Source organism: Pteronotus mesoamericanus, unplaced genomic scaffold (assembly GCF_021234165.1).
Source record: "Pteronotus mesoamericanus isolate MK-2021 breed Mesoamerican mustached bat unplaced genomic scaffold, CSHL_Meso_final scaffold_31, whole genome shotgun sequence".
NCBI lineage: Eukaryota > Metazoa > Chordata > Mammalia > Chiroptera > Mormoopidae > Pteronotus > Pteronotus mesoamericanus.
The window spans coordinates 2,818,773-2,890,861 of record NW_026555312.1 but is presented as its reverse complement, the minus strand read 5'-3'; the positions used below and the strand labels follow the sequence as shown (position 1 = coordinate 2,890,861).

At 37.0% G+C, this 72,089-nt stretch overlaps 1 protein-coding gene and 1 non-coding gene across 3 annotated transcripts; one reads left to right on the top strand and one right to left on the bottom strand.

Moving 5' to 3' along the window:
* Positions 1-23,298: 23,298 nt before the first annotated feature.
* On the bottom strand, positions 23,299-59,666 carry ZNF326 (zinc finger protein 326). Of its 2 annotated transcripts, none has more exons than XM_054592106.1 (12): positions 59,514-59,666; positions 56,939-56,986; positions 51,440-51,475; positions 51,233-51,344; positions 48,691-49,096; positions 46,174-46,372; positions 38,731-38,842; positions 34,491-34,638; positions 33,275-33,374; positions 30,669-30,799; positions 29,298-29,393; positions 23,299-23,796 (listed from the first exon to the last, which is right to left on the bottom strand). In XM_054592106.1, the coding sequence occupies exons 1-12, from the start codon at positions 59,527-59,529 to the stop codon at positions 23,434-23,436; spliced, it is 1,767 nt and encodes a 588-aa protein (XP_054448081.1). In that variant the 5' UTR covers positions 59,530-59,666; the 3' UTR covers positions 23,299-23,433. The 2 variants fall into 2 exon arrangements, with proteins under 2 accessions (XP_054448081.1, XP_054448082.1); XM_054592107.1 differs by having other exon boundaries at positions 23,300-23,796; positions 48,691-48,832.
* LOC129085833 (small nucleolar RNA SNORA50) lies at positions 44,993-45,127 on the top strand. Its single transcript, XR_008530767.1, has one exon. It is a non-coding gene; the product is annotated as a small nucleolar RNA SNORA50 (small nucleolar RNA).
* Positions 59,667-72,089: the final 12,423 nt, after the last annotated feature.

The following is a 72,089-nucleotide window of genomic DNA, read 5'->3' as shown; positions in this document are numbered from 1 at the left end:
AATCTTCAAGTCACTTTACGTCATGAAAACGGTCTTAATTCAGAAATCAGAATGTCCAGTTCCATGGAAGAAACACAACTTCTAACCTGGTTTAACATTAAATGGTTTCTGGGGAGGGTTTTGCTGAAAGCTGACAGTCTTAGTGAGAAAGGCCTCATCCTTTCTGTCTTCCCCACGGTGCCCCCCAGCCCTCCGCATTTCTCTGTCCCCAGCTTGTCAGCGGCTTGTCACCCTGCCAGAGGCAGAGAAAGTGGGATGCAAAAGAGAAAATGGAGGGGCAGAAAGGTGTTCCTATTTTCACTAATTCTCTTTGGGGCCAGTTTCTTGCATTTGGGGCCTTCTTTGTTTTGAGTGTTTAAAAATGACCCTTTCTTTCTAACAATTTCTTCAAAACCTTCTCCACTCCCCAAAATTTCTAGGATTATTTGACTACCCTTTCTCTTACAAAGGTAATTATTCTTCTCTGGCTGCCCACTTCTCCTCTAAGGTTCTGCTGGAGGGGAGCCTCCAGGCGCAATCTTGGAAAGGATTTAAAAGGACTCAGGGTTTGCTCGTCTCCCATGGCTCACTTTTGCTCCAAAGGAAGTGCTCCACTTCACCCAACAAACTCTAGGAGCCGCCCCCTTGCTCTGCTGCCAGACCTGCTGGCCAGCCAGTCCTTGCCTTTTATAATTTCTAGGCAAGACTCAGAAAGCAGTCGCGTCTCTCGGGACTGCTAGAGACACATGCGTACGTCTGCATAGTCCCTTTGAAGCTCCTGTCGCGAATGCAGGTGAAGGCAGGGTGTCCTTCCGGATCCTCCTGGTGGAAGTGGAGAACTGCTCTTTCCTGAGAAATCCTCTTCATCAAATTTCCCATCTCCACTCTCTTGATCCTTCAGTATCCACAATGAGGGTGGGGGTTTTTCACAGTCAAGAAATTCATGGAAATTTCTATCTTTGGATGGTACATAACTTTGAAATCTCATACTTATTACATCTTGGTGCCTCAATCAAAAATGCCAATTTAACATTCTGTTACATTATATTTTCATCATTTTTTAAAGTTTGTTTATTTTTAGATAAGGGAAAGGAGAAAGAGAAGGAGAGAAACAACAATGTGTGGTTGCCTCTCAAGCACCCCCTAACACAACCCAGGCATGTGTCCTGACTGGGAATTGAACTGGCAACCCTTTGGTTCACAGGCCAGCACTCAATCCACTAAGCCACATCAGCCAGGGCAATTTTTTAATATCATTTTTATTGAGATATAAAGCAACTGCCACACAGTGGTATATGTGCTATACTACAAATATAAACAAAGTACTATGGTAATAAAGAGGACAGATAAACACATTTTATCCAGGACAGAGAGTAGAAGTCAGACATGGAAGGCTTCCTTGAGGCAGTGGCATGGCATTTGAATTGAAATTTCAAGCACCCATTTGTTCATTTAATAAATATTTACTGAGTAGCTATTATGCTCTAAGCAGTACCCTAGGTGCTTGGGATCAATGAGTGCGCAAAGATCCCTGCTCTCATGGAGCTGACATTCTACTACAAGGACAGGTGAACGGGCAACATAATTAACTACATAACTTGATAGAAAGTGGTAAATGCTATGAGGGAAAAAGAAAAAGTAGCGCAGGAAAAAGAAGTTCATTAAACTGAACTGAAAAGGGAAATAGAGACAGACTCAGAGAGCAGGATGACAGCCAAGGTGGGGGTGGGGGGAGGGATTGAGAAAAAAGGGAGAAGGACTCCTGCCCGTGGCCAACAGTCTGGAGATTGCTGGGGGGAGGAGGGCGTAAGGGGATTAAATGGAAATGGGAAAAACACAATTAAAGAAAAAGTATTACCAAAAATAAACAAAATGGGAAAGAAAGAAAAAGAAGTTCATGAGCCAGAAAATAAGAAGGACCTCCAAAGGGGGGGAAACAGTATGAACAGAAGCCTGGAGACTTAAGGGCAATGGCACAATGGAAGGTGGCCAATAACAGGGAGAAATGACCAGGGTACAGAACAATATCAAAGATGCTATGCTGGTCCCTGCCACAGGTTCATCCCAACTCAGCCACCGGCACAGAGCACCCTGCCATGTGCACACTGCCCCCACCCCCGTCCTGGACGCCATGAGAGTTTACCTTTCATATGTATCCCCACGGCCACTTGTCAAACACTGAGGAAGAGAAGAAGTACAAGTAAAAGAACTGGAAAAAATACTGCTTTTTTTTTTTTTTTAATGTTTAGTTGAAATCCCATAAGACACTGAGCTGAAAAGGCTTTGGTGCTTATTCAATAATAATCAAAAAAAATGATCAAGCACCTGTTCCATAGCAGGCACAGTGCTTGTGCTATGGATACAGTAATGTGCAGGTAGACATGGCCTTTGTCCATGTACCAAGGCAAGCGTAGCACAAACAGAGAAGCAAGTGCCACGCTCTTCACAGGTCCAGCATGACCAGTCCAGCATGACCAGTACACTGAAGGGCAACAGTAGGCCCCACTGCTCAGGGCCCAGTGGTGACATCATCCAGAGGACGACAGCACAGCCACTCACCAGGAACAGAAATGACAAGCCTCTGCGCCACCTGCTTCATGGGCAGTCTAGACCATCGATGGAGGCTGAGAGGTAAAAGGACAGATTGGAAAGGATGGGAGGTGCTGCAGTAGTGACTTAGGTTAAAAAACAAAGAAATATAGGTTGTATTTGTAGGTGCAACTTCATTACCCACCTTTATTCCGGGTCAACCTGGCTCAAGGAAACTCAGCCAATAGCAGCACTAAGGACGGTAAACTATACTTACCAAGACTATAACTATATGTAATACCGAATGTATCCTAAAAGATGGGCCTAAATTTTTTACTTTAAATAAAAAACATAGTTTTCCAAACGGAGTTATCCCTCAGGCTACAAATGTCCCCTTGCAAGTGTAACCCCACACCTTCCATCACCAGTAAAGAAGTTCTTAACTCCTTTCTGTAAAAGAGGTTGATACAACCAGCTTGGAGAAAAGCTCCCCCGAAGTAAAGCTTAGATCCTCGTGTTGCACCCAAAGACAGCAAGTAAAAGAACAAATGTTCTCGACTTTCAACTGGGGTTAGTTTTCATTAACAAAAAAGATGCAGGGGGGAGAAAAAACAACAACAGCAAAAAGCCTTCTGAAGTAGTGACCTGAATCTCCTTTGAAATGTGGGACTCTGCTGCCCTCTACCTTCCACAATAAGAACCACCTAGGAGAGACCTGGAAATCACGGAGTCACTGAAGGACAGTATCTTTCTTTCACAGGCACCGACAGACGCACACATGAACGCACATACCCTCCAAAACTTAGCGGTTCCAAAACACCCCCTATCATATCAACCTCAATATTATCTAAACACTAAACTCTGGTTACGAGACGCAGCGATAAGCACCGTGAGGCCCCGCGGGGCGGCAGCACACACAAGGGCGCTGTGGATCTGACCCCCAGAACCTGCCTGTCTGTGCGCTTCCCGGAATAACCATCAGACTTCAGCCATCTTTTCATGCTGATGGAGAACTGCCAACGCTCACCACCCCCACTTTGCTCATACCTGGATGTCCCACAATGCCTTCAAACTCAGAATGATCAAAAGCAAGAGCATTTTTTCCTCGCAAACCAGTCAATAGAATTTCTATGGGCGAGCTTGATTTCCTTTAATAGCACCACTGTTCTCAAGTCACTCAAGTTAAAAAAAATTTTACATCCTGTTTGGGGGGTTTTTTTTCCTCTCACTGGTCCCCCACATCAAATGAATTGCAGGTACTGCCTTCTCCTATTAACATTTTTCAGACCTATTTATTGCCTTCTCTCTATCATCACCCTGCATTATGCCTTCATTGGGTCCTTGTTATTTCTATCTGGAATGTTACACTAACCTTCTAACCACCTCCTACCAGAGTTTCCTTACTCCAACACATCTTAAAATCGCTGACAGATTTATCTTCCTGAATAAGCACAGCTCTCCTCATGTCACACCACTGTCTCCTCCTGCCTCTGAATAAAATACAAACCCTTTATTCTGGCATTCAAGGCCCTCCTTGGTCTGCCACCAACCAATTCCACAACCAATTTCAAGTGCCCTACACTGCAGCCACAAGGAAGCGCACGCTGTTCCTAGAGCAGCAGTCCCCAACCTTTTTGGCACCAGGGACCGGTTTCATGGAAGCCAATTTTTCCATAAAGTGGGGGTGGAGTTTGGCTTTATACCCTGCCGCGAGATGCAGCTTCATTGTCACTTGCCACTCACTGATAACGTTTTGATATGAGTCTGCAAGCGATTGAATTATTATGGTCTCTGTGCAGCCAAACCTCTCTGCTAATGATAATCTGTATTTGTTGCTACAGCGCTAGCATCACCACGTCAGCTCCACCTCAGATCATCAGGCATTAGATTCTCATAAGGAGCGTGCAACCCAGATCCCTCACTTGCGCAGCTCCAGTAAGGTTCCTGCTCCTATGAGGATCTAATGCTGTCACTGATCTGACAGGGGGCGGGGCTCGGGAGGTGATGCCAGCGATGGGGAGCGGCTATAAATACAGATGAGGCTTCGTTTGCTCACCCACTGCTCACCTCCTGCTGCGTGGCCGGTTCCTAACAGACCATGGACTGGTCCCAGTCCATGACCCAGGGGGTAGGGGCCCTGCCCTAGAGAGGCCCTGCTTTTCCTCTGTGCCTTGCCTTAATGCTTTTCCTCCACCAGCTTCACTATCCATAGCTCCTGTCCAAATCGTTTGCATCTTTCAAGTCCTACATCAAATGCTACTTCTCCCACAATGCCCTCCCTAAGTGCTTCAACTGGAACAAATCTTTCTTTTTCTGAAGTCCAGTCACATTCTGTTTACTTCTTCAATTCAAATGAGCATATATTTACTGGGTTACTACTGTGTACATGAATATTACAGGTCTGGGCACACTGGGACAAACAAAAACAGACACGATGTCTATCCTTGTGTATCTTACTGTCCAATATTTGTTATTTCTAACTTGTATTCTCTTTCTATGCATAGTATTTGCTCTTCTAGACTGAAAATTTCAAAAGCGTGTTATCATTGTTTCAATGTTTCACTCACTTTTTATGCCTCCCTCACACATAGTACCTGGCAAGTGCATTGTGTATGCATGTGTTATTCAATAAGTATTTGAATAAATTAATGAAACTATAAAATGTTGCTAGAGGTTTTCATATAACCATATGAAAATTACAACTAAAATATAGAACAACCATCACTCAAAACCATTAGAAACCAAGATGAACAGAAACCTAACAATTACAGAATTAAAGAAATCACATCCATCCAGACGGGCAAGAGGGGCACCTGCTCAAAATGGGCTGGTCCCTTACCCATGTGTGATGGACAAAAATTCAGGAAGGATATCTCGGTAGTGGAGTCCCAGCCCTATACCAGGCCCCCTAGCCCAGGGTTCCAGTGCTAGGAAGATAAGTCCCCACAACTTCTGACTGCAGAAACCAACAGGGACTGAGTTGAGGGAAGAAACTTCTGGAGCCCCAAACAGTTCTTCTTAAAGAACTCATTTAAGGACTCGCCTACTCAGACTCATTCCCTCTGAGCTCCAGCACCAGGGTAGCAGCTCAAAAGGAAGCAGTGGTACACAGGGAGACCTGAAGCGTCTGGCATTGAGGTAAGCAGAGGCCATTACCCCTTTTCTAAACCCTCCCCCGACAGCTCCAGCAAGCTGGTGCCATATCTGAGACTCTATAAACCTGGCAAACACTGTTTGACCTGCCTTAGAGATCCAGAGACTCCACCCCACCCAACTTAGGGGCCCACCCAGGCTGCTTTTCCATATGAATGGCTGGTCTTGGCTCATGCTGCACAACTTCCTATATCTTATCAAACAAGCAACAGCTGGCCTCTGTGAGCCTCAGGCCTGGCACTAGCAGCAACCAGCCTAGATTCACAGCTTGGCTTTGCCTGGGAACATCCAAGCCCAGCACAAGTAGCAGACATCTCAGATTACTTTATAGCTCAGGCAGGGTGGCCCTGGGAAGAACACAGGTGGGGACTGACCTTGACCTCCACCACCCAGAAAATCCCAGGACCAGTGCACCCAGTGGACAGCTACAGACCACGCTGGAGCACCATCACAGATGATCTTCCTGGTGCACAGCTGATCTTCCATGGAGGACAGAGGTTGATGGTAAATGGTCACAGTCCTTGGTAAACAATCCTTGCAGCTGACTGGCCTCGGTAAGTCCCTCCCATTGATCTGCCAACTGCAACCAAGGCTCAGCTGCAAGAAAAGGATATACTCAGCCCACAAGGAGGGAGCACCTCAAGAACTCAGCTTGGGTGATAGGGGAGACTGTGCCACTGGATCCTACAGGACACCTACTACATTAGGCTACACTACCAAGATATGGAGTCAAAGCAGCTCTGCCTAATACATAGAAACAAACACAGGGAGGCTGCTAAACAAGGAGAGAAAGAGACATGGCCCAAATGAAAGAACAGATCAGAACTCCAGAAAAAGAGCTAAACAAAAAGGAGGTAAGGAATCTATCAGATGCAAAGTTCAAAATACTGGTTATAAGGATGCTCAAGGAACTTAGTAAGGACCTCAACAGCATAAAAAATCCAATCACAAATGAAGAATACACTAATTGAAATAAAGAACAATTTACAAGGAAACAACAGTAGAGTGGATGAAGCCAAAATCAAATCAACAATATGAAACATAAGGAAGCAAAAAACCAACCAATCAGAACAAGAAGGAAAAAAATCCCAAAAAAATGAGAATAGTATAAGCAGCCTCTGGGACAACTTCAAGCATTCCAACATTTACATCATAGGGGTGCCAGAGAAGAAGAGAAAGAGCAAGAAATTGGAAATCTATTAGAAAAATTAATGAAAGAAAATTCCCTATTTTGGTGAAGGAAATAGACATGCATGTCCAGGAAGCACAGACAGTCCAAAACAAGATGGATGCAAAGAGGCCCATTCCAAGACACATCATAATTAAAATGTCAAAGGTTAAAGATAAAGAGAGAATCTTAAAAGCAGCAAAAGAAAAGAAGTTAGTTACCTACAAGGGCATTCCCATAAGACTGTCAGCTGATTTCTCAAAAGATACTTCGCAGGCTAGAAGGGATTACCAGGAAATATTCAAAGTCATGAAGAGAAGAGACCCATAGCCAAGGTTGCTCTACCCAGCAAAGCTGTCATTTAGAATCAAAGAGCAGACAAAGAAGTTTTCTCTTGTTCCCAGACAAGAGAAAACTAAAGGAGTTCATCATCACCAAACCATTACTATATGAGATGTTAAAGGGACTTATTTAAGAAAAAGAAGATCAAAACTATGAACAATAATGGCAATAAATACATATCTATCAACAATTGAATCTAAAAAACAAACTAAACAAACAAGAACAAAGACAGAATCATGAATATAGAGAGCATTTTGATGGTTGCCAGGTGGGAGGAGGGTGTGGGGGAATGGGTGAAGAGGTGAGGGGGTTAAGAACAAATAGGTAGTTACAGAATAGCCATGAGGATGTAAAATACAGTATAGGAAATACTTATATGCATGACCCACGGACATGAACAATGGTGGGGGGGTTGCCTGAGAGAGTAGGATTTGCTATGTGGAAATGGGCAAAAGGGGAAAAAGCAGGACAACTGTAATAGCGTAATCAATAAAATATAATTTTTTAAAAAAGAGAAATGTTACTAGATAGCTGAATTTCAGGACCATTATTCACTTTCCAAACTCAAGTAACTAATTAAGCTTGAGAATCTAACAAATTCTGTACATTCCATGATTTTAAAAGTTCTTCCTCACTTAATCTCTACTCATAACAGATAAGTGCACAAGCTTTGGAATCAGATGGAACTAGGCATGAATTCCAGCTCTGCTATTTACCAGCTGCATGAGCCAGGATGTGAGAGGTCCAGAAAAAAGCTAGAAGGACCCATTAAGAAAACCTTCATTGTCAAGGAAGATTTCAGTGTCATTATCACTCAGATACATCTCCTGCTCTATACTCTTTTGGTTTTATGAGATCTGTTCAGAAAAAGTCCAGCCATTGTTAGTATGATGAGAACAATTTGCACGGCATCGATGTAGTCCAACAGCCAAGGAGAGTGGACTGGAATGAGCATGTGTGAACAATGACAACTTCACTGTGTTAGTCAGTTGGGGTGGTAGACACCACTGAGTGAGCATGTGTACTGTGTGGTTGTGGCATTCAAAATGACTGAGTGCATACAGCGACGAATCTTCATCGAATGTTGCATTAATATTGAACTTTCCTTCATAGAAACTATTTAGATGATTCAGAAGGCCACAGCTATGAGCAACTGATGGTTGGCAGCTTCATAACAATGCATCAGCTCATGCATCATGTCTCATGCAGAGTTTTTTGGGAAACATCAAATCACACTGGTGACTCTGCCCCCTTACAGCCCAGATCTGGTGCCCTGAGACTTCTGGCTTTTCCCAAAACTAATATCACCTTCAAAAGACATTTCAGACTATGGTTGAGATTTAGGAAAATACAACAGGACAGCTGATGGTGATTGGGAGAACTGTGTGAGGTCCCACATGCCTACTTTGAAGGGGGCTGAGGTGTCATTGTCCTACGTACAATGTTTCTTGTATCTTGTATCTTTTTCACTGAAGTTCTCTATTTTAAATACCGCATGTCTGAATACCTTCTGGACAGACCTTGTATGTCTAAATGGAGAACTGTGAGTTAAAACTTGAAGATCCATGTAATAGTTTGGATTACCATTCAGCAAAGAAATGTGCAATCCCCTCCGCCTTCCACCGTGGGTGAGGTGTCTCCCTGCCCTTTGACTGTCATCTTGGCCATGTGTCTTCCTTTAGGCAATGATACAGTTGAGAATATAACATAAACAGAAGATTGAAATATGCTACCGTGATTGGGCTTGCCTTTTTGCACATTTTTTTTTTCCATTGTAAAAATGGCTCAGGTAGCCTTGATCTAAAGAGAATGAGAGAGATTTGGAAGAGACCTGGATCAAATCTGCAGCTGGAAGCCAAACCTGGCTGAGCCTACCAAGATCAACCCATTCCCAGCCAAACTGCGGGCACATGAGAGGGAAAACAAGCAAACAAAAATATGTATATAGCTGTGTGTGACTGCATTTGGGGTAGATTATGCAGCATGATTATAAAAATAACCAGAACAATCTATATCTCCAAAAACTCTGTAAATCATAGGTGCATACATTTCCCTGCTTTTGAATCTTTCTAATAAAGTGATTATCAACCAGGGGAGATTTGGCTCCCAGGCAAACATTTGGCAGTGTCTGAACACACTTTTTGTTGTCTTAAATTAAGGAGGCATGTCACTGACATCTGGTGGGCAGAGCCCAGCGATGCTGCTAAACATCCTACAATGCACAGGATGCCCCACAACGAAGAATTTATCTGGTCCAAAATGTCAATAGTGCTGAAGTTGAGAAAACTTATCCTAACACAATATGATACAAATAAGGATGAGGCATTCTTTCCCATTTTGTCATATACCTCTGCTCACCCATGAAGACATCTGTGCATTTGTGGCAGCGCTGACTGATTAATTAGTTATGTCAACACGTATTTACTGAGTACCTGCCACCATTCTAAGTGCCAAGGATCCAGTGCTGAACAAAAAGAAAAACTTTCTGTTCTCATGGAGCTTACATTCTAATCAAGGAGGCAGGTAATCAGCAAATATATAAAGTGATTTTAGACAGAGCGAGCAGTAAAAAAGTAAGGGGATAGAGAATGACTATGTGCGAGGTCCTCTCTGAGAAAGTTTCAGTTTAACCTTGCTGAATGATGAAAGAGAACCAGTCAGGCAATGGTTTGGGAAAAGAGCATTCTGGGCAGAGAAAACAACAAATGCAGTGTCTGTGAGACAGAAGCAAGTGGGCGGCGTCAGAGGAGCGGAAAGAAAGCCCGTGGACCTGGGGCATAATGAGTGAGAATCCGGGAGGAGGTGAGATCAGAAAGACATTTGCAGGGTCACATACGGTGTTGCTGGCGTGGTACAACGTATAGATTCAAATGAAGCTGAGAGACGTTATGTAGAGAGAGACCTCAGTTCCTGGCAGTGGTTGCATGAGTGTGAGTAATATTCACGAACGTACGCGGGGCACTTCCCTGTGTACTAGGGAAGTTGGAGTGGAGTGCGGGGGCTTTACACGCGGAGCTCCGAAGAGTAACTTAGTGAGCAGGAGCAGGTGAGAGCAGGAGAACTGGAATTATTTTTGTTACCATATCCAGTCAGTACCAACAAACAAGTGATTAATCCCTAATTAAACTAAGAGATGCATTTGTAACTAGAGAAAGAAAGCTCTTCGGCGCTTTTTTTTCCTGACTCAAAATCTCGTGCTTTCTTGGAATGCTGCCTCTCTAGGTTCCCGGCAGGCACTTCATTGGGAAGACACCAGTTAAAGAACAGAGCACTGCTTCCTCATTACTGCCTAATAATCCCCCCACTGTTAACTCATACTTCCTCCTCCGGTATTTTGGAGTGTGGGGAAAACTAGAAGAAATCATTTAGGATCTCTGAAACAGAGAGTTTCCCTGAAGCCCATAGGACATACCAGATATGTGCCTTGTATCTGGAGAGCTGGCTCTGAGCCCTACATGATTTTGATTTGTTTGAAAACCAATGTTGTCAAGCAGACATAAGTAAGTAGGCCATTCCTGAATTGTAATAGCTTTTTAATAATCTGTAGGACTCCTAGGGACAAGGATTATGTCCAGTTTGTTCATAGCTCCATCTTTGGCTCCCAGCACAACTGTCTGGCACATAGTAAGTATTCAATATATATTAAGTGAATAAATAATGCGTCATAAAAGTAAAGTCTCACAGCCTTATAAAAATTAAAGAGGTAATACAAAGCAAAATAAAATAGCTGGAAACATCTATTTTTTTTTAAATAGGTTTATTATTTATAGCCATACACCTCCAAGAGAAAAATAACTGGTGCCTACCTTTTGACCCAGCAACCCCACTCCTGGGGATATATATGAAGAAACCCAAAACACTAACCTGGAAGAATATACGCACCCCTATAGTAGCATTATTTACAATCACCAAGAACTGGAAACAGCCCAAGCGCCCATCAGTAGGTAAGTGGATAAAAAGCTGTGGTACATTTACACAATGGAAAACTATTTGGTTGTTAAAAAGAAAGAGAGAGAGAGAGGGAAGGAAATCTTACCTTTTGCAAAAGCATGGATGGACCTGGAGACTATTGGGCTAGAGAAATAAGCCAGTCAGAAAAAGACAAATACTATATGATCTCACCTATATGTGGAATCTAATGAACAAAATAAACTGAAAAAATAAAAATAAAAACAGACACATAAATACAGAGAACAAACCAACAGCTGTCAGAGGGGAAGGGGAGAGGACTAGATGAGAGAAAATGAAGGGATTAGCCAAAGAACATAGATGGATGACACACAGACAACAGTGTGGTGATGGCCCCGTGGGGGAGGGGCGCTGGGTGGAGGTGGCCAAAGGAGAGGAAAATGGAGACATCTGTAATAGTGTCAACAATAAAAATAAAGTTAAAAGATGAATGGTAACATTCATTCTTTCAGCCAGTTCATTTTTTAAGCATCTTCCATGTGCCATGTACTGTGCTAACTGGAGATAGAAAATAAGAAAAAGAAAAGAAAAAAAAAAAAACACTCTTTCTGGAAAGCAGAGGCCTAAGCATAGAATGAAGAAACATCTACAGCCTGGTTTATTTGTGTGTAAAGGAAGAAAAGGTCGTGGCAACCCAGGGATGCTTCCTAAAAGAGTTGAATCTAAGGTGGCTTTTTTAAAAATCCCAGTATTTTCAAGCAGAACATTTAGAGTTCACACTCCATACCCAACTACTTTTAATATATCTAGACCAGTGACTTTCAGCTAGGGAAGTGTTTGCCACCCAGGGACATCTGTCGGCGACTGTCATGACGAAGGTATGCTACTGGAATATATTAAGTAGATGATAGGGTTATTGCTAAACATCCTATGACGCACAGAACAGACTTCCCACAACAAATTATCCAGACCAAATGTTAACAGTGCCAAGATGGAGAATCTCTGATTGAGAATGAGAGAAGAATTATGAAGTACCATGTAAATAAAAACACAAACACATCATCCAAAGTTTGTCTAATGCAATTAATGTGATAATAGAAATCATTTAATTAGCTGCCTCAACTGTAAGTCAATCAAGTACAAATAATAAATCAATTAAATTTTTGTTATAAACATAGAGTACTTAAATCTCTTGATATATACAATTCAAATATTTATATTCATCAGTCATATCACTAGCATTGCATATCAAACCCAGGGTGAGGAAAATACGGCTTGATTAGAATTCCAAATTGAAGAATGTCATACTTAAAAAGAAATAGTGGGTTCTTTCGCAGCTTTCAACTTCTAAGATGGAAAAGTCTAAGCCAATTCCTTTTGTGCCTAAAATTACATTACACATGTAATTTATGTTCAGTATCTTTTAGCTGGATACGTTTGTTCCCTATAGGAAGTTTATAACTTGTAAAAGGAGTTTTATGCAGAATACAAATTGGGGATATTACATGAACACCTCTGGAGGACACTGAGTTGTGCAAACAACATCACTTTATCTGACGTAACAGCTTTGGATTGGTCTGTCTGTTCACCCTGGGGTTGTCTGGAATTAGAGAACAGGGACATCACTGTCATATCCCAGCTGCTGCAAAAAGCTATGGAAGAAAGGGAGATTTATGAGTACTTTGGTTATACCAAACCGAGAATACAGGAGCTATCCAACAGGGAGCCTGGTGGCTCTGAGTCGTAGGCATTATGCAAAAAGAAAATGCAGGCTTGGGTGTCCAGGGAGTCTTTCCGGAGCAATAGGACATCTTTGTAAACTCTCTAAAGAATAAATTTAACAGTTATTAAGGAACACCACCCTGTTGTTGCCAGCACTGAACTTTATATCACAGGAAGAGATGCAAGGGATTTTCAGGAAAACACCTGTCATTTAACAGTGATAGTGACCTCAGTGCTGACAAGCAATTCAAATCCCAGTGGAAGAGAGTTGTTTAACTCTGAGGGGGGGCTGAGTTTGGAGCTCTAACATCGGCAGGTGACTAAACTTTTGTCAGTTGAGGACCTCCCATGCCTAATGAAAGTTACCGGAAATAACTATAATTGGTTCCACTAGATGAGGTATTTGTGAGTTATTTCCCTTCAATGATCAGATTGCTATTGTGTTCATCTTGACCAAAGTCCTGTGCAAACATTGCAGAGTAACATAATCTACAAAACAAATTATAAAAGACCAAAAATAGGTTAAAATGAATTTGGAAAAAAAAACTCTAAATTCCTGGATTAATTTACTTAAGGGTTTACCAATCGAATATTTTCTTTTCTCTTTTATTGCTAATTAAATATAAATAAATTAGCTCTGATATTTCGGTAACAGTAGGAAAACTAAAATTTTGAGGCAACTAAGCACTCCATGCGGTGCTAGGTGTTCACTTACACTCATTTCATTTAATTTCGTAACAGGGTGCAAGGAAGATAACATGATCTTCATTTTATAGATGAGAAAACAGGCTTTTCTTCATTGAAATCTTTTTCCCAAGATGAACAAAACTAGCAAATGCTACAGCTGGGATAGGTAAGGAACAGCAGGGAAGCAGGATCTGTTGAATTCTAAGTCTAAAAAGCTGCATTACACTATGCTGCCACAAGGAATTACATTTTTATTTGTGTCAGATTCATGACTATTAGAATTCATCACTTGAAAGAGAAAGCATTAATACTGCAAGTCGATCACGAGTTCCCCTAAGCTCCACTCCCCCATAGCCCATCGCTTACTTGGTACCACCATTTTACTGTCCCACAGGCAATACCAACTTAAGATGCTCAGATTGATTTATCGTCTTCAACCCTGGCTTCCCTCCTGTTTCTCCTGCCTCGAGGAACAGTATCAACATCTACCGAGTTGCAAAGGAGTATGAACTGGAAGTAAATACACAAAACCTGTTAATAATGCTACTATCTGGGTAGTTGGATTCTAGCTGTTTTTTATTTCATTCTTTATATTTTCCAGGTTCTTCTTAAATATTTACATTATAAATATGATACATAATTATATCCTTATTGTTTAAAAAATGACAAAAAAGTTTAAAAAGTCACCACTTCCCCAATGCAACTTCCTTCCTCACAAGTAAACATTATTCATGTATCCATTCAGATTTTTTATTTTATATAAATATACAGGGTTGGCAAAAGTAGTTTTACAGTTGTGAGTACACAAAAGTTTATTCTTGCATTATTTCTTATTATATTATTTATTTGTATTGTAACTGTGAACCTGCCTTTGCCCACCTCTGTATTTTTTTATGCATTTCCATACAAAGTTTGGAATTTATGTAGTTACATATATACATGTATTATTTTCCTAAGCAAAACTTTAATACATTCACTGAACTGTAACTTTTTTTTTTCCTTCACAATGTATCTTGGAGATATTTCCATGTCAAAGCACACAGATCTCTCATTCTTCCTAATGGCCAAAGTACTCAATGTTATGACTGTACATAATCTAAAAATCATTCCCCTAATGACTGAATATTTAGGCTGTTTCCAATTTCTCATTATTACAAATAATGCTGTAAATACCATTCTTACAGATCCACCCTGTCTCATTAATTCTTAGGCACACTGTCCCCCACCATCTGCACCCCACATTTTATTTCTGGGTTGGAATGCATCTTACAGCTGATGGCATCTTACCGTTGATGCCAGCCAGGTGGTATTTGTTGTATAAAAATCTTTTTGACACATTCTGGTAATAGTGAAGATTTAGCCTCAAGGCATTTTAGATTAGATGACATAAATTACCTTTGCATTCATGTGTATGAGAGTATTTCAGGCATTTGTGATTTCAGGTCAATGAATAACTGTTTATAGGTGGGATCAAATAGTATATGCATTTTACATTTTACTAGTTACTTCCAAATTGCCTTCCAAATAAGATAAAACAATTTATTCAGCCATTAATCATCTGGTAGAGGGTCTATTTTCCTCACTAAAAGTGACTATAATAAATCTTTGACTATCGATGTAGTAATTGATAGATTGAAGCTCTTTATTATTGACTTATTCTTTTGTCTCATTTACACAGACTGCAGATATCTCCTCCCCTTCCGTTACTCTGCTTTCAGCTTTGTCCAGGCTGCCTTTCACTCTACAGTAGTTTGTTCCAAACTTGTTGATATTTTTCCTTATGTCTGACTTCTGAGGTTTATATCTTGCTTAGAAAAACCCTATCCCAAAATTTAAATTTTCCTGCATTCTAGTGCTTATGCAGTTTGGGGATTTTTAATCTCTCTTTAATCCACCTGAAATTTATTTTTGTGTAAAGTGTGACAGACATCTACCCCCAGTGTGGCTATTGTGTCTCCAAAATCATTCACAAGCTACTTTCTTTTACCCAATTCAAAACTATATTTTTATCATATACTGTATACATATTACAGGTATGTTAGTTTGTTTCATTGATCTATTTCTTTGATGCATTGTTGTTGTTTCTAGTAAGAAACACACCCAAACTTTCCTCATTGTTTTTATTTTTTCTTGGTTATTTTGCATATGAATTTCTGAATCAGCTTAAATAGCATATACTGCTAATAGTGCCCTAATATTCATTCCCCCCTTTCCTTTGCTAGCTGGAAAATGGCCATTTGGAATAAATACAATTCCCAGTCTTCTTGGAAGGTGTGTTCGTGTGGCTGTTTTAAGCAATGGGATTAACACAGAAACCTAGGTGCGATTTCTGGGGCCTGTTCGTAAAGGTGGAAGTGTGTGACTTTGTTATCTTCTTCCTGTCCACTGATTGGAATAGACAGGATACTGGAGATCAGAGGTTTTGAAGATGGGAGCACCTGTCGCTGACACCTGGAAGGGCACCGCCATGCTCTGCATTGCCCACCTGAGTTTTCAGATGAAAGCCACCTCAATCTTGTTTAAGCAACCATTATTTTTAATTTGCTCTCTCAGCCAACACTTAATTGTAAGTAACAAAATCCGGTTGGAACTGTCATTAATTTCTAGATCACTTTTGAAGGTAATTGATGTCTTGACAAAACTGAGTTTTTACAAATAGGAACACAGAATGTTTTATCTATTCATTCAGGTGTTTTATGCCCTTCATAAAAATGTGTTATTGTCTTTTGTTCATGAGGAGCTACACTTTCCTCTTTCATTCCTAGATAGTATATGGTTCAGATTTTTATTGAAAATGGGCATTTTAAAATCACATTTCAAATTGGCTGATATTATAGAAAGCTACAGACTTGTTATTATTGAATTGTTAAACAACTTTCATTATTGCTAATAGTTTTTCCATTGATTCTCTTGGCTGTATTTTCTCCACAATCATACTGCTTGAAATCATGACTTGTCTCTCGCTAATATTTCTATTCCTTTTGGTTAAGTGGTTGCTGTATAGCTAATAGGCTTGAATCTGACTTGAATGTGGACAATTTGCTGAAGGTTTCTGGTAGTTGTCCTTAGCCAAGTTAACTATCTATTCCTAGCCTGACAAAATTTAAGTCTGGAATGTGTTAAATTTTAGAAAACATTTTTCCAGCAACTGTCAAGATTATCACGTGATTTTTTACTCAGAGTTACAGTAATAGATTTCCAAATATATTGAGTTCCATTAATAACTTATGTTATATTCTTATATTTGCTGGTTTTTTTCCAACAATTTACATTTGTTCCTAAATGAGATTGGTCTGTAGTTATCTTTGATGGGACAATATTTTAGAATAAAGGGTATTGCCTCAGCAACCAAATTGAAAGTTTTCAGATTTCTGCATAAGCTGGTACAATTTAAATAAAATAAGAATTCGCCCACAATTTCATAATTTTTAACACAACCATTATAAAGTGTCTTCCTTTACATAAATGATTAAATTTTTATCGATTTATTGCTATCCACTTGTTAATTTCTAGTTTATTGCACCATGATAACAGGATGGAGCCTGTATGATTTCTTTGTGGCCTGTCTCTATCATGGTCATTTTTCATATTTGGAAAGAAATACTCTAATAAAGTTTGTGAACTGTGTGACTCAAAACCTGTGTCAATTTTGAACCCTTCATCTGATAATTTCTGAAAATGTTATGTTCAAATACTTAGCTATGATTACAAATGAATCAATTTCTCCTTGTCCACAGCTTTTCATTACATAATTTGATTCCATGTTGTATAGTTTTGAGTTAATTTCTGACTCCTCCATATTTCAGAATTTCTAAAATGCACTTATTGTGCCCTCACTCTTAAAATTATAGTTTAACTCCACAGAATTCCAAATTCAATATAATTTTCCCTCATAACTTTAAAAATAACCATATCTTGTAGCATATCAATGTGCCAATGACAAGTCTAAGGCCAATGTCACTCTTTTCCCCTTATAATTGTTTTAGACAGTTTGAGATTTTTATCTTTATCCTGGGATTACAAAACTTTCATCAAGATTTATCTTAAATGTATGTCTCCTTTTTCATTATTTTTTCTTAGTACTTTGGCCTTTTAATGAAGTCGCTCTTTCGCCAGAATAGCTTTTACCCTACTGTTTATTTCCTTCATTTTTTGTGTGTCTTCTCATCTTCTCATATATACATACATAAACAACACATTCATTCACTCATTCAAAAGTACTTATTGAGCACTTACCATGTACCTGACATATGTAGGCTTTTAATGATGAATTCTCTGTATATATGGCTCCTAACCTGAGGAAGTTTAATTTTAAATGGACAGTATTTACTTGAATCTTCTGTCTCTTGAATTTTCTCATACTTTCTATTTGGCCTCATATTCTTTTAAGATTTTAGAAGCACCTCTCAGCTCCAAATTCAAGCTCAGTAATTTCATTTTTAGCCATGCTTTATTCAACTATTTGGCTTAAAATATTTTTATTTTAGTAACTATTTTTTATTTCCAAGATACTAACACAATAACCTCTAAAATCTCTTTGAAGATTACAATATTTTTATATATATATCTGAGGATTACATATAAAACAAATTGTTATAATTATTACTAGTTATTATTACATATAACACTAATTATCCTTGCTCTAAAAGTTTTCCCGCTTTTCCTTTTTTCCTACCTTGTTTGCCCAGGAATTATTTTGGCTTTTTAGGGTCACTGACTATCTTTCATGTGGTTTTTCCCTTACTGTTTGTTGCTTCTTGGTTGCCTGTCTGTATTGGTAGATGTGACCTTAGAGGTCAGAAAACTTTCTGTAAAGGGCCAGTCAGTAATTTAGGATTACATTAGATATCTGTCACATAGTCTTCATTTTTGTTTTCTACAACCCTTTAAAAATATAAAATCCATACAAAAACAGGCAGTGGGAAGCCTGCAGATGGTAGTCAGACTACTACTAGATTTTTCAATACTGTTACCTGACATTTATTTTCTCAGTTTGAGTGAAATTCCCCAGCAGATTTTGATCACAAGGAATGAAACACTTTAATTTTGTGAGGAAGTAGGGAAGACCGGTCAATAGGGAAACTGGGAACTGGGCAGCCACAGGGTTTTGTTTTTTGTTTGTTTGTTTTTACCTGTTTTCTAAGTATTAGGAATCAAAGCTCCTTGTGGTATCCATAAAACAACTAGGGCACTGCCACTCTTCGATGGCCCCTATATATGCTTTGGGAATCTACTCCACCAGAAGTCTCACTCTATTTGGCAAACAACAAGCTTTGTTATGGCTGTAGTTTAGAGGAACACTATGGACCAGCAACTCTGAGCACGGACAGACATAACTATTCAGTCCTTTAAAATGTGGACATCATCCTGGCCAGGTGGCTCAGTTGGTTAGAGGGTCATCCTGTACACCAAAAAGGTGACCCGTACACCAAGTTGTGGGGTCAATTCCTGGTCAGGGTGCCATGCAAGAGGGTGATCGATGTTATTCTGTCACATTGATATTTCTCTCTCCACCCCCATCCCCGCCCTTCCTGTCTAAAAAATAAAAATCTCAAACATATCAAATGAGGATTTAAAAAAAAAAAAAAAAGGTGGCTTATCATACTACAGCCACTCACTCTCATAGCTGCCTCTAAAAATGAAAGTAATTCCTTAATTTTCATCTGGGTCTATGGTTCGCTTTAAGATACAGCTCCTTGTTTTATATCTTCTAGAAATGCTTCACAGCACCCTTATTGTTATGAATTTACCTTTATTACTGAAATTTTTATCACTGTCTTCTGTAATTTTAATAGAACTTTAGAATAATGACCTGAATCCAGTAGGCCATTTTGATCTAGAACCCACCACAGAGCATACGCGATATTCATCTAATAACTCAGCCGCTGTAGTTCCCTCGCGCACTCCCAGTTCCCGGGGAGGCCATCTCCTGTCACCATCAACACCATCTCACTCTTACCACGAATACACAACTTTTTAAAAAAATTAAAACAGAAACCAGAAAAATCAGAAGGGGAAATAAAATTAGAGACTACTATGACTGTTTCCAGAGAGGCCTCACACGGCGGCAGCGCTGACTAAATTTACCACTGCCAGGAATCTGGCCTCCTGCTTGCAGGCTCCCGAGGGTCTGCGTCCCAAGCAAAGGTCCAGCTAGCTGAGTGGGACCATAACTCTCAAAGAAGGCCTAGTTGCTGACTTATGACATGAACTGTAACTGTCACATGGACTAAAACACTTCTGTCAGCATGACTACTCCATTTTCTGTCCATCAGCAAAACTACAATAGAAGTCAAACTGTAACCAAAAGCTTTGTCATTAATGCCTCTGAATGTACATTCAAAAATGGTTAAAGTGGTAAACTTCCCATATACATAAAAGTTTGTACTCAAAATAAAAATTTGGTAGACAAAGCAAATGTTAAATAATGTAAGTCTGATAATAATAAGATAACCTAATACTATTCACCTCTACAATAACGATAAACTTGTTAATAAAAACAGAATTCTCAAACACGTTTTAACATGCATTACCAACATTTGCCTTTGTACTTTTCTGTATATGTCCATGGCTTTTGGTACACAAATTTCTGTAGATATTTTCAGTTATTTCACCTCATTATTTAAAAACATTAACAGTGTTTTAGATATTATACTACTATAAATTATATAAATAAGCATATTTTATAATAGTGTGATATTATAAAATACAATATCTAAATGTTATAATCATCAGGTTATAGTCAAACCTTGTCAACTCTAGGAACCACTGTCTCCTGAAGCAACATCTAAATTCAAATACTTATGGAGAAAGGTAGTTAATACAAATAAGACTGAGATATAAGGCTGGAGAAGCAGGCAAGGAACAAAAGACATAGAGCCATGGATGTCACAACAAAAGAATCCGGATGTTATACTTACTGGAATGGAAAGCCAATGAAGTATTTCAAGTACAGAAATGACAGAAGACAAAGCTGGTTATATGGTTAAAGTACTATTCCTATTATTATGACTTCACAATATGGTTGTAAGAATTAAACAAGTCTAATGGGGAACAGAATATAAGCAAGAACAAGGCCCAGTTTTCTGACTCCCAGAGATCTGTTACCAGTCATTCCAATGCTTTGGTAAAATATAATGAAGAATCCTCCGGTGCCTGCTCACTAAAAAGCAAAAGCTCCTGCTTTGATATGGGAGAGTACTAAGCATTAGAAATTTATTTATGAGCCCTGTAAAGGTTCTCAACATGCAATCACTGACCACTACCATCAGAACCACCTGGGATACTTACTAAAACCACGCTATCTCCAAAGAATATGATCTCATAAATCTGAGATATAGATGGCCCAAATCCTCAATTTTACAAAAAATTAACAACTATTACCCTTATATTTCCTCAGAAAAACTTCTTCTAATATTTAAGGTGGCCTGAAGGATGAAGAGTCCACCAAGGAATGCTGACAAGCATGGGTTAGAGAAAGTACAAATATTTGGAGATAGGGAAGAGTTTCATTTAAAAAATAAAACAGAAGGCCATTATGACTGGTGAGAACAGTATGATATAAAGTTGGAAAGCTAGGCCATGCCTGATTGTCATGATACACTTTGGATTGTAGAGGTACAAAAAGAAGCAGGAGGCTAGCATAATCTGAATTATATTTTTTAAAAAGTTATACTTCTGTGTGCAAAACAGAGTCTAGCAGTGTCAGAGTGGAAGCGAGATTAGTTACTAAACTATTTCAATAGTCCAGAAAAGAGATGATGGTGACTTAAGCTGAGTTGGCAGCAGCAGAGATGGAAGAGTGGTCAGATAAATTTTGGAAGTAGAAAGCACAGATTTTCTGATAGACTGAAAGTAGGAAGGGATACCAAGTTAAGAACATAGGACAGTCCTAGACATCTGGCTTAAACAACTGTGTAAATTGTAAATAAATTTCTTTGGTGATTAGAACTAATGTTTGGTTTTTTAATAAAGAAAACAAATAATATTGGATAACAGAAGTTACAAAGTTATCAAAGATATTACATGAACCCTTATCATGAAAGTATTGAAAATATAAACACAAAGGATCACAAAAATTAATCTGCCTGCAAACTAAACTATCTATCTACAAGTTATCCAATAGATACATATAAATTTTAATTTCTGAATTAAGTACAATAACAAAATGCACTTATTAATGCTATGCAAACAAGCTAGTCTGAACAAAGGTTTTTACATGTTTCCTGCAAAATTACTACTTAGATGTTCTTTGCTACCTCTCATTCTAAAACATGTACTTAGAATTGTTGTGCAGGATTCTTTCTATATAGGATTCTTTCCAAAAGTTTCTTTTAAAGAAAAAAAATGAAGAAAAGCACCTTACTTACTGTCAAAAGAACCTAATTCTAACCAAAGAGATGTACTCTTCTTTCACCGTAGCTCTTCCACAATTTTATTTTTAAGGAGAAACAAGAGGGCTGATCAAGTCCTACTATCCTCAAAATAAGAACTCTTGAGCAAAAAGACTGCGTTTCTGAAGCCTTTAAAAGTAAATACAGACACCCAAATAGACTCCAAATTTCTCCAGTCTTCAACCAATCTTATTTGGCTCCAAATCTCTGTAACTGGATGTAAATGCCTACCATATTTTCCCAGCTGAAAGACATGCAAATGTAGCCCACAACAATAAATCCATATTGGCCTAAAAAAAAATCCCTTTAAAAGCTTTACTGTATGCAAACAGAGAAATTATCTGTGAAGTTCTACAAATGCCCGCACAATCATCCACTTAATGTCTTAAAATTATGTAATATACCCACATATTGATCCACTTGATGCCTCAAAATTTTGAGAAGACAATTTTCCTGAAAGACTGCCCCTCTCAAAAGAGGCCAGAATAAAGATTCGGACAGAGCACTGCTTTTCAGTGACATAAACAGTCATTTGAAAAAGATCATCTAACAATCTCATCTTCTCTTTTACATTATACAAGCGCATATGACTATAAAAAGTTAATAGAGGTTAATATTCTAGAGAGAAATAATTTTTTTTAAAAAAGTGATAGTCTGCTTCTTTGTTCTTCAACCAAAAACTGACATGACAAAATAACTAACACAACTATGAAAAATTATTTGTATTCAAATGTATTTTCAAAAAGATTTCAAGATTTGACACAGGCACCGAGAAACGAAATGAATTAAAACAAGTATAAACAGGTCAGTTATAGACTGACCTCTATTTGAAATATGTTAAAAATATTTAGTAATACATTTTAAAATATGATTGAGGTAAAATTTTTCTTTAATTCAAGTCTTCTCAATCATCTTAAAATACTTGTGAGCTGAACTTGTGCATTAAGGCAAATTCTAATTTTAAATACTCATTTAATTGATGAACTGATTCATTTAAAATTGCTAATCCAGATAGTTTTTATAAAAAAAAAAAAGAAAGAAAGAAATTTATTGCTACAAAGGGAAACATGGTCACAAAAACATGGTTAAAGCATATCTTAACGCAAATTACTATTCAATGTCCAATGCAGTAAAAAAATACACAGAGCACAAAATACTTGCCCAATTTATCTCTTCCAGGGTGAGTATTCAAAACATTAATGCACACTTGAATATAATCTCCCAAGAGCAGCATTTAAGTTCAAATGATTAGAATAGATATACTAACAATACACATCTGTTATCCTAACACCAATAAAGTAATAAAAATTAAGCTTAAAAATTATACAATTTATTGAATCTAAGTTTGGTAGCTATAAAAACTAAACTAATACCTTCATTTTATTGAAACAAATGCCAAACATTTAGAAATTATATTAAACAAATTTTAATGTGTGGAATGCATGCAACATGGGTGTTAAGTCTCATATTTTAAACTATTAAAATTCTTACCCTTTCCACATTAAGACAGAAATTTAAAGCTTTTTTTTTTTTTAATCTAATACCTTATATTTAATTTTCTTCAGGCTGGTCAACAGGGAAGCTGACATCCCCTTCCTTTGCTGCTTCTTCATCTTTTTGCCCCACTCCCTCTCCTTCCCCCACTCCCTCTCCTTCCCCCACTCTCTCTCCTTCCCCCACACCCTCTCCTTCCCCAACTCCCTCTTTTCCTTCACCTTCTCTCCCTTCCTCTAATCCCTCCACTTCCTCTGCTTCCTCTACCTCCTCTACTTCTTCCACTTCCCCCACTTCCTCTTCTTCTTCCTCCTCTTCTTCCTCCTCTTCAATAGGTTCATCAATCTTTTCTTCCTCCTCTTCATCTCCTTCTATTTGCTGATCTTGAGAATGATCTTGAATTTCAAAAGGATTCTCACCCTAAAAACATGAGGAGATAGAGCTGTTAAAATCAGCATTCATTTTTGTATCAGTGAAATTTTTACACTGTATCAATCAAAATAAACATTTTTAAAAGTTTTTTATTTTAACATATGACAAATCCACTAAATATCTGTTGAGTACCTATTCATACCGATGTGAGTATAAACATTACTAAAGTCAATACTTTATACTTCATAAACTGGATGGCAGAAAGGCCACATTTCCTTAACTGAATTTCTGAAATTGTGTGTGAGAGAGAGGGGTGTGGAGGAGGTAAATATATGGGTTTTCATAGAAACTATGTAGATGAAGCAAAAGACTTATGTTCTACTTACTTAATTATACTAGTAGTAGATGCACTACTGTTATAGAGCATCTTTAAAAAACTTCAAATGAAAATTATGTGCCTAATTTTTTCTTTAAAAATGTAGACAGATCTTTAATTCACTAAACATTCACAAATACAACAGTATTTTATTGTATTTTAACATTTTTATTTAAATACTTTAATTGTGTATCCAGATTAAGTCTCAAAAACTGAACATACCAGAAGGCTACATTAACATAGCAGGAGATGTTAAGGCAATGAAGATTATTAGACAGGACTGTCTAAAGTGTAAGACTGGCAACACACTTTAAGATAAACCAGGTAGGCATGTGCAGGATAAGTTGGAGTAGCAAGACGAGAAATAACCAGTGACAAGTCTACTCTAATAGTGCAGGAGAATAAAGTGTAAAAGATCTGGTGACGCCATTAACAAAATAGGTAAAACAGGATGGGAAAAGGAAAGCAGGTATATGCTATATATAATTAGAATTTCAGATGTCTAATGACTAACAGGCAGCTATAAATTTACAACGCAGAAGAGAGTTCAAAATAAGACATTTAGATTCGTGAACTGCTTGCACAGAGTGAATAGTGAAGCCAAGGTCTTAAATGGGATGACCCAGGGGTCGGGGAGAGTGAGGGAAAAAAAGAGCACCAAGAATAAAACCCTATGTAAAACCTGTACATAGGAGCAGAACTTAGAAAAGGAACACTCAGTAGAGGAGGAAACCTAGGATAGCAAAATAGTGTCTGGTAAAACAAAGTTTCAAGAATAAGTGACAGTATCAAGTAATGCAAACAAGAGTAGAACCGAACTGAAAAAGGTCTGTAGAGTTGATCATTATTAAAGCTTTGTGAGGATACTTGAGGGATTTATTATACTATCCCCTTCATTTCCTAAGTTTAAAATAATAAAGATCAAAACACTAAAAATTTTTATTTGAAATTTAGGTCGCTGGTAATCTTACAGCAGTTTCAAAAGGATGATATAAGTGAGAGTTAAACACCAAGAGCTGCCCAAGAATTAATTGCCACAATTTCCCGTGAAGCTCTCAAAAGACAAAAAGCCCAGGTACCACACTCCAAGATTTTAATTTAGTCAAGTAGTAGAGCTCTTGTTGAAAAAACAAATTCGTGAATCAGTTTCAGACCTCTTGAACCAGAAGTTCCAGGGAAGAAGTCTGGTAACCTGCATATTTAAGAAGCATTTCAGAAATATTTATCAGAAATTGTTGGAAAACCCTAATTTAGAAGGTCTTAAAAAGCTCCTCGGCAGACTTTTATGATTTTAGCCTACCGGGTGATTCTAATTGTATATCTCAAAATACGAACCACTAGGGTAAAAGTAAACTACTTCTTCAGGTATAACCAGAGACTAGGAAAAGCTAAGTCATTTTTAGTTTAGGGAACTCGTTAGTGTGTGTGTTTGGGGAAGACAGTAAAACAAAAAGAGAAAAGTCAGATGTAAGTAAGGAAAGAGATAACTAATGAAACAAGAACACTGATGACAGGCCAAAAAAATGGTATTTTTCTTCACAGATAACAATAAAGGTGATGGATAGATACATAAATCTAAGGTAGAAAGAAGAGAACTATGGAGTTCACATCTATGGTCTCCCTAGGACAAGAAATAATAATGTGGGAAGAGTGGGGACTAAGAATGAAATCTGGATATGTGAATAGTAGAAAAAGTTTGAAACAGTCACTACAGGAAACATATTACATCGATAGGCAATAAGTAAAAGTATTGTGAACTGCAGTGAAAATGTGCAAGCATAATACTGGCACAATTCCATGAAATTGTTAGCAAGACAGAGAGTTAATAAAGCCAACTGTAGATGGCACAGTGCTGGCATTGGGTGAGTGGCAGGAGAACAATTAAGTCAGGGATCTTAGAATAGTAGCACTCCACTGTTGTTAGGGCTGGCCGTGAGGCTCCAGGTCAGGGAGTGAAGAGAACGAGAACAAGACGGTACAGCTGGAGAATTGAGGGAAACTGATGAACTAACTATCTTCATGGCACAAGGATTAAAATGGGTATTTTGTCAGACCGAGAGCACTTGAAAATAAAAGAGTTTTAAGCCATGACCAGAGCTGACCACAAACAGGATATTCTGGCGAATGACAGCAAAGAACAAAGTAGACAGAAATGCTGAACAAAGGGAAATCATTGAACAATGTGACTTCAGTGCTTCTTGAATTTTAATGCAAATGAATCAACTGGAATCTTGTTAAAATGAAGATTCTCATTCAGTAGGCCTGGACATGAACTAAGAATGAAACTGCATTTCTCATGAGCTCCCAGGTAATGCCAATTCTGCTGGTCCATGGATCACATTCAGAGTAACAAGGCTGTTGAGGCATTCTCCTCAGTTCAGGTACTTTCTCCCAAATAAGTCTATGAGCAAGACACTCCCACCGGTGATGTCTCTTTTTCCTTGAAATGATCCTAAATGAAGTCTGAAAACCCTATGCAGAAATTCTAAGCTGTATTCTTCTCTCATTAAAAATTATTTCCATATATCAATAGAAACCATTAACTTCCCAAAAGTTTGTGATCTAGCAAGGATAAAAATGTAGTTTTTCTTACTTTAGCTATCTTTTTGATGCCATACAAAATTGGATTTCAATTAATGCAGCATTCGCTTTTTAAAAATAGTGTCAAGAATGTAGTAAACAGTGACAAATATGGTTAACAAATCAAAAAACAAGGCCCTAAGAAACAAGCTGAAAGAACTGAAATTTATTCAACTTGGAAGTCATTTGGTTGAAGGATAATTTATTGGTCATTAAGTATTGTAAATCTTGACATACAAGACACTTATTACTAAGAAGGTCTCCTCGTGCTTAATTGGGCCGGAAGAAAGAAAAGGAAAGGGAAGGGAAGGGAGAAGGGAAGGGGGAAGGGAAGAGAAGGGAGGGGAGCGGAGGGGAGGGGAGGGGAGGGGAGGGGAGGGAAGGGGAGGGAAGGGAAGGGAAAGGAAAAGGAAAAAGAAAAAAAGAAAAAACAGGGCCTAGCAGCTATTTCTACACTGGGGCCTCTCATGCAAACTGCACTTCAGAAAGAGGCCTGCACTGAACCCGCCTGCCTGCACTGTGTTTCCGCCATCTGTGCCAGCCCTTATAAAGGTTTCCTGGAAGCCTATTTCAACCAGTAGAACAGAATATTTCCCTACCCGTTAGAGCTGCACAGCTCCTGCCAGTCAAAATGGCTCTACTCTGACCAGTCAGGAAAGTACCTTTCGGATCAATCACTGCAGGGATTTAGAGTCCTCATTTGCCTGTGGACTGACGAATCAGGGACTAGAGGAGGGGACTTTTGGGGATATAAGCCAGCTCCCCTCTGGCTCTGAGAGTGCACTTTCCCTTTCTACCAAAGACTGCATTTCTCTGGCTAAGTGAAACTTTGAAGATGTCTCACGGGAGCGGAGCAGAGCAGACTGGAGCAGAATGGATGAAACAAACCAGTGAAACACAAAGCAGACTGGCAAGGAGCACCTCAGAGCTGTCTAGGTGCAGCGGAGCGTGGCCCCAGAGCTACCTGGCCCCAGAACTGCCTCCTAGCTGTGTTGTTTTCACAGCCATGCTGTGTTACAACTGAGCTGTTTTGCACTGAATAAAGTTTTCTTCTTCACCACACCCTAAATTGGAGATCCCTGTTGGAACTGAATTGGTGCCAACAACTATCAGCTCACATTCTTCACAGAGCACATGGTTAACCACCACAACAGCCAAAATAAATAATACTTCTCTAATTTATAAAATATTTAGTTACTAATGTAAATAAGAAACTTTTGTAAGTCTTCAACAAAACAACTCTCTTCAGTGTAGGATGATTTTTAAATAAGGTACTATTTTATAACAACTTAAAAACTAGCCCTGGCTGGTGTGGCTCAGTGGATTGAGGGCCGGCCTCTGAACCGAAAAGTCACTGGTTCATTTCCCAGTCAGGGCACATGCCTGGGTTATGGGCCAGGTCCCCAGCTGGGGACATGTGAGAGACAACAGGTGGATGTTTCTCTTATACATCAATGTTTCCGTCCCTTTCTTTCTCCCTCCCTAGCCCTCTCTCTAAAAATAAATTTAAAATCTTGTAAAAAATAATTGAAAAAATAACAAAAACTAAAATCTAAAATTTATTTCTATTATTTTCTGAATAATAATAAGTTCTTGTTTGTACTATAAATATCCATAATATGTAAAGAAGGATTTTGTGTAAAGAAAGATTCCTCAGTACTATAGGGCAAAAATTGTGAGAAGCAGGGGGCCAGGTATACCTGATTGGTCATATCCAAGTTTCCTAACATTCAGGACAAACCTTTCTCCTGGCCTCCGGACTCCATTAGGGAGCTTTTTCTGAAGCAACATAACTGACCTCTGCTTCCCCTCCAACTTTATCCAAGGAAGAGGAATGACTTATCTAATTAGCATACTTGGAAGAAACTGGACATGCACAACTCACTCCCTCCTAGGTTCCTTCTTTTGGGTCTTCATAGCAATAGAAAGATACATTCTAGTGTGCTCTATGCCATGTGGTAAACTAGGAGAAAGCTATTGCTATTCACCTGAACCAGTAAAAGAGGTTAGGGGGACATGAGTTTATCTAATTCAGGCGTGCAATGTTAGAGAGCCCACATAACTACTCATGTAAAACATCCTTCAAGTCATCCTTTTTCTAAAAGTCAAGAATTAAGCTGATGCCTTGACCAGTATGGCTCAGTAGGTTGAGCTTTGTCCCACAAAGTGAAACGTCACCAATTTGATTCCCAGTCAGGACACACGTATGGGTTGCAGGTTCGGTCCCCAGCTGGGGCATGTACAAGAGGCAACCTATCGATGCTTCTCTCCCTCTCTTTCTCCCTCACTTCCCCTCTCTGTAAAAATAAATTAAATCTTTTTTAAAAAAAATAATGCCAACTTTTGATCTTCTATCAGATTCCCGTGTATCTCTCAACTAATCCAGAGCTAGAAAGAGGCTGAGTGAAAAATGGCTTATTCTCTCCCCACCATAAATCCCAACACTTAGGGAAAACAGATAGTTTAATTATATGCAAGATATTAAGTAAAATTCTTCCTAATATTGTACTGTATTTAAATATCATAAAGAGTTATTGTGTGGCCATTTAATTATTACAATATAAGTTAAAGAGTTTATGCCCTAACATCTTACCTTAACAAAACGTTCATATCGCGCCTTCACTATTGGATTATTTAAAATACTTGTAGCAGTCAAGACACTCTCTCTTTTTATTTGTTCCTTATAAGCCTATGAAAAATAGAACACACTGAAGTACTTGGAAACTATGTCATAAAAAATATTTCCATAATTAAAACATTATATAGTCAAAACATTATATAGTCAAATCCTTAGATGTAAATGACTCACCTTCTGGCAAATGAAGCTATAAAGCAACAATAGGTACTATGATTGCAATGTAAGTCTATGGATTAAGACAATGAGCCTCAATGAGCAAATAAGCTTCAACGACACACGCCCAGTCAGCAGAGAGCTTAAATCTAGGTCCCCTAGACAGCTGTTTTTTCTCCTTTGCATTCTACCTCCACCTCCTCCAGTGCCAACTACTCCAACTATTAATTTTCATGCTACCAAAAAAGGAAGAATAATTGTGCATACAGCTTAAGTAATTAGTCTACCTCTGGGCTGTTTTATACAAAGCAGAAGAGGTAATAATATGCAAGTCTAGTTTCCAAAAGTGTCAAAGGATTATCAAGAGACAAAAATTTTTTAAATATTATATGTGCTCAAAGTAGCTAAAAGTGTCTTAAAAAGTCCGAGTTAAATGAGATTTACTTCAATACAAAATATGAATTTAAGACCCAAGTATGTTCTATTTAAAATTTATCTTTAATATTTGAATTTTTAAATTTGCTTTTTAAAGAAATTTCACACAATATAAACAAATAATTTGAAATAAATTTGACTAAATAAGAGCAACCAACATAGAAGCAGAAATAGGCTAACAAAAGGAAAATAGTAAATTGTTCTAGAATTTTTGAGTAAATTATACTAAAATATTTAAGAATAGATAGTAACTGATAATCCTTTTTAAATTTATTTTTCCCAACCATAGGAAAATGTTATAATCAAATCTTTCTTTTTTGTTCTAAAATACACAAACATACAATCACTTTGTACCAACTTTTTAAAAAATGTTAATAAAAAGAACAGCTCAACAGCTATGACTTTATGAATGGCTACTATGTATGCCAGGCACTATTTTAAGTTCCTTTTATATTTGAATTAATCAAATCTTTAAATAGTCACATAAGAGTAGAATGATTATCCATACCCACTTTACAGATAAAACTTAATGCCAATTTGCATTAACTGAACCACAATTCAAACCGAGAAAGTCTGGCTCTAGAGCCCACAATCTACCTCTAGCTATCTTTACAATTATTCACATGTAAGATAAACAGAACTGTACACAAATCAGCAGGTGTGAAACAGTGGTCTTTGAAGGACAATAAGGGACTGAAGAATAATTTAAGGACTTCATTAGGATAGATCCAAACTTACCTGCTTCCCTTTGATATGATCAGGAGATTTTAAGTGTTGCTGAACTGAACTGTGTAAAGCAGGGATATACACACTACAAGCACTGCAGTGAACAGTCTCTACTTTCATCATGTGATCATCTGCAGTAACACCTACAAAAGAAATCCAATTATTAAGAAATAATTCATATATTATTTCAGACAAATCAAATTTTACTATTTTGTTTCTATAATTATTTATACCCCTTCTTCCCAAGAAAGGATGGGAATATTTAGGTTTATGTTGAGTTTTTTTACTATATCTCCTGAATCTGCATATATAGCTTAAAAATATATGGATAAAAGATTAAAATTATAAAGTTTAATTATATTTCCTAATGTGTTATATAGTCAGCTCTGAAGCCCATAAGTCCATCCCCAAAATGAAATATAAATGTGATTTTGTAGTAAAATAAGAATTTCCATGATTATGAATATGGGTGGGTAGGAACAGGGAAAAAGATGTCAAAAGTGGATTCATAAGGAACAAAATATATGTTGGATCTTGAAAATGGTAATTGAGGGTTATTACAGGTGAAGAAGGTATAATTATTGGGTTGACCACAAAGTTAGTTTGATTTTTTCCATAAGATAGCTCTAGTAGCACTTAGTTGTCTTTAATTTTATTTGAAATAGTTTTATCAGATTGTATTGTGACAGCTGTCATATCAGCATGCATTAAAAAAAAACATCAAAATTAGTAGATTTCTGTTTAGCCATTTTAACAGTGAAGATGGAAGAAAATACACAACATTTCCAGTATATTATTATGGTTTATTATTTCAAGAAAGGTAAAACCTCAACTGAAACACACAAAAAAGATTTGTGCAGTATATGGAGAAGGTACTGTGACTGATAAAACATGTCAAAAGTGGTTTGTAAAGTTTTGGGCTGGATATTTCTCTCTGGATGATGCTCCACAGATGGGCAGACCAATTCAAGTTGACAGTGATCAAATCGAAACATTAACTGAGAATTATCAATGTTATACCACATGGGAGATAACCAACATACTCAGAATATCCAAATCTGTAAAGTTATTGGTGAAAATGAAAAATGTGTCTTATATTTTATGGAAAGAAACTAAATGGACTTTTTGGCCAACCCAATATATGCAAGGGATAGTTGTAAGAGAAAATGGCTCTTCCTGGTAATTGCAGGTAATTCAGTGTGGCTGAGGCATAGAGTATAAAGGGACAAAAGATGAGAAAAGAGAAAGAGAGAAAGGCCTAAACCATGGAGAGCTTTCTGTATCATGCCTAGGAATATGAACTTTATCCTGTAGAGAATGGGAGGAGCCACTGAAAAATCTTTAAGTAATGATGTGTTATAATAGAATTAGGGGTAAGAAACTGGAAGAAAACTAGTTAGCAAAATACTATAATTGTCAAAGGAACATGTAAAGATTTGAACAAATGCATATTTTAAAAGGAAATAAAGAAACAGACTTGGTAAATATTTAAAAGATGAAACATAACAGACACAATGCTACAGATCTAGTCAAGTAAAATACTTAGGATTAACTTCTGGCTTTGATGGTGGGGCCATTTTCCAACATAAATGAAGGAGGTATTTGTAGAGTTTTCATTTTGTTTTCTTCATGGGCTGCAGCATGCTCAAAGAGAGGATAAAGTTTTTGGATATGCTGATTTTGGGGAACTGGTGAAGAAAGATGTGACTAGGCAGTTGGATGGATGAGATTAGAGGTCAAAAAAGAGTGCTATTAATGTATTAGTAATTAACAAAAACATTAATTTAAGCTCTGTAAGTAAATGAAGTCATCCAGAAGAAATATAAAGAGAGATGGTAATGAGACTAATAACAAAATACAGGGAAGCACCAACTTCTAAAAGCCTGACACAGAAAGAAAAACACCAAAAAGTAAAAAATGACAAGAGAATACAGAGAACATCAGGGCAGTGAGATACCAGAGAAACAAAGGAAGGAAATGGTTTCACAGAAAATAAAGTCATCAGTGAAGAATGTTGCAGAAGATAATTCAAAAGAGCCTGTAGAAGTTGGTGTTTGTAACATGTCAGGACAGTTTCAGTAAACTAATGGTAGCAGAAAATTATCTACTGTGGGTAAAGTAATAAACCGGAAGTGAAGACACAGAGACCAGTGAGGACTATGCTTAAAGAAGCACAGCTGTTTAAAGAGAAAGGTAGGTTTTAGGTGAACTAATGCCTATTTTTATTTTTCTTTGTTCCTTTGGGTTTTTTGTTTGTTTTTAAAATAAGAGCACAGGCTCCAGGGAGGGAATTAAAAAAGAAGGATGGACTGAAAAACAGACAAGCAAAAGTTCTTAAGGAGATGAGAAGGGATAAGAGAGAGGACAGATGGTAGAAGTACTTTCATCCAGATGTAAAGACGGTTTCTCCTCTAAAACTGAAGTGAAAGCTGGAAGGGTATACAGTAATAAATTTCTAAGCATGAGAATAGGAAGTCAAGTTCATTTCTGATAGCCCGCTCAGGGCTACCACATAAAACTATGTGCTGTGTCACTCTAGTGGGCATGATTCACACTGAAATAGGTTAGGGTGTAAAATAGACATGTGAATTTCTAAAACAATGTGTTTAAATACTTACCTTCCATAACATCTTTTTCAATTATTTTGACTACTTCTGTTTGATTATTTGTCTGTTGCTTACGAATAGATGTTTTCTTGAATTTATTTACCATACATTCCTAAAAACAAAATAGGAAGAATCCAGAAAGTTATCAGTGAGCCCTTCGCATATGCCCAGCACTATGCTTGGCCTATGAAAGTGTTATATAAGAACTAATATCTGTTCTCAAGAAGCTTACAGTTTAGTTGAAAGGACTTTCATAAAGTACTAGGAAACTACAAAAACTTCCCTTAAAACGTATTTTAGGTTTACAGAGTAAGAGAAATCAGAGAGAGTTGGGCTAGAGGTCTTCTCTGGGCAGGTGAATACTTAAGTCCGAAATGACAGGATCCAGTTAAGGAGTAAACTGCATAAAATTGTAATTAAGGGATACAAATCTACAGAGGCCTGAGTGATCATTGTACTGCTAACCTCCTGACAATACCATCTCTTCTGCCCAAATGAACTCTATGCACAATTAGCAGTCCAGCTCTAACACCTTCCTTAAGAATCCTTGACCCCAACTATCCTCCCGTACTCCAAACTCCTTTGGTCTATACTATCATTCTTGGCCCTTCCACTTAACCATGCGTCATCCGTGTATGTGTGACTGCGTTCAATTTCCAATTGTTATAATTACAATAATTATAGAGGGTGGTGTCTGTGTCTTCAGTGCCTGCACAGCACATTTCATAAATATTCAAGGAAAATCATTGAACTGATGACAAAACACTCATAATTCAAAGGACACCAAACAGGCACTCTGTGGGTCTGAATTCAGAATCTGCCTCTTAACTGAGTCACTTAAACTGTTCTGAGCACAATCTTTCTCATGATAAAAAGGAGTTGTTAGGAGGTTCAAATAAAATATCAAAATACGCAGCACAGTACCACAGACACAGACCCTCAATGGATGACAGCTGATTCTGCATCAATAAACAGTTGGTAAAGGAATTCTTTTCCTAACACCTCTGCTAGAAATTACTGTGGAAAACATAAAATGTTCTCTCAATTAACAAATCTAAAGTCTATTTTAGAAGACAAATTCATATCTAATTCTGGACTACTTTTAAAATAACTCTTTAAAGTATACATTAAAATTTTAGACACATAAAATGTGAGATGGAGAACTATAAAAAAATAAGAAATTGAAATGTCAGATAAAGTGCTCTTCACTTCAAAAACAGCTACTTACATGCAGAAACTCCATAACTACTTTATCAAATTTAGTTTGTTTCTGAATATGATCTAATGTTTCCTGGTGTGATGAACTTTCCAGATGCAGTTCAATATCTTTTTCTTCAAATGTTCGAAATTTACAAAATGAACATGTGAATGCCATTCTACAAAAGGAAAAAAGTTTTTCTTTAAATATTTATTTACTTACTGAGTTCATAAAAAGATAACAATAAAGTTAATGTATTACTAGCATAAATGATTTCCTTTCTTCCATTTTATGGTTGATGTAAATATAGCTTAAGTCAAAAAAAAAAAAAAGACAAAACAAAACAAGTATTTCTTTAAGTACCCATTTGGACAACACTGTCATTATACTACTTTGCATTTCTGGCCCACCCTGGAGCTGCTAGGCATAAAAGATGGAATCAGTGTATCTACTTAATCTAATCCTAAACTCTCCACTTCAAACCTAGACCTGTTAGAAAGCCAAAGCCAACCTCAAGAAGTATCAATTTCCAAAGTTCCACTACTTGTTTTACCACTACTTGTTCCATCCCCTAGTTTCCAAACCACTAGAGTAGTATCAATACAGCCAGGTGGAATATCAGACAACCATAATTCACTCCCTTGGAACTCTTGGGTGATCAAAAGTCCTGCTCCCTAAAGATCACTTCAGGATGACTGATAGTCCTGGTCTGGACAAATGCATGCATTTAGAGGCTCAGGAGCCATTCCCCTTTTTTGTCCCATTTAACTGTTCCTATCTTATATATTGTAATAACTTTGTTTTCCTTGAATTATGACAACAGTTCCCTAACTGGATTCTCTGTCTCCAGTCTCCATTTTCCAATTAATTCCTTATGCTACTATTAGATTTATCTTCCTGGTTAAGAGTTGAGGAGCTGGCCCTAGCTAGTGTGGTTCAGTTAGTTGGAGTGTTGTCCATTAAGCCAAAGGTCAAGGGTTTGATTCTGGCCAGGGCATGAGACTGGGTTGCAGGTTTGGTCCCCAGTTGGGGTGCATGAAAGAGGCAACCAACAGATGTTTCTTTTTCACATCAATGTTTCTCTCCCCCTCTCCTTCCCTCTTTTCTTCTCTCTTTGAAATAAATAAGCATTTCCTCAGGTGAGGATTTAAAAACAAAAAAACAAAAAACAGAGAGTATGGGATCTGGAGCCAACCACTGGGTTTATATCCTTGCATACTTAAGGGACCTTAAACAAGTTACTTAACTTCCTCTAGGTCTTAGTTTTCATTCATTCATTCTTTCTTTCTTTCTTTCTTTCTTTCTCTTTCTTTCTTTTTTAAATATTTTATTTACTTATTTTTAGTGAGAGGGGTAGGGAAAGAAACACCAATGTGTGGATGCCCCTCGCGTGCTTCCCACCGGGGACCAGGCCCGCAACCCAGGCACTGGGAATCAAACCAGTGACCCTTTGGTTTGCTGGCCAGCACTCAATCCACTGAGTCACACCAGGCAGGGCTGGCCTTGGTTTTCTTATCTTAATGAGATGAGGTTTAAAAAATACATATAAAGCCCTTAGAACAGTTCCTAGCACATAGTAATTATTCAATTAATTAGTTATTTTCTAGAGAAGGTAACAGCACATTGCTGCTCAAAATGCTGCACTGGTTCCTTAAGGCTCAAAAAACAAGTTAAAATGTTTTCCGCTGCCATTTAGAAAAGCTCTTGCTCTCTCCTCTCTCTCTTTTTGGCTTTACCCACTAATATATTTAACAGTATCTGGCATATATGTATGTCTTCATTAAATGTTTTAATTCGATTACACCTTTCAACCCACTACAGTCATTTTCAATCTACAGAGGTTTCAATTTCCTGAATATGAAAGAAATATTCCTGTTTCTTTGCCTTTTTACCTCAAGCCATGACCACTACTTGGGCTACCTAACAATTCTTACTGCATCCCTACCACCCCTATCAGTTCATACTCACTGATCCATTTCGCTGATTTTGCTGCCCTCCTATGTAGAAGACATCTCCTATATGACTACTTCATATTTGTCTTTTGGCACTCGTCACCATGTATTTTGTCTATACCTCTCAAAAACCCATCACTTCCAGGTTTATAATACCTGGAAGGTATAATACCTGGAAGGTTTATAAAGGTCCAGGATAAGAGGACCTTTCCATTCTCTGTATTATATTGAAAGCATTCAAATATACAAAATATATATATATATATATATATCACAAGAATAGTTACTGTCAATCTCTTATTCTAACTCAAAGTAAAACTGCTCTTTTAAATTAAAATAATTTTAGACTATTTAAAAGATTCTTATCCTAAAATGACAATTTAATTGAACTGATACTCTTTCTGTTATGTTAGTGGGTTTATATTTCGAATCATGGAGAAAACAGCTAAATGAAAGCTCACGTATTTTCTCCAAATCACAATATATTATATTAACATGAATCTATGATATCTAAATCTATGATGCTTAATGCTAAAGTATTCATAGGGTAAATACACAGAAAAAATAATCCTGTAATATAAAAATATCTTCAGACTCCTACACATTTGATGCAAAACATTTATTTCAATTTATTTCTGCTCCAAAATAACTAAGCCTGTTACCCTTTGTCAAAAGAAGAAATGGTATCAGAGTGGGAAATACTCCCAAGGACCACAAGATAATGCCCCTTAAAACTTCTTTTTATGAATTAATTCTTAATAAGCTTAATCGTATTGTTCCTCAGGTCCCAACAAATTACAGAGTAACAAACCAGAAAGAACATAGTTAGAGGTTATTAAATCTGGGCACAAATATTAAACAAGTAATACCTAGCAGACTAATATCAAAGATACTCTAATCAAACAAAAAAAACTGGTAATCAAATGCAACTGAACTTTTACTACATTTTACATAGACAAATCCAATGTACATATTACAATCAAGTAATAATAAAGAGTATCCTGTTTAATATAGAAAACTCATTTTTTTTTAAATACCTCCCTAAACAGGTTTGTAGATTCTTCTCTGAAAATGTTATCTTTTGAACTAAGATATAGTTTTAGATATCTAGAAAATCCATGTAGGTGAAGCATGTCATTCCCTTCATGCTATAAAAACAAGTTAACTTTCATAGAGCAAAACTTTTTTGAATGGGAAACACACTGAATCTACTTTTTAAATTTTATATTCTTTATTTCCCTAGCATAAGTAGTACCTGGGCAGATGTCAGAGGAAAAAAAAGAGTATCAATATTGTCTTTTAAAAAAATTTCTTTTTACTAGTCTTTTTTTCCTACACGTAACTTTACATCTTGCATACACTGTGGGGCAAAAGTAGGTTTACAGTTATGAGTATGCAAAAGTTTGTTCTTGTATTTTTTTATTGCTTATTGTATTATTTTCCATATGAATAACTGTAAACCTACTATTTTCCCCACCCTGTATTTTTCTATTTTGCCTGCATTTTCTGCATGTTGTTTTGGGCTTTATAACCAATGGCCTAAGAGCCATGAAGGGTTGTATCTAATCTTACACATACTTTGTCACACTGTATTGCTGGTATTTATTGCACATTTGGAACTATTATAAATAATGGCATCTTTTTAAACTCTTTTTTATTTTGGGGTTTTCTCGGAGAAATCAAAGGGTATTAAAAATTTCAAAACACTTTTAAAATTGCTAAATTGCTTCCCAATAACTACAGTCACCAGAAAATTATAATAGTGCCCTTTGTATCCTAGCTAATAAATCAATATTCCTTTCTTCCTTGCTAATAAAATGCTATACTATAATTTAAATTTTCAGTTTATTTAACTGACAGTGAGTTCCTAATGTTTCAATATCTAGAAAAGCTAGTATCTATACTCATTTACTCTTCTTTTTCAGAATTTTCTTTGGAATCAGGATTGGAAAGACCTGATATATTTGTAATATTTAGTTTTCCTGTACAAGAATATCACTGTATCCCCATGTATCCAATCTCAAAGACTTTGGTTTTCTTCATGCTATGACATATTTCTTCTTAATCTATATTTCTAGATATACTTTATTTTTTAATCATCATTATTGAATGGGACTTCTTTTTTCTTATATTTTCTAAGTGGTAACTTAGTGATATTTATATTAAGTATATAAATGTCAAGTATCAAAAGCATTCTTATATATCTTTGATCAAAACTTTTCATTTGACCTTAGGAATTTTTTCATGTTCCAACTGATTTGACTTTTCTAGCAAACTGTTTTTTAATGAGCCCAATTTTCTGACTACTAAGTACAAACCTGTATCCATCTCCATATTTCTCGCTGTTTTTTTCTCTTCTGCGCCTTTGTTTCTCTCGCCGAGCCTCAATTCGCCGCTTTTCTTCTTCTTCATTTTTTGCATCAATTTTTGCTAGAATATCAGACAAAAATGTCAAGACTACAAATCATTTTTCCATTCTCCCTTTCCAGTCCCCAGTTCATAAAGTACAGACATACAAAGTTTACTTGGTAATAGTAGTCTAATTTGAACTCACCAAAAAAATCAGAGTTCAAGATTACCCAGTACTTCTCAAACTTAAATGGAATATAGCAATTATGAATTTTGCCATATTTATTTTTCACACACATGTGATTATTTGCTACACATATATTTAATCTGTTCATTTTTCTTATTATCATTTTAAGCAATAATATCCATATCACTTAAAACAGCAATTTTCACATGATGTGCTGCAAGAATTTTTAAAACATGCAATACCTGACTATTTTAGTCAGGGCCCTGACCTCTTTTTCAGACTGTCAAATAAAAAAAATGACAACAGTCAACACAACAATGGCTATCAAGTTTGAATGAATCAAAATTATACCTTTTTATCTTTTTTTAAAGATTTTATTTATTTATTTTTAGAGAGAAGGGGACGGGAGGAAGAACAAGAAGAAGAGAAACATCAATGTGTGGCTGCCTCTTACGCACCCCTCCCCTCCCCCTGGGGACCTGGCCCACAACCCAGGCATGTGCCCTGACTGGGAATAGAACCAGCAACCCTTAGATTCACAGTCTGGCACTCAGTCTACTGAGCCACACCAGCCAGGGCTATACCTTTTTTCTTTTTCTTTTTTTTCTTTTTGGTCAGATCAGCAAAAAAAAAATTTTTTTTTTTGCTGTGCCACAGAATTTGAGTCATTAGTTTATATGTGCTGTGAGATGAAAAAGGCTGAAAATTGCAGACATAAAATCATCTTGAATACCACTTTAGGAAACACTGAAGTAACCTGACCCTGCATTAAAATAGAAATTAAATAAGAACTGGAGAGCTTTGGACACAAAAACTCATATATGTATTATAGCAACTTCCCCAAAATTTCTTAAAATATATAAATTCTAAAATAAAAGCAGATTCTTCCTCTTTTCCAAAAACAGTTTAATGCAAATATAATAAAGTATAAAATCCTGGTACAGAATTTACTGTTTTAACCATTTCCAAGTGAACAATCCAGTGGCATTAAGTGTATCACAATGTTGTACAACCATAATCACTTAGTTTCAGACCTTTTTCATCGCCTCAAACAGAAACTCATACACATTAGGTGGTTACTCCTCACTTACCCTTTTCCCAACCTCCTAAAAACTACTAATCTGCTTTCTGGCTTTGTAGATTTCCCTGTTCTGGATATTTTATATAAATGGAGTCATACAATGTATGGCCTTTTGGTCTAGCTTCTTTTATTTAGCATGTTTTCAAGGTCCATTCACATGTTGTACCATCCATCAGTACCTCCTTCCTTTTTAATGGCTGAATAACATTCCATTGTATGGATACATCACATTTTCTTTTATTCATTTGTTCATTGACAAACAATTGGATTGATTCCACCTCTTGGCTATTGTGAATAACACTGCTATGAACATTTGTGTACATGCTTTTTTATAATACTTTTCTTTTGTTTTTTGAAGTATGTACTAGGGGTGGAAGTGCTAGGTCACACAGTCAGTCTATGTTGAATAATCTGAGGAACAATGAAACTTTTCCATAGCAGCTGCACCATTTAAATTCCCAACAGTAACGTGTGAGGCTTCCAATTTTTGCACATCCTCACCAATACCTGCTATTTTCATTTTTTTATCATGTATCATCTACTTTACATGGTGTGAAGTGTATTTCATTGTGAGCAGTTTCTTTCTTATAATACATTTAACTCTAGACTTAAAAAATATATATATTATCTGGCCTTGGCCAGGTGGCTCAATTTGTTGGAGCATCATCCTGTACACCAAAAGGCTGTGGATTCAGTTCCCAGGCAGGGCATATACCTAGGTTGCAGGTTCAACCCCAAGTCATGGCATATACAGGAGGCAATTGATTAGTGTTTTTCTCTCATACAAATGTCTCTGTCTGTCTCCTGCCACCCAATCAGTAAACATATTCTCAGGCAAAGATTAAATAAATAAATAAATAAATAAATAAAGTATCTGCCCTTAATCTTTTCCTTTTATGCACTGTTTTTCTTTTGGATTACATTTGTAAAAATACAGCCCTGACCTGTGTGGCTCAGTGGGTTGGGTGTCACCCTGCAAAGCAAAATGTGGCCAGTTCAATTCCTGAGTGGAACACATGCATGGGTTGTGGGCCTGATCCTGGGTTTGGGGCACACAAGAAACAACCAAGGTGATTTTTTTCTCAACTTCAATGTCTCTCTCTCCCTCTCTTTCTCCCTCCCTTCCCCTCTCACTAAAAGTAAATAAATAAAATCTTTTAAAAAAATACCTAATACAAACTCATGAATATCTGGGGATTCATAAACTTAAGAGTAAACAAATATTTAAGCAGCACTTGCTATGGAATGCCTCAAAGTTATATAAAATCAATACCGTAAAATTCAATATCTTCATTATTCTTCATCATTTTATGAGTTTAAATGTAAATTTTTTTCTTTTTTTTTTTTTAAAAGTTCATTGATTTTAGAGTGAGGAAGGGAGAGAGAAACATCAATTGGTTGTCTCCCATACACAGACTGAGAACCAAACCCCCAACCTTTCTGGTGTAAGGGGTGACTCTCCAACAACTGAGGCACAGTGGCCAGGACAATTGCATATTCTTATTAATTAACCATTTCCAATATTCTCATTCAATTTCTCTAAAATCCTCACTCTGTGGAAAATCTGCAGGTATATGACCTCAGACTAGAAGTAACAGCATTTCCCCTTTATATGCTAAAGCTATGATAAGTTGTACCTCCAGCCGAATGACAGAGCATGGTGCCTTTCCTACGGCTTTCCAACAAATCATAGAGTCTGAACTACAAGATCTTTTATTCCTGAATATTCAGCAAACACCTTTCAAAATGTCCACCTCACGCATGACAGTGAAAGGCTAAACTGACTACAAAATTTTGGCTTCATTCTTCGTTACACTACACTATTCTCAAATATTGTTAAAAAGGAAAAAGTTGGATTACATATATCTGCTTTAATAGCAAATCAGTTTCTATATCAAACTTTGCGATATTTACTTAACTATACCTGCAAGCTGTATCTTTAGAATCTGACCCAAGAGGATCAACTGAATTGCCTATTCTAGTAATATCTAGAGTGCATTTATTTGGTAAGTAACAATCTGTCAATTAACATAGTATAAAAGATATCCCCACAACAGATATTCCACTAGTATCGGGTGTCCATAATTCCAGAATATTGTTACTTTTTTTAATTAAACCATATAGATAGCAATTTGTAAAGCATGACACAAAAGCAAATTTAAGAACAGTATTTAGATCTTTCCTGAGTTTCATGTTCTCGTCCATGTTTTGAAGAAAGAATCAAACATAAGTAATTTCATTATATTTTTCAATGGTATTTTAGGTTGCCTATAATGTTATAATTAGAGGGACAAGTTGTTTTAAAAGAAGACAAAATAATACAAAGCAACTTTCTGTTACAGTCACACGCAGGTTTAAGTGAAAGGTTTCTAGAACAAGATTTGTCCTAGAATAAATCCTGGCTTTGCCATTTACTCATTGTTTGACCTTGGCAGCAAGTTATTTATCTGCTCTGTGCCTGTTTTCTCAGCTTTGGAGGGTTTGATACACATACTTATATCTGAACAGGCTGATGTGAGAATTACATAAATAATGCACATTATATCCTTTTACACACAGAGCCTAGGGTGCAGTAAGCATTTAAGTACTAGCTTACTATTATTAACAGTAACTACAATCCCACTTTTATCAAAATGGATGCATGTATTAATCCTTAAGCAATTTAAATGAAGGTGAAATTTTTAAAAAAACCCAGCATATTGTTGGTATCCAAAAACAGAGGATAAAAATGCAGTTTTGAACTAGAACTTGTCTAGGCCTCCTTGCTTCTTCCCTTCTCCTTCCTTTTATTAATAATTCTTTGAGAGCTAGTAGCACTAGCTTAGCACTTCTAACATAAAAGGAATACACTTTAATAAATTCATTGTAATACTCAATGGATTTTTTTTTAAGATTTTATTTATTTATTTTTAGATAGGGGAAGGGAAGGAGAAAGAAAGGGAGAGAAACATCAATGCCCATTGCCTCTCGCGAGCCCCCTACAGGGGACCAGGCCTGCAACCCAGGCATGTGCCCTGACTAGGAATCAAACTGGCAGCCCTTTGGTTGTCAGGCTGGCACCCAATCCACTGAGCCACATCAGCCAAGGCAGATCTTATTTTTCAAAGTGGATGCAAAGAATTTGAAAAATTTGACCAGAAAGCTTTGAAATATTCATTCATGACAATTATCTAAAACTTCTCCAGTCCCAACTAGATTAGGTAATCAAATTTCAATTCTAAAGGAGAATAATTTTTGAATCTTTGTAATATCACCTAACTTGGGAAAATAAAACACTTCTAAGTCACCAAGGCAAAAATTGAGTAAATATAAACAACAAAAAAGCATTCATTGTACAGAAAAATACAGGCAAAATATTTGTTGGGTGTTATTTTGCTTCTATAGGTTTTCATAAAGAATGCTGAAAAGGACATTTCCTTAGTTTTTATTTATGTAGATCCTTGACAATCTAACTTGTCAAATGCACTTGGTTTCATTTAGACATAAAACAAAGTTTAAAAATAAAATGCAGTAACAAAGAAAAGTAACAGTAATTTGGCTCTGAACTGTTTTTTAACAAAAGCCTGACAGATATATTTCACATATCATACAATACTCCTATTTAAATCGTACAATTCAATGGTTTTTAGTATATTAGCTGATATGTGCAAACATTGCCATAGTCAATTTTAGAACATTTTTAATACCTCGCAAAGAAACCTGGTACCCTTCCCTTTAGGTATTACTCCCTATATAAGCCACAGCCCAAAGCAACCACTAACCTACTTCTGTCTCTATAATTTTATATATTCCATATTTTCGTATGAAAAGAATCATATAGTATGTGGACTTTTGTGACTGGCTTTCTTCACTTAGCATCTTTTCAAAGTTCATCCTAGCTTTAGCTTGAATCAATACTTCCTCCCACTTTATGACTGAGAAATACTCCACTGTATGATATAACCCACTTGTTTATTCATTCATCCTTTGATGGATATGTGGGCTGTTTTTGGCTACTGGAAATAATGCTGCTGTAAACATCTGTATACAAGTTTTTATGTGGACATGTTTTCATTTCTCTTGGCTATATCCCTAGGAGTGGAATTGGTAGATCATACAGTAATTACTTAACCATTTGAGGAACTACCTGTTTTTCAATGCAGTCACACCATTTTACATTCCTTCCAACAGTGTAATGAGGGTTCTGATTTCCCCACATCCTCACAAAGGCTTTTTGTTATCTGTCTTTTTTTATTCCAGCCATCCAGGTGGGTGTAAAGTGGTATCTCTTCATGGTTTTGATGTACATTTCCCTGATAACTAGTTAGCGGGCACTTTTTCATGTGCTTATTGGTTATTTGTGTATCTTTTGGGGAAAAATGTTGGCTCACATGCTTTGCTCACTTTTCAATTGGCAAAAAAATTCCTTAAATCTTTGCCCTGACCAGTGTGGCTCATTGGCTGGGCATCATCCCACAAAGCAAAATGTCACAAGCTCAATTCCCTGTCAGGGCACATGCCTACTTTGCAGCTTTGGTACCCAGTTGGGGCATGTACATGAAGCAATTGATTGATGTTTGTCTCTCACATCAATGTTTCTTTCCTTCTTTTTCTCCCTCCCCTCCTCTCTCCCCCAAAAATAAATAAATAAAATCTTTAAAAAAAAATTCCTTATATTTTAGATACAAGTCCCTAATCAGGAGCATGATTTGCAAGTATTTTCTCCCACTCTGTTGGCTGATGGTGTGCTTAGCGGCAGAGAAAGTTTTTAATTTTCATGAAGTCCAATTTATGTATTTTTCCTCTTGTTACTCATGCTTTTGGTGTCTTATCTAAAAACTCCTTGTGAAATTCAGAGTCATAAAAGTCTACCCCTATGTTTTCCTCTATGAGTTTTATAGTTTTAGTTTTTACATTTAGGTATTGCATTTTGGCTTTTACAGATGGCTATCCAGTTGTCCCAGAAATATTTGTTGAATAATTTTGGCATCCTTGTTAAAAATCAGTGATCATATTGTAGCTTCACGGGCCAAGCAACAGTGCTAGAGCATAAGGACTTGTTATAACTGGGGCTCTTCAGCTCTCAACTGAACTGCTCTTTTAAAAACAAGGTACATTTAAGTTAAAAAAGTTAAAAAAAAAAATCAGTGATCATAGATTTATAAGTTTATTTCTGGACTCTTGATTCTATTCCACTGATCTATAATGTCTGTCCTTGTCCCAGTACCACAGTCTTAATTACCACTAGTTTGTATTAAGCTTTAAAATCATGAAATGTGAAATCTCTCTAGTTTGTTCTTTTCCAGGGTAGTTTTGGGTATTTAGGTCCCTTGTATTTCCCTAAGAATTAGAATCGACTTGTCAATTTTTGCAAAGAAGTCAGAAATAACTTTGATAAGGATTGTGTTGAGTGTATAGCTCAGTTTGGGGGACTATTACCATCTTAACAATGTTAAGTTTTCTGACCTATAAACACTCATTTAGTTTTTCCACTTATTTAGGTCTTCTTTAATTTGCTTCAACAATGTTTTGTGGTTTTCAAAGTATAAGTTTTGTACTTCTTTTGTTAAATTATTAGAGTTATTTTGTTGTTCTTGATGTTAACATGAATAAAATTGCTTTATTAATTTAATTTTCAGATTGGCTCTCCATTCTTTAACAATGTAAAAATGTAAATATGTAAATATCTCTAAGAGTTATCATGTCTAGAAGATTAAAAGCAAATTAATTTTCTAGAAGAAACATAGCTTTTTCCTGTTACCAAGGACCATGAAATATTTCTTCTTTTTGTCCTCATAAAGAGGATTCTATGTAATTAGACATAACACTTCCTCAACTATACATCCAACAATAAATACACTATCACACACAAGAATGGACAAGGACTCAAAATCATGTATAAAGCCGTTTTAAAAATATAGATGTTCTGACTCCACCCTAAACCAGGATTTAAGGAAAAAGGGTGGAGCAGGGCATATTAATTTAAAATGTATCTTGGCAATTTTGATATTCATGACTAGTAACTGTACTAGGGGATTCACAAACTTAATTTCTAGAATTATAATGCAGTTTGTCTCTACAAACATGAAAAAATATCTAAAAGCACTGAATTTACAAAAAGGTAAAAGTTATCCTAAGCCATAGCAATTGTGTTTTCTTACTTACTAGGTGATTTGTTGAGGCTCATCTTCTCCACGGGTTTTGCTAGCTTGGGTTTCTTGATAAAGGTTCCACCGGTCTTATTAAATGGTTGCATCATTTTTCTCTTTATTCCTCTTGTAGAAGCAACTGTCACATTGGCGGATTTGTTTTGGTAGTCAACAACAATTCCAGGTCTATGAATGCTTCCAAAATCACTCATATGCTGCAAATTTGTGAAATCAAGAAGTATTTATTAGCATAATACTCAGAGATAAAGAATGAATTCATACAAAATTTGCATGTTATCTATCTAATAATTTTTACCTGAAAATGCCCCAAAATGTAACTAAATTTTACATGTCCACTCTGAATAAACACATTGAAAACTTTGTAAATTATTACATGAATTCAAATCCAGTAATTTAATGTTTTTATTTCCAGTAGAAGAAACATGGATATTTCCTACCTATTTTTTATTTTTACAATTCAAAATTACTTGAGATCATAAACAACATATGTGCCTATCAAAATATTACCACTTGTACAACTCTCTGACAACTCCTCTTCAGAGTTCCTAATTGATATTTTCCCACAAAAAGACCTTAAAAGAAATCTTTATTGTGCTAAATACTGGCTTAAAACTAAGAAACACAAAGACCATATTTGAAGTTTAAAATAAAAAAGATCCAGAAATCATTTAGGATTTCTCCCTGTTGAAAAAGGGAATGAGAAGGCGAGATGGAACATTAGTATGAAATAGGAGAGTTAAAGCATAACCATGCATCAACTTCCAAGACACACTTCAGATAAAGAATTGCATCTGACGTTCCATTCACATTCTTACCTAGAGAAACATATTCTGACCCAGAAGCCTGAGAAGCAAAAGTTTACAGACCGAAGAGTCATGCAACCAAACGACTCTGTGTCCCTTCCTCTTCTCTTGTCATTAACAATAACAAAATCCGCTACACCAAGAGGCCACATGTCCAGAGGAATTTGCTCTGCTAACCTTACTTTTAGAAGATAAAGATTGAGGAGTAATCTGAAGAGAAGGATCCAATGGGAATTGTACAAGTGAAGATTAAAAAAGAAAATCCTATTGGTTCATCTATTTCATAAACAGCAGAAAAGAAAGAAAAGTCCACTCAGACTAGAATGGTGAATGAATACAAAGTTCAGGAATACCTGGTTTTCTATTATGAAAACAAAATTGATATTTGAAGTCTCATTAAGAAAAAATCATTTGCCTATAAAGTAATATACAGCATGGAAAATGTTAAGTGTTTTCCAATTTTACCCCAACTATTTTCAATTAACCTACAATCATAAAGTATGGTGAAAAAGCAACATAATCAGTTGCTTACATGTATGCTATGCTTATAATACCTATCTAGCCTAGTAGACTTAAATAGTTTCCAGGTAATGTATACAGTCATATCAGAAAAATCTTCATTAATTATCCATTAAAGGTGCAATGCATTTTACATAACTGTTATAAATGCAAAATTTCTAACCAAGTTTGATATACTACACTGATGTACCAAAAGCCAATAGACAGTCAAAAACATGTACCCTACTACACTTTTTATCAGAAGTACTTTCTTCTGCAAAGAGAATATTAAGAGCAACTGACTCAAAAAAAATTTCTTACGCTATAGCAAAAATACAATATTCTTTGTATGACCAAACTACATAATAACCCCATAATCTACATACACTCACTAGGTAAAATTTCATGTGAGTCAAGTTACCTAAGAACATAGGCATAATCTTAACACTGTATATCCTGAAATTAAACACTTTAAGACTAGTATATCTGCTCATTTAAGCAATAATTTACAAAATACTACTTCCTAGGAAGGAGCCATAAACGTACACAAAGGGAATTATTTCTCAATAGTAAAACTAGTGACACAAGAAAAATAGAACACCCAGCAATAGGACATATTGTAAGAGAGTGAGTTAGCAAAATTATACTGACCACAAGCGATTCTACAACCTATTATATGTATCAACTTCTTCGCCATGTAAACAAGGCTAAGCTACCCTCAACTATCACCAACTTTTAGTCTCTTGTGTTGAATGTGAAATATGGAGCTTTGAAGAAATTCTACGTGCTAGAGTTTAGCAGCGAAGTATAAACATTTTATCATACATTGCACCTTTAACCTACTCAAAAACTCCAGAAGGGTTCAGTTACCTTTTACAATAATCCAAGAACTGACCCACCAGCAAAACTGCTAGTGTTCACAAGGTAAAATGCAACTCCTTTTAACCCCTTTTAGACCAAACCTAACATCCTCACCTTTTTAATAAAGGGAGATTTGGCAAAACTTTATGAACAATCATCTCACACTGTGACTTATTTTCTGAGGTGCTGGACAAAGTTTTACAGGCAACCTAAAAATTATGCTTATGACTCAGCTTTTCTTCAAAATACACTGGGATGAACAGTGTTTATTCTAATTGAAAACCATGGTCTTGAAAGGGTTTAAAAGAGTGACTAGTGAAAAGAATCTGAAAAGATTCTGTTGTACTTACTCCTCGGCCTCGGCCTCTGCCTGTTGATGGTCCTCCAAAAGCATCATAGTTTCTGCTTCCAAACGTACTTTCAGGATAAGCAGGCGTTCCTCTCCCCCGAGAGCCTACAGGTGCAGGCTTCATATGGGGTGAAGAAAAACTGCTGTAGGAAGAGTAATTCTCTCTTCCTCTGTCCTCCATAAACCCAGGCCTCAATTTTGAACGGGAGTAAGGTGCTTCCCAGCTAGACCCGCCCTGGTTTCTACCTCCGAAAGAGTCAAGGCTATTCCGGTAGGAGCTCTCAAATCGACCACCATAACTACCTCCGAAGCGGCTTTGTTCGGGTTCATTAAAACCATAGCCAGATCTGTATAGATCTCGCCCACCCAGAGAAGACCTGGAGTCGTAAGACTCATAAGGTCCAAACCTGGAAAAGTTGCACAGTAAGGGAAAAAACAAAAGTAAGCTTACTAATGTTAGACAATTCAAAAGACAAATTATCAGATGACATTTATCAACTAAAATTCATTTATACCATACTGGTTTGCACAGTTCTACTTTTGTTCACACTTGATTAGGGCTGGGCAATTCAACATGAGACCAGATAGAAAGCTACCTGAGTCAGTTTTTACATATGAATTGAGTTAAGTAAAACTTAGCTTAAAAATCTGCTTTTTAGCAGCTTTTTTATTTTATTAAAAAGAAAAGATTTGTCTGTAATTATTTAAGCCCAGCCCTAGTCTTAGAAAAAGTTATTTGCTAAAATTCACAAACTACTCAAACTTTCTTTGAATCCATCCCCAATATTAGGGGAAAAAAACAAAATATTTACAGTATTTTGGCTTTCAATAGGGACACAAATTAACGACTACACAGATGTAGGCTATTGTGACACAGCAGAGATCCTTTTGCACCCTCAGTAATCTATATCACAAAACTGTTTCATTGTTTTTATAGTAGTAAAAATTTGGAAAAGTATCTCTGGTTATAAAATTTGACAATCTGCCAAGCTCAGGCTAAGGTCAATAATCAACCTCAGTTGCTTTTCACTCATAGAATAGTAAATCTAACAAATCTACAAGGATAAGCACATAAAATAGAACATAAAAGTAAAGAACCACCAACATATATGCTCTGCATATGAATTTTCAAGGCAGATGAGAAAGAATCCATTTTATAATGTCTTCAATTATTTGAAAAATTATTTTCTGGCAGGGAATTATCACATAAAACTACTCTAAAAAAGGGGGAGCACACAGTCTCCTCAAGGTTTTAATAGTGTCAACAGAAGAAACAAATCATCTTGCTTCTCACAAATCCAAAGTATACTTGATACCTTACAACATAGTTTTATAAAGGTCCACAATTACATGAGATAAACAATAATATCTACATAATTTATACACATTACATTTACAATATAACAAGGTAATAACTGATATATTAAAACATTTAAATTTTACATTACTTCAATTATTTACAAATCACTAAATTAAGGTATTATTTACTCCCAAATCCTAGTAACCATATAAAAATTATTCTTTTTTCCAACTACATTTTTCAAAACATCTCTCATATAAGCAAAATTGTCATAACTGTTCACTTTCTTGATTTTTTCTCTACGATAAACCATAGTGGCACACTTGAAGCAGAAGAAAAGTAAGTATCATTCAGTCCATCCTTAAGGAATCCTAATCCTTCAGTTTATTAAGGATGATAGTTTCAAATGTTTCCTAACTAGTTTTATTGCTATTTAAATCTTTGTGTCTCAAAAAGTAGAACCCCTTTGCCTGAAAAGTGGTCAATCCTAAAGCCTATAGTAGTTCAACTAGGTTTAAGCTTTCCACATATCAACAGCAAAATATAAATACATTCTAAACTCTAGTGCATTAAAATAAGCAAAAGGTATAGTATTCATGGCTTAAATACAATGATCCTAGCCTAGAGCACAAGTGCTTTTGGTGTCAGTAGTACCTGCCAATAAATAACCTAGACTTGATATAAAGAACATTTTCATTATTATAATATGCTCTTACTACTTAATTCAAAATTAAAATGAAAAGAATACCTATCTTAAATGTTTCTTAGAAACTGAATGTGGCTAGGCTAGTTCAGTTAAACCCATTCTAGTCAAAGACTGCTTTCCTGCTTTACAGAGCACCCCACATTAGGAAAGGTGTTTCAGAAATCATTAAGAAAAAGCTTCATATATACCACTTTCAAAAACTTTCAATAACATTTTTATACCATTTGTTCAGGACATTCTGATTGATAGGAGTTAAAACTAAAAGAAGTAAAAGAAATATGCATGGCTAAAGACAGAAAATCTTAACACCGTTATATAGATATGATAATAGATATCTGAGGTTCCTGAAATAATGTCTGCCAGTGATTCTAAGATAATTTTTATAACCATTAGTTAACACCTTTAAACATTTAAGGTGAATATTCAATACCAAACAGTGAAGTTCAAGTATCATAACATGCCTAAAGAATTCTTAAATTAAAATATCCAGAATCTTACAGTCTTCTAATTACTTGGCCAAGCGATTAAGCAATTTACCTGCTACCCCCACCACCACCACTGTGACTGTCCATGCCATATGACTGGTTTAGGTAGGAGTCCATGGATCTCTGACCCCCATACGATCCATGGCCATAGTCACGGTCCATCCCTATAAAGAGTTTAAAAAGAAAAAAATTAAATGATGCTCACCTTTACTGGCACTCAAAAGAAGAATTTTTAGATAAATATCCTTGAATGCCAGACCTCCATAAGATCCAGGGCCATAATCACGATCCATTCCTAAAAGAGACAATAACAAAAGGTTGGTAAAATATACCATTCTATTTGGGAATCTTCGCATAAAACACAATATTCATATTAATCTGAGAAAATAATTCATTAGTAACATTTAATATAAAGTCACACTAGTCATTGAAAAAACACACATGATAATTTACTGAAAATTAAGATTTACTTTAGAAACCTAATGTTTCAAAGAAAGACATTAGCAATGAAAAAGTTCTATATTAGAATTATTTCAATTTAACCAATATTTATTTGACTAGGGTACTACTATAAGGCCAGCTTTAGATGATACAGAGTTCATATTAATAATAAAAATTACTATTATCAAGAATAGTATTTAATAATGTCAAAAAGGAAAAATTTTGGTGCATATTTAGTGTTCTGCATCAACCTGCTCTCTAAATGTCTAAAGACCCAGAAGCAAACACATTTTCAATTAGCCAAATTTCAATTACTTCATAGAGTAATTGAAATAATTATTTTCAAAATGTAAAAATCACAGAGTGGGGCCAATCTATGGCACTGTGACTCTAAACAATTACTTAACAAATATTTAAATCCTCAAATACTTTGAATAAGGGAGTTAATGTAAATTGTAGTAATGTACATACTAAAAAAAGTCAAATATAATAAGACTATTAAGTATATTTTATTATGCTGCAATTCTATTTCAACATCTAACATAAAAAATAAATACAAGGCAATAAAATGAATTTGAGTATAAAAATGACAAAATTTAAAAACCATTTGGAATGTGTTTCCTATAAAGTGCTTTAAAATCCTTCATTACCACCCTCCCCAAATTTCATGCACTAATAAAAGCAATAGCATATGCAGAACAAATATCTTAATTTATATTTTTAAAAACATTAAGTACATTTTGGCCTTCCAGTCAAGATAGAGGTATAGATGGACAAGCTTTGCCTCCTCAGCAACCACAAAAAAAATTACAACAAAATCTCAAAAAAAATAACACCCAGAAGTATCAGAAAATCGAACCAAATGGAAGTTCAACAAAGATTTAAAGAAGCCACATTCACCTGTATAGGCAGGAGGGAAGAAGGGAAAGAGGGGCAAAGACAGACAGAACGGTGAGGAGACACAGTGTGGTGGGGAGAGGTGGCGGCAATAGAAGAGGGCATTGGCAGTCCCACATTCATAGGTGGTGGATAAAAATCAGGAGGGATACCTTTGGAACAAGCAATCCAAGCCCCAGGCCAGACCCCACAGCCCAGAGTTTCAGCGCTGGGATGATAAATTCCCATAACTTCTGGCTATAAAAACCAGTGGAAGTTGGAGCGGTGGAAGAGACTGCACAGATTTTCAGGGAATCCCACCCACTCTGAGATTCAACATCAGGGCAACAGCTGGAACAGGGCCAGTCGCATACAGGGAGTAGGTGAAGTGACTGGAAATGGGGTGAATGCCTGGGAAACCTCCAGACACCAGGCAGAAGCAGTTCCCTCTCTTAGTCTTCCCTGTACACAGAGCCAGAGCAGCGCGAAGCGGGTGACCCCACTCTGGCAATCAATTAAGACTCTGCCCCTGCCCAATTTACAGGTGCCTTTTCTATAGTAGGCCATGTTACTAAGACTGGGAGTCGAAGTGGCTCTACCTATGACACAGAAACAAACACAGCAGGCTGCCAAATTGAGGAAACAAAGAGTTATGGCCCAAATGAAAGAACAGAACAAAATGGAGAAAAGAAACCTATCAGATGTAGAGTTCAAAACTCTGGTGATCAGAATGATCAAAGAACTCATTGAGTATGGCAACAAAATTAAAAAGATACAGGAAGAAATGAAAGTTATACTAAGTGAAAGAAAGAAAAATCTACAGGGAACCAGCAGTGGAAGAGATGAAGTCAGGATTCAAATCAACAATTTGGAACATCAGAAGAAATAAACATTCAACCAGAACAGCAAGAAGAAAAAAAAAATTTAAAAAAAAAACAACAACAACAACAAGGATACTATAAGGTGCCCTGAGACATCTTCAAACACACCAACAAAGAAGAGTAAGAAATTGAAAACTTATTTGAAAAAATAATGAAAGAAAACTTCCCTATTTTGGTGAAAGAAATAGACATGCAGGTCCAGGAAGCAAAAAGAGTCCCAAACAAGTTGGGCCCAAGTAGAGCCACACCAACACAAATCATAATTAAATTGCCAAAGGTGATAAAGAGAGAATCTTAAAAGCAGCAAGACAAAAGAAGAAGAGTTACTTACAAAGGAGTTCCCACAAGATTATCAGCTGATTTCTCAAAAGATACTTTGCAGGCAAGAAGGAACTGGCAAGAAGTATCCAAAGTGATGAAAGCAAGGACTTGCAACCTAGATTACTCTACTTTTTCCAGCAAAGCTATCATTAAGAATAGGAGGGCAGATAAAGTGTTTCCCAGACAAGGTAAAATTAAAGGAGTTCTTCATCACCAAGCCGTTATTACATTAAATGTTAAAGGGACTTCTTTAAGCAAAAGAAGATCAAAACTATGAACAGTAAAATGGCAACAAATTCACAGCAATCAACAACTGTATCTAAAAAAACCAAACTAAGCAAACAACCCAAACAGGAACAGAATCATAGATGTGGAGCTCTTTTGGAGGGTTATCAACTGGGAGGGGGAAGGGGGAGGATGGGGGAAAATGTGCAGGGATTAAGAAGCATAATTGTTAGGTACAAAATGGACATGGGGTGATTAAGAATACCATAGGAAATGGAGAAGCCAAAGAACTTATGTGCTGGACCCATGGACATGAACTAAGGGGGTGGGGAGGGAGCTGGAGGGTGTCAGTGTTTCAGGCAGAGGGGGTCAAAGGGGGAAAAATTGGGACAACTGTAATAGCATAACCAATAAAATATATTTTTTAGCCCTGGCTGGTGTGGCTCAGTGGATTGAGTGCCTGTTGGCAAACTGAGAGGTCACCAGTTCAATTCCCATTCAGGGAACATGCCTGGGTTGCAGGCCAGGTCCCCACTGGGGGATGTATGAGTGGCAACTGACTGATGTATCTCTTGCACATCGATGTTTCTCTCCCTCTTTCTCCCTCCCTTCCCCTCTCTCTAAAAATAAATAGATAAAATCTTTAAAAATATGTTTTTTAAATGAAGCAAGCAAGAAGGAAACATGAGACACTGGAAATACAACTTTCTTCCAAGAAATGGTGTAGAGAAAATTTATATCTTGACATGTTTTCCAATGTCTTCTTCATTTCAGTCACTGGAAAATACAATGCTAATGAAGTGTATTGTTAGCTTCACTTGATCACTACTTATCTTTTATTTCCCAAAGCCTACAGCATTCTTCCTCTAGAGAGCCTCAACTTGTATCTTTACCTCCCTTAAATCTATGCTCAAATGTCACCTTCTCAGTAAGTCCTTCGCCAGCTACTCTGAAATTCTCCCTCTCCCCCCGCCCCCCCCACACACAATCATCATCATCATCCTTTCCTGCATTATTTTTCTCCCTACCAATTACTATCCTATATATGTTACTTCTTCACTATGTTTACTGTACATTTCACCCCACTCAACTGTGAGCTCCACAAGGGCAGGAATATTCATCCATTTTGTTCACTACTATATTGCCAGCTCCTAGCACAATATCTGATATGCAGCAATTACTCAAAAAATATTTGTTGAATGAAATCAAATTATATGCCTAAAATTAAGCTCCTCATTTATAAAATGTAGATAACCTAGACGTCAAAGTGTTGTCAAGCATTTGTCTTTAACCAGAGATGCATTCAAAAATCATTCAGAGTACTTTTTCATAAAATACAGAGCTGGGGACCACCTGCCCTATAATTAAGATTCAAGGGGAGTAGAGTATGACCTGAACAGATTTACTCTGAAAGAGCTTTCCAGAGAGGTCTAACAATCAGCCTCACATGAGAACCACCATTGGAGCTAAAATTAAAAGAAAAAATAAAAGCACTAACATTAGTGATAGAAATTTCTGAAGCTCTTTTTGCAATACTGTACATTAAGAAAATAAATTTTTAGCCCTGCATTTCAAAATCCTTTATTTAAACATTAAACCCAACTCTCTGATAAATCCTCCTGGAGATCATGGCCCTCTATCCTTCCAAATCACTTTCATTAGTAAAATCACTAGTCCTACTCACTTCAGTTTAAAATTTTGGATTCATTTTTATTCATCCCTCTCAATTCTGCTAATTTTCTCCTGAAATGTCTTAATATTTTTTAAATTACTATTTCTACCTCCCAAGTCCAGGGTCTTAAAATCATTACACCTAAATTTATGAAATAGCTTTCTAGATAATTTTCTAATTTGCAATCTAACCTATATGTGGATGCAAATTAAACTTTCTTTGGTAATTATACTATGTCACTCTCCTGCTCAATAATATATTTTTCAGCACTCAATATACAGGGTGGGGCAAAAGTAGGTTTATAGGTTTTCACGTGGAAAGTAATACAATAATTAATAAATACAAGAATAAACTTTGTGCTTCATGTACTCATTAACTGTAAACCTACTTTGCCCACCCTGTATATTGAATACTTCTTATATATTGAGACTTTTTAACCCATATCAAACCCAGAGTTTCTCTAAATTCTTAGAGATGATAAACAGTAATCAACTGGATGGTAATAATTCCCATAAAATGGTATAGTTTTCTTTATTTAGTAGTACATTTGCTTCAGTTTTATTTAATAAATGTATTATATTCTGTATCACAATTGAATTGTATACCTCTCTGACAATTAGCATTTTAATTCCACTCCCTGGGTCCCTTCATGTAATGCTTTCTAAAATCTCTTTGATTTGTCCCATGCTCTTTTTTGTGCAATCATTCCATGTGGAAGAGCCTTAACTTTAGTAAACTATCAAAATGATACCCAGTTGTATTCTGCATATCTCTTATGATTTTATCTAACACTGTAGTCACAACTCCAACATCATGCTTATGTTAATAAATAAGTAGGCTTTTTTATGTGCTCCTCTAGGCAGCTCTTTAAATACTAACACATTTGAACACATTAAAGCAAATGACCTCAAAAACAAGGTCAAAAATACATTACAACAGAAGCAATATAGAACCAAGCCAATAATCCATTTAATCTACATCACTCAAAACTAAAGCCTCTAATACAACAAAAATGTGTCAGCCAGTTTCTTGTAACTCATCACTCAGAATGCAGTCAGGGCCTTTTGGAATAAATTAAAGGAATCACAATTCAAATAAAACAAAGAGTCAAGCTAATATGAATAGCCTTAAATTTTTCTAATCCCAAATTTCCTAATTCAAGTACTAAATACAAATGTATGACAACATTAATCCTAAGAAGTGATACATCAAGAGGAAAAACAAAAAAGAAACACTGAAACAAAGTGGAATTGGCATTTTACTCAGTACTTTATGTGTATGATGAGAAAAACTGAAATGTATCATATAACATATTTAGGAGAAAATGAAAAAGGATACTCACCATTAAAACCCTGATAAGTATTCCTGCAAGCAGAGTGTGTGTAACAATCTATGAAGACACATTAACAGAAAGGAATTAGTGCAATATTAGCAAATACCTGAAATTATATACCCATCTCTTTAAAAGCAACACAATTTTTAAAAAATGTCAGTGACTCAATTATCTGCAAAACTGGGGTATAAATAATTACACATATTTCATACAGGAAAACATGTATCTCTTTCTCTCCACTATCTCCCCAAATGACAGGTTTATCATCCAAATTATGGTAATGTAAAAATCAGTTTAAAATATTTAATATATAAAAACAGCCTAAAGAGAGTATCCAGTACTGATCTATACAAAGTAACAAAAGGAAAGGCAAATACATTAAATTATGTATTATATAATGCAAATACAAGGATATCTGAGAATTGATTCCATGCAATAAATAATTTTTTCAAAGTTAATATTTATTTTATCACTTAATTTGCTCTCTAAAGATTTCAGAATCTGCCCTGGCTGGTGTGGCTTAGTGGATTGAGCACTGGCCTGTGAACCAAATGGTCACAGGTTCAGTTCCCAGTCAGGGCACATGCCTTGGTTGCGGGTCAGGTCCCCACTTGGGGACATACAAGAGGCAACCACACATTAATGATTCTCTTCCTCTCTTTCTCACTCTTTCCCCTCTCTCTAAAAATAAATAAATAAAATCTTTAAAAAAAAAAAAAAGATTTCAGAATCTTATTTGAGAAATGCATATGTAGGGGTGTGTGTGTGTGTGTGTGTGTGTGTGTGTGTGTGTGTGTTATACCTATCCAGGATGTGACATAACCCAAAACCCTATTAGCAATTTCCCTATCAAAACTAATTTAGCAATTGTTAAAGTCTTTAGTTAATTTTACTAATAAAAACTGAAAGGAATGTAATACAATGGTCATTTCAATACAACAGATTCAGTTTTACTGTTAGTCAAATACCATCCCCCAAAATATAGTGATGGGATGAGGAGGGGGCATGAGGGAGTATTTTATCAGTTACACTTTTTAGAATTGTAGGTACACGGTGATAATAAAAAGCAAACCTACCATTTTATTATCGTTTTTCAAATCTCTACAGAAAATGGAGTCCCTTATGCGGGGAGGGAACCACTCTCATTGCTCCCCCAACCCCTCCCCCACCTTAGTATCTTCTGAACCTTGGGTGTTGGTAGTCATCAAACTCTGATGTGCAAACACAGTAATACATTTTTTAAATTTAATTCCCAACTCTAGCACTTCAACTTCTCATATGTAGTTTAAAAGTATCTATATAAAAACCAATCAAAGATCAACCGAAACAAAAACACCAGCATGTGCTACTTAATAGCTGACCTTTCTATTACAAAGTAACTTAAAAGTATCCACAAAAGGGTTACACCAGTCCCATTTTTATACACTTAGATTTGGCAGAACTCTTTGTGACATGAAATCAAAAGATCAAAAGCTCATTAATTAAGACTCACATGCTGAGATCTTACCACATTCAGTGTTAAAGATACTTTTTTATTTTTTATTTTTTTGGCTGGGTTAGAGGCTAACAACTAGTTCTTAGTGAACTGTTTTATGTAGAAATCCCTGGTTACTCAGGATTAAATCCAGTTTAATCATTCAGGCCCCCTTTCCTGGCTCCCTAATGCTGTCATTATACACTCATTTTACCTTGACACCAATTCCTATCAAAGTTGGGCAAGATTCAAAGACAAGGTGAAGACCAAATTATTTTACTTTGTGAGCGTGTGAAAATGGTTTAAAGACCTGGTGTGGGAAGACGACGGAAAGGTACTGCTAAAATACAGTTCATTTAAGCTGTAAATCCAACCCAGGCGGCCGTGGACAGGTTTGAATTTGAAGGGCATTGGATGCCGTGCCAGAATTCTAACTTTAGTGCCTTCCTTACACAACCCAGAGAAAAATGCCTTGGTTCAGAGCTATTTCAAACTAGGGATGAACGACCAGGTCATTGCGGTGGGTGAATATCCCAGTTTGCTCACCATAAATATCTTACTTTCCAATCTAAGTAGGTAGATATCTACCTATACTTAATCACTTGGAGACGCCCTTTAAACTCATCTTAAACTAAGACAAGACTATCAGCACTATCACTGTGTACCAACCTCTGAAAATTGTACCTGGGGTTAAGGATTTACTAAATGGAGGATCTGGGTCTCTGCTCGGTGGGGAGAATGCAAGCCAAGGTGGGGGAGGCCCCGCTCGTCCCTTTGCCCAAGACCGGGAAGTTGGAGGCGTCAGGGCAATTTCCACGTACCGGGCCCAAGTCCCGCGGCCGTCGCGCTCTGGGCGCGTCCTTCCCCGCCCAGGCCGGCACGCAACTCCCAGGTCCCAGGGGACAGAGGGAGCAGGGGGCGCGGGGGGGGATCGGGGCGCGCCGTCCCCACGGAGGCCGAATCCCGGCACTGGGCCCGCGGCTGGCGGGCGAGCGGCCTCCGGGCCCGCAGAACAAAGCCCACACGGCCATCTTGAGACGGTAAACAGACCCCCAGCGCAGGCCACCCGCCTCCTGCCCACCGCGGCCACCAGCCAGGGGTGGCGCTTACCGTCCTCGAAGTCCATGGCGGAGGCTCCGGGCCGACTGCCTCGGCGGCGCTGGGGTGAGTGGCGGCTGGCAGCGAGCGTCGGTGACCCGCGGTTCCACACTACCAGTCCGCGCGACCGAGAGCGACGCTACCGGCCCGGGAGCCGCAGGCCACAACGAGGTTGGGGGGTGGGGCCGGCCGGCGCTGCCAGTCTCCGGAGTGCGGCCTACGATTGGTTGACGTAGACTAGTAGGCGGGACCTCGAGTGGGGGCGGGAAGCAGGTCCGCTGTCAAGCTCCCAGGTGCTGACCCTCCCGGTGCCTCAAGGAAGAATGTAGGTAAAAAACAGGAGGGCCAAAGCTTGATTGAGGTCGCCAGAAAGCGAGCTAGTGTTCTGGAAGGTGAGGCTGTGGCCCGCCATGTTTGATCCTGGCAAGAACGAAAGGATCTGGTTGGAATACCTTCCTCTTGCCCAAACTGATAAACCACGTGCCGACCTTTTGCTTTTTATTGGCTGATCAGAAAATGTTAAATTACTTGGAGTTTGCGTGAAGGCACAGAAGTCCGAGACTTTTTTTAGAGAACTCTGTATGCAGAGAGCAGGTTACTAGATAGGAAACAATCAACGGAATGATTAGAGACAGGCTGTTATCAAGTTCTGAATTTTAAGGTGTAAAATAAAAGTGTAAAAGTTCATAATGGGGAGATTTTTGGCAGTAGTCATACAGAACTTGAAGGGCAGCCACATGCAAACACACACAAATATTGGCATTGTATTATTGCCACTTTGGAAATAGTGTTAGGGGTAGTGGGCCGAGTTACTCACCCAAAAAGGTAATATGGAAAAACACAGTTGCTTGGTCATTCGGAACGTGAGCAGTTTGAATTCCAGGTGAATTGTTTTTGTTTTTGTTCCCCTCCCCCAGAACCCCCCCGCCCCCGTCCTCCGCTTCCACCCCCACATAGAGCATGGAATTAATTGTTCACAGGATAGGAAACCATGAATCAAACCATTTCATCTTCTTCAGTGTCCAAACAGTGACTGGAACCAAGTTCCCAGAAGGCAGCCTCTGGAAATAGGACTGGAGGAAAAACTCACAGAAAACTACCATGTGCATTACTGTAGCCCCAAATATGGGCAGAATATTTTTTTCTTCATCACTTTCCTTCTCACTCTGCTTGAGTTCTCCACCCTTTTCTTGTTTTCTTCTTTTTTTCTCTTATACTTGTTTCCTATTCACGTAAGCTAAACATGTTGAAAACTGAGCTCATAATTTCCCTCCTCAACCCTGCTTGTCTTCCTTTGTGCTTTCCTCTCTGTTAGTGGCGTCATAAGCAACTACCCCACTAATCCCAGTCAGAAGCCTGCAACTCATCCAGTCAAGACTCAGTTCTCCAAGATCCTCCCACACACAATCCATAGTGAAGTCTTTCATCTACTTTTCACCACATAAAATATCTTAAACTTGCCCACCCCTCTCCATCCCCACTGCCAGTACTTGGGTTAGACTCTCATTTCTCTCCAGAACTATTGCTGTAGCTGCCTAATTAATTTCTCTGTCCTTTGACCTTGACATTCTCAGACTCCTCAGGGCTGCAGTGATCTGAAGATGTCCTCATGTGTCTCTGCCATAGATTAGGATGAGGCAAAACTCCTTAACCTACATGGCCACTGCCTGACCTGCCATCTTTCTATATCTCTCCCTCCCCCTCTCTCCCATACTTTCCCTTTTGATCAGCAATTTAAGCTACTTGCAGTTCCCAAACACCCCTATACTTTTTCATGCCACTGAACTTTTGCTTATGTTGTTCCCTCTGCTTGGAACACTTCCTGGTTAACTGCACTCATCTTCAAAACACAGCTCAGGATTTACTTCCTCTAAAAAATATTTCCAGATCCCATCCCTGCCACCCGGGCCAGTATTTCTCAAATATTAATGTGCATATGATTCAGCAAGGGATCTCATTAAAACTCAGAATCACATTCAGTCAGTCTGGGTTGGAGCCAAAGAGTCTGCATTTCTCAAGTTTCCAGGAGACCCTGCCGCGGAAGGCCAAACCGTACTTGAAGTAGCCACACCCTGAGCTCTATTTAGAGCCCCGCCTCTGAGTTCCCTGGGCTAACCTCTGTTATAACACTATCTCCCCTGCATTAGAGACTCTTCTTGGCTTTATATCTCTCCATACTAAAAGCTCTTTGAGATTAAAACTAAGTCTTTTTGCCCCTAAATACCAAGTGAATTATCTACCAAGTAAAACTGTATTTTTCCTGACATTCTTAACTTTTTTGTTGTTGTTATTGTCCACCCTCCACCCCAATTCACCTTCTGGCAAAGGAATGAATTGGTAACCTGAGATTCTTTAGTCTTGGCAGTACTGGAAGAGAATAAACATTGGGTCACTATGTATTTGTGCATCATGGGTACACATGTGCACATGCACATACACACACCTTTCTTCCCTGAAAGAGAAAACTACCAGACAAAGAACAGCTAGCTCCAGAAGAAGCCTGGGCTTGTCACACATGCTCAGAGAGCCGGAATAGACAGGTCACTTCTCCCATTACTTCCTGTTTTCCATATACAGAGTGATTTTTTTTTTTTTTTTTTTTTTTTTTTTACAGAGGCAGGCAGCCATACCTCAGAGACACCTCACAAAACCTGAGTTCATCAAGCTGTCCCCTAGTTCATTTATTGAAGAAGTATTGATTGAGCACCTACTATGTACTAAACATGGTTTTCTTATTTTGTTATCTCTTGTCTGTTTCCCCAGGCCCACCCCATGTCTAGCCAGGCTACCCAGCCTGTTCCTACTTTCTTAGGCTCAGATATTTACCCAGAGGGGCCGATGTCTTGTACAAATTCTTACGCCATTTCATTTTCTATGTATTTCGTAATAGATGAAAGGTTAGTAAATGCCAGACCAGCAAAGTCCTTTGGAAGAAAGAAGAGAATAGGGCTTTTAAAGTGCAGGGGTAAAAAGGGCGTATGACTGAGGCCAAGAGAAGACAAGGGAGGAAGAGGAAATGAAGGGTTACACTTAGCACCTGACCCTGAGGAAGTTGTCCGAGAAATCTTACCACCCCATTCCCCCGAATCTGAGATGATCTAGATAACCAGACTCCCTGATGGCCCAGAGACCCTTGTTCCTCATCCCCTAACCTTCAGCCTACGTCCCTTCTGTCACTATTACACAGGACCATCTGCTGTTCCCTGAATAAGCCATATATTTTCACATTTCTAGGTCTTTACTCAACTTGTTCTCTCTGCTTCCATTGTGTTTCCTCTCCTCCTCTGTCATTCTTCAGGGTTTATTGTCAATGTTGCCTCTTTTTAAAGCTCTCCCTAAGCTCTTAGTCAGAATCCCCTCCCATGTTATCACAGGCGGATCTTGTTATAATTAGTGAGTCAGTTATATCTGTGTCACTCCTTGTTTGTACTCCTTGGATGTGGAGATCCTTCTTATACCCCTTCATGTGGCCTGTATGTTGCACTTTTTCACTAAGACAGAAGGGCATTGGCCAAATCACCAATAAAGAAAAAATTTAATGACACTGAAATTGGGTACCCAGAGCTTCATCTGCACGAAACCACATCTTATTATGATTTTGTAGTAAGTGACAGTGGAGTTACAAAGAGGAGTTCACAATGCTTTCCCGATCTGCTCCAAATAATTCTTCCTCACCATGTTCTTTGGGGAATTCATAAATACTTAGAGAGGGAAGTTAAGAATGAAGAATTAATCATTTATAGCAAGGTAGGCAAAGTGAACATAAACAAAGTAATTCCTACTGAGGGCTCTGAGGACTTATCAAAGGAGAACTGGTCACAGAGCCACAACAAAGGAAATCTGCTGAAAACAGCTGGTGTGACAGCACCCGCAGCTGTGTTTCATACAGATGGAAGGACGGAAGGGTGTCCCTTTCTGGTTTTAATATACAACTTGAAAAAGACACATGTGTCTTTAAAAGCTAAAAGGAATAGCAATTAAAATAATAACTAACCTTTATTAAGTCCTGCCCAATTAACCTATGATGTGGGCACTGCTATCACCCACAACTTGAATGATAAAGAACTGAGATCAAGTTCCTTGCTTAAGGTCACACAGCTAACGAAAGCATAGAGCCAAGATGCAAACCCAGGCGGCCTGGCTCCAGAGCCCAAGCTGTGTCCCTATCATTCTGAAGTACCTATTGTGCTCTACTGAGCAGCTATTGTGTGCCAGGAATTTTCATTGACACTTTACATGCTTCATTACTAATTCTTATTAAAAAGGGGAGTTACATGTTTTTCCAAATGAGAACAATTAAAGTTAAGTTACTCATCCACGATCACACAATCAGTAATAGTTGGTTCCATATGCATGATAAATACTATAGAATCATGCTTAGATTTTTGGTGTATGGAACCAACCTTGTAACCCCAATGTTATCATCAGGGTCTCAGGTTAAAAGAAAAGTGGCTTAGATAATCTATCGATCATCTTATATAGTTGTACATAATGTAGTCAAAGAGACTCTATCCCAAAAGAAATGGTCATGAATGCTTTAGAGGTTCCCCATTTCATCCTGTGCTCTAGGCCTTCCTCAAATTAGAAAAACTCAATTGGTTTCATATGCAAGGTAAACTTTCAAAGCAAAGTGCTTTGAGAATGTAACAGTTAGCTTCCTTCCTTGGGCACACATTATATAAAGTACTATACATTTCTAGAAAATTAGATCTAGTCCCTTACAGAGGCTCAATTAAACCTCTGAATTATTGCCACTCGTTTTATTAGTGTTATATTTATTGTCCATCGTATATTTTAATTTACTAAGTAAGTTGAGAGCAAGCTGTCTGTGACATCTGCCGAGCCCACTGGTTGCCAGAATCAATTTGGTGGGTCTGCAGTGCTGGGAAGGTGTCCCCTTTCCTCTTGGCTTTGTCACAAGTGTCTCTCCCCAAGCTGCACGTTTATTGAAGAGGATGATTTTCCTAGATAGAGGAGGAAAGGATCTACAGGAATCAAGTTCTTCTGCTAGAATAGCCAAGGCTTTTTTTTAGTAGGTTATCCCAGCTAGCTGTGTCTCTCGGTAGAGATTTCATTTTTGCGTCTCCGTCCCCCTGGCACCATGCCTCCCGCATGGCAAACTCTTTAAAATGTTTGTTGAATAAATAAAAGGAAACAGAGTTACCTCCTGTATTTAGATAGCTTCAATTCTACATTAAAGCAACACATATAAATAAAAACACAGATATACAAAATTCAAACATGCACACATACAATCTAACACCCTTCTTTAGGAAGGCCTTACCCACATTTACTGTTTACAAAGAGAAAAGGGCACAGTCCTAGGGTAGCCAGTAGAGGGCACCACACACCAAAAATGGATAGCGTCTGGCTACAGAAATTGAGCACATGTTCTAGTTCCTGCCAGTCAGTTTTCCAAATGGACACCAGGTAGAGAATACTCCCATGGGCCTGTGCTCTGCAGTTACCTGAATTTCTGTTTTGGTTCAATTTTGAGCATAAATTTTCCTGTTCGCTTCATTTCACTAGATTTCATTTTTAGAGATGACTTTCAAAGCATGAAACAATGAAAAATGTGTATTAAATTTGAAAATCAAAATGCAAAATTGTATGTGGAATCACTAACAGCTATGTCAACGATTTTTTTAAAGACAAAGCATGTCTCATCCAAGACAAAATTAAAGGACGTCATCACCACCAAATAAGCATTACAAGAAATGTTAGACATCTTTAAGAAGGGGGGAGAAGTTTAAAAATATCAGTGACAAAATGACAGTAACTATATACCTATCAATAATTACTTTAAATGTAAATGGATTAAATGTTCCAAACAAAAGACATAGGGTGGCTTAATGATAAGAAAAAAAGATCCTAAAAAAAAAAGAAAAGAAAACAAGATCCTTACATATGTTATCTACCAGAGGCCCACTTTAGATCGAAAGACACACAGAGACTCAAAGTAAAGGGATGAAAAAAATATTTCATGCAAATGGAAACAAAAAATAAAAGCTGGGGTATCAATACCTATATCAGACTAAATAGACTTTAACACAAAGGCTATAACAATAGACAAAAAAGGGCCAGCAATTCCACTTCTGGGTATGTATTCCAAGAAACCCAAAACACTCAATTGAAAAGACATATACATCCATATGTTCATTGCAGCATTACTTACAACAGCCATGATATGGAAGCAACCTACATGCCCATCAATAGATGAGTGGATAAAGAAGCAGTGCACATATACAATGGGATATGCTTTAGACTTTAAAAAAAAAGAATGAAATCTTACTAATTGTGACAATATGGGCAGACCTAGATGGAATTAAGCTAAGTGAAACAAGTGAGCAGAGAAAGACAAATACTATATGATTTCACGTATATGTGAAAACAAAATAAACAAACAAACAAGCAAATAAAACAGAAACGAACTCATAGATACTGAAAACATTTTGATAGCTGCCAGATGAAAGGGGGGTTGAAGGGATGAATGAGAAAGGGCAGGGGATGAAGGTGTGCAAATTGCCAGTTATAAAAACAGCCACAGTACAGCACAGGGAATATAGTCAATAATATTGTAATGACAATGTATGGTGTCAGATGGATACTAGACTTATTGCATGTTCACTTGTAAGTTATGGAAATGTTTAATCACCTAAAATTAATATAATATTGTATGTTAATTATAATTGAAAATTTTTCAATAATTTTAAAAGTTAAATCATAAAAATAAAATGAAAAAAATTGAAAAACATGAACAATGTTTCTATTTGTGATGACTTTTTATATATACATAGGTATGCATATTTCTTTTTCTATATTCTCCAAATTTTTGAGTATTTTTATAATGTAAACATATTTGATACAAAACAAGATGTAATATTTATTAACAATTGGTGTTTATAAAAAGTTCTCTCTAGCCAAATATTGTATTTTGTTCTATTTGTAGATATAGCTATTGTTGGGGTATGGGGGTGGAGACTCTACTCTAGAATCATCTAGAATCATCCAGAATCATCCAGGGCACTTTATTTTTAAATGTATGAAACAAACCACATGATTTTTTAAAAACTGATTTTAGAGAGAGAGGAGAGAGGGAGAGAGAAAGAGAAGCACTGATTTGTTGTTGCACTTATTTATGCACTCATTTGTTGCTTCTTGTATGTGCTCTGACCGGAGATTGAATCAGCAACCTTGGTGTGTAGGGGATGATGCTTTAACCAACTGAACTACTTGGCCAGAGTTAAAGCACTTTTTTAAATTAAGTTTATTGGGTGACATTGGTTAGTAACATTATACAAGTGTCAAGTAAATTCTATAATACATCATCTGTATCTTGCACTGTGTCCTTACCACCCAAACTCTAGTCTTTCTCTGTCACCATAAATTTGACTTCATTTTCTGCCTTCATCCTCTCAGCCATCCCCCTTCCCTTTTGGAAATGCCAAACACAAGCTTCACTTTGAGGATTCTGATTTAATGGTGAACCTAAAATTGTTGCCAATGTTGAACTATTTTCAAGATACTTACAAATATTCTATTGGAATAAGTTCTCTTCTGTCTCAGTAACTTGTACATTTTGAGAAGATTTGGAGAGAAAAAAACGTTTAGAGATTGAATAACCAATCAATCTATGAGCAGGAAATGAGGTAACAACTACACCCTGAATCAGGGCTGGTCCAGAAAACATACATCTTCCAGCTCTAAAATCTGGCTTAGTTCCAATACTCCCTCTAACTACCCTGCAGCCCTTGGGAGGTAATTAGCTAATGACAGTAAAGGGCTTTTAAACTAAAACATGTTGTATAAATGCTCAACAGAGGAAAAACACAGAAGATTTCCACTGACTACCAATTCTTTTCAGAGACAGTTGATACATCCTGCAGCTAATTTCTCTTTTGTAACTGAAGTCTTCCTAATCTTTATTCCAAGGGAACAAAGAGTTCTTTAAAAAAAAAAAAAATGTATTTCCTACATATCAAAGACCTAAGAAGATTATGTCTTTATCAACAGTGAGGTTCTTGCCTTAACAAAACACCCCATTGTAGCATGGTTTCTGCTAATGCAGTTTAGACAGTTGGCTGGCCTGCCTCAGTCACACAAGGTAGGTGCTATGAGTCATAATAATAGGTGGTCTAATATGAATCCTGGAACTACACTACTCATCATATGGTTATAAAACAAATGACATGTGCACATGGTAATAAATCAAATAGTAGAAAAGAACTTCCAGTAAAAAACATCAGGCTTTCCCCTTCTCCTTGCTCAACCCCAGTTTGCTCTACAGAGGAAAACTGTGATTTCATCTGGGGTGAGAGTCATTCAGTGCTGACTTCAACTTCACTCTATATCTCTCTTCTTTGATTACCAACTGTAGTCACTATCAGTTGATTCCACTGTATGAAAATGCACAAATATCTCATACTACCCTTCTCTTCCCAATGTTTAATAGCAATGATGGTATTTTATTTCCTCTATTGTAATTTAATTTTATATTTTTAAACAAAAACTCAAATTTCTTTTTTTTAAATCCTCACCCAAGGATATGTTTATTGATTTTAGAAATAGGGAGGGAGAGAGAGAAACATGGATGGGTTGCCTCCCCTACATGCCCTGACCATGAATCAAACCGACAGCCTTTTGGTGCATGGAATGACGCACCAACCAAGTGAGCCACCCAGCCAGGGCAGGACTCAAATTTCTCTATCTTTTTAATAGAGTATATGTGAAGTTCCTGTTCCGTAAAATGAAGGTATTGGCCCTCTTCTCTTTTCAATTCCTCCACTTTTCCTCTGGTTTTCATTTTTTTCAGCAACATTTTACCACTGGTAAAATTGTTAATATTTACATTCTATGATGCAAACATGAAAAAATGCTTTCCTACTTATCCATAGGCTGACTTTAGAAGTTGAAAGGCTATATACTGCCCTGGCTGGTGTGGCTTAGTTGGTTGGGCATCGTTGTGCAAAATGAAAGTTTACCAGCTGGATTCCCAGGCAGGGCACATACCCATAGTTTCAGTTCCAGATCTGTGCATGTTCGAGGGGCAACCAATTGATGTTTTTCTCTCGCATCAATATTTCTTTCCCTCTCTTTCTCTATCTTCCCCTTTCTCTAAAAATAAATAAATACAATCTTCTTTTAAAAAAGAATAACACTTAAAAAAAAAGCGTATATACTGCTTTCCAAACAGTACAGCATAAAAAGGCAGGGGATGCCAGAGGTAACTTTACATTGAAGAAACCTGGCAAATACTGCTTCAGTCAGGCTATCAAGGTCGACGTGGTAAGTAAAGATGACAGTATGTAGCCTTCACTTGATGTGACAAAAATGGCACTTTGCCTTTGTGGCCTTCCCTACAAAACCCATAATCCCAGTCCAACCATAAGAAAAACATTAGGCAAATCCCAAACAAAGGACATTCTACTGAATACCTTAATAGTACTCCTCAAACCTGTCAAGGTCACTGAAAACAAAGAGAGTCTAAGAAACTGTTGCAGTCAAGAAGAACCTAAGGAACAGAATGATTAAATGTAATGTAATATCCTGGATGAGATCTTGGAATAGAAGAAGACATTAGGTAAAAACTAAAGAAATTTGCATAAAGTATGAGCTTTAGTTATGATAATGTATCAATACTCATTCATTACTCATAGCAAATGAGTGATTCTTATGTAAGATGTTAATAATAGAGGAACTCTGTAATAGCTTTACAAATTTTCTGTAAATCTAGAACTTCTAAAAAATAAAGTTTATAAAAATATTTAAAAATGGGGAAAAGCCAACATAGCACATATACTTTGTTATGATCTATATGAGCATTGTTCAATGTAAATATGCTCGGATGGCATTTTCCATTAGACCCAATGTTATAACCCCTGCGTCTCTCAGATGAGGCTATTTCTAGCATCAAGGTCAAATGGATTATCTTTTCTTACATTCTATTAACTGCTTATATTCATGTCTGGTTGTAGTTTTCTTCATGTGTGGCCTATGATTTTATTGTTCACAATTTGTTTTTTCTTAAGTTCCTAACCATTGTTTTATCTTGTATATTCTAACCTGTGGCATTTTCTTCCCAGTTCAACCATTAATCCACCCCTTTCACTTTTTATATTTTAGAAATTGTTGAAATCTCCAGTCTATTGGTTTCTGCCTCTTCCCTTCTCATTACACACTTTTTTTTTTTTTTTTTTTTTTTTTTTTTTTTTTTTTGGTACTTGCTTACTGTTATTTCAAGTGTAGTCAGTCATAGAGGATAGGTAAGGCTCTCTTGCCTGTCTTGAAAGAGGAGCTTACTTTACCTTCCATACAGTTTCTCATTTTTCCCCTTCCATACAGTTTCATCATGAATCCTTACTAAGAGTAGACATGCTGAAATCTGGTTCAAAGGAAGGAAAGGTCTATGGACTCATACTCTGGCCGATATATAGTCCTTAAGGGGAAATAAGCAGTGCATTTGATCAATCAGTGCCACCTACTGCCATCAGATGCTTCTAGAAGCACATTATTCAAATCAATCCAATCCCCAGGGTAACTGTTAGAGTGTATCTGGAGGATGTAACTGACTTGATAACAAAACCATATTTGGCCACCAAAAACCATGGCACTAATATGCTATAGCCATCCTTCTGAATCCATGTTGAAAAGGTGCCGCCCCTTCCTAGGAGCCAGCTCTGGGAGACACTGAGATTTCACCCCTGCATGCCTTCCCTAACTCCCATTAATTTATCTGAAAATGAAAAAGGACAGCTGTGACTCAGCAAAATGTCTTATTATTTATGAGGGACAGCCCTTGTCTCCCTTAGCAACTTCTCTCTATTCTCCCAGACTCTTGCCTTTTGAGCTACACCTTGCCAGAGAGCTAGAAGATTCAATACTAGAAACTTCTAATATTTTACTTAAGAATATTGGCAAAGATGAGTTAAAAAATGAAGTCCCTACACTGAAAAAATAATTGAGGCTGAAGTGAATATTAGAAAATCTCAAAAGACCATCAAATGCCTAAATACAGATAACAAGATAGCCATATAAAAGCTATTTAAGAATAAAGTTTATATGGTTGAGATGCAATTAATAGATGTTAAATATTGGTGGTAAAAATATTGGGGGACATGTTAGGAAATCAGAATATTTAAGAATATTCTTAGAATAAAGTTTAAGAATGAAGGTTATATGGTTGAGAGGCAATTAATAGATATCAGTGGTAAAAATATTGGGGGATATGCTAGAAAATAAGAATATGGATTGGGTAGTAAATAATCTTCAGGTACAACAATTTAGTTACATTGCTAGGTTAATTGTATTACTGATATATAATACATGTCTTTTAATACACCAAAGGAAACTTGCAGAATGAATGCTTCGTGGGTTGTAGTTAAAGCATATGAGCACATATACTCTTGGGTTTAGATCCTAACTCTGGGCTAAGTTAAGTGAATTTGAACAGTTTCTTTATCTATCAAGTGGGGGTAACAATGGTGACCAATTGTGAGGATTAGATAAAATAATCCATTTAGCACAGTGCCTGACACACAGTAAGCACTCAAGAGTGTTTTCACTAATTCTGTTAACAAACTTCTGTAGGCTACTCATTCAGGGGAAAAAATTTGACATAAATGGAAAGCAGAGATCTAATGTATTTCTTTCTTTCTATGTTTCCCATTTAAGTCACTTTATAAAAAGGTTTTGAGGTGGCATTTAAATTTCAGAGTCATTCATGAGGACACATAAGTATAAGAAATTCTGTTACCCAAAGCAATATGTTTTGATTAAGCCAATATTCTAATTAACACACACTTAACAATTTCTAAGGAATTACAACATTGTATATACTCAATGCAAAAATTACACTAACCACTATTTAATCTCTCTCTCTCATGTTTGAAAGCAATAATTCATGGACTTTATTAAAATTAAAAACATTTGCTCTTTGGAAAACATTTAGAAAATAAGAAGGCAAGACACAGATAGGGAGAAAATACTTGCAATCCACACATCTGACAAAGGATTTGTATCTAGAATATATAGAGAGCTCTTATAATGCAGTAATGAGAAGAAAACCTAAATTTTAAAAAATGGGCAACATATTTTAACAGGCGAACCATAAAATAAGATATGCAAATGGCCAAAAGCTCATGAAAGGGTGCTCAACACCAGTAGTCATCAGGGAAATACAAATTAAAGCCATAATGATATACTATTATGCATCTGATAGAATGGCTAAAATGTAAAAGACTAGCAAATGGGGATCAGCAAGATGGCAGAGAAGTGAATGCAAGTCACACTGATCTCCTCCAGGCCCAATCTGGAATTACAACTAAATTATGGAGAAATCACATGGAACAACCAACTGAACAATAGTGAGAGAAAAACCTTATAACCTTGGACGGACAGAAGAATCAGCTTTAGCACAACCTGATTGGTAAGGAGTGTGATGGAGACTCGAGAAGGCTGGCTGGGCACCCACAAGCAACAGCATCAGAGGGATATTTAAGCAGCCAGTTGGATCCCCCTGAGAAGAATGGGGTTTAAACCATAAGTGGAGATCCCAGCCTACAGCACGAGAAACCTAAAAGGACAGAGATA

Coding starts and splice junctions, on each gene's coding strand:
- ZNF326 (XM_054592106.1), bottom strand. Junction 46,373..48,690: donor GCAGAGGCCGAGGCCGAGGA/GTAAGTACAACA, acceptor ACAAATTTGCAG/CATATGAGTGATTTTGGAAG. Junction 23,797..29,297: donor GATATGAACGTTTTGTTAAG/GTAAGATGTTAG, acceptor TCATGTTTTTAG/GGTGAGAATCCTTTTGAAAT.